This window comes from Henckelia pumila, chromosome 3, assembly GCF_033568475.1.
Source record: "Henckelia pumila isolate YLH828 chromosome 3, ASM3356847v2, whole genome shotgun sequence".
NCBI lineage: Eukaryota > Viridiplantae > Streptophyta > Magnoliopsida > Lamiales > Gesneriaceae > Henckelia > Henckelia pumila.
The window spans coordinates 144332296-144404384 of NC_133122.1; the positions used below are offsets into that span (position 1 = coordinate 144332296).

At 34.1% G+C, this 72089-nt stretch overlaps 4 protein-coding genes across 6 annotated transcripts in view; 1 reads left to right on the top strand and 3 right to left on the bottom strand.

The window, feature by feature from the left end:
• The first annotated feature begins 21251 nt into the window (after window positions 1–21251).
• On the top strand, window positions 21252–25703 carry LOC140891983 (axial regulator YABBY 5-like). The gene is made up of 7 exons (XM_073300702.1): window positions 21252–21728; window positions 22536–22679; window positions 23790–23910; window positions 24039–24087; window positions 24229–24304; window positions 24530–24598; window positions 25488–25703. Exons 1-7 carry the CDS (start codon window positions 21663–21665, stop codon window positions 25533–25535), a joined length of 573 nt encoding a protein of 190 aa, XP_073156803.1. The 5' UTR covers window positions 21252–21662; the 3' UTR covers window positions 25536–25703.
• A 9720-nt stretch (window positions 25704–35423) lies between these two features.
• On the bottom strand, window positions 35424–40759 carry LOC140891212 (uncharacterized). Its single transcript, XM_073299583.1, has 7 exons — window positions 40638–40759; window positions 40383–40480; window positions 38957–39149; window positions 38417–38725; window positions 38268–38339; window positions 37323–38024; window positions 35424–36109 (listed from the first exon to the last, which is right to left on the bottom strand). The coding sequence occupies exons 2-7, from the start codon at window positions 40472–40474 to the stop codon at window positions 35645–35647; spliced, it is 1833 nt and encodes a 610-aa protein (XP_073155684.1). The 5' UTR covers window positions 40475–40480; window positions 40638–40759; the 3' UTR covers window positions 35424–35644.
• Window positions 40760–43211: 2452 nt separating this feature from the next.
• LOC140890477 (EIN3-binding F-box protein 1-like) lies at window positions 43212–46155 on the bottom strand. 3 transcript variants are annotated; one of them, XM_073298305.1, is made up of 3 exons: window positions 45884–46155; window positions 45643–45732; window positions 43212–45551 (listed from the first exon to the last, which is right to left on the bottom strand). In XM_073298305.1, exons 2-3 carry the CDS (start codon window positions 45725–45727, stop codon window positions 43672–43674), a joined length of 1965 nt encoding a protein of 654 aa, XP_073154406.1. In that variant the 5' UTR covers window positions 45728–45732; window positions 45884–46155; the 3' UTR covers window positions 43212–43671. The 3 variants fall into 3 exon arrangements, with proteins under 3 accessions (XP_073154406.1, XP_073154405.1, XP_073154407.1); XM_073298304.1 differs by having other exon boundaries at window positions 45643–45797; XM_073298306.1 differs by lacking the exon at window positions 45643–45732 and having other exon boundaries at window positions 43213–45551.
• A 23258-nt stretch (window positions 46156–69413) lies between these two features.
• LOC140887338 (phospholipase D alpha 1-like) overlaps window positions 69414–72089 on the bottom strand; it is a 4428-nt gene continuing 1752 nt past the window's right edge. Inside the window, exons 2-3 of the mRNA XM_073294523.1 lie at window positions 70226–72089; window positions 69414–70077 (exon numbers count right to left, since the gene is read on the bottom strand). The exon at window positions 70226–72089 is cut by the window's right edge and continues 36 nt beyond it. Coding sequence (XP_073150624.1) covers window positions 69644–70077; window positions 70226–72089 — 2298 coding nt within the window. The 3' untranslated portion in view covers window positions 69414–69643. The remainder of the gene's footprint in view (window positions 70078–70225) is intronic.

The following is a 72089-nucleotide window of genomic DNA, read 5'->3' on the forward strand; positions in this document are numbered from 1 at the left end:
GCCCTGATACCAATCAAGTTTGATTCTCGTTGAATGGGGTTAGCTTTCTAATTTATTTAATTAGGTTGATTTAGTAGTTTTTTTGCTCGAGATAAGCAAGTCTCGAGTCAATGATCATGTCCCGTCGGTTGCGCAAACAACTTCATTATATTGTGTAATTGTAATATCGATGTACTCTTGTACTTGTACTCTAAAAAAAAGACCTAGAGCCATATTAATTAATGATAAAATGATTAAAAATGTTAAATGTACACCTTTGTTTACTTATTTCCTTATTAATTACAAATTTTTTCTTGATAAACGGAATTTTTTTATCATGGGTAGTTTTGTATTTAATTATGGAAATTGTACGTAGGTGTAAGCTTATATATACATCTAGTATTTTTCTAAAATGATAGACGATAGTAATGTTTTTTAAGATTGAATTTGGAGTTAGCCTAGATACTAAATTTGAGGTCCCATAAAAGATTTGTGTGTTCTTGAGTTGCATCAACTAAGAAAAAAAAAACAAATTTGGTGATGTTCATTTAATTCCAATCGTTTTGAAAATTACTTAACGCCAAAAGGAAAAAAAATGTAAACAAAAAATCTATAAATAAAATGAATTGTTGGAGTATATAAAAAGTAATAAGTTGATTAGAAATATATTTTTGAGTAATTACATTTCAAATGGTCAATTCTAAATGAGATGTTAGAATTGAAAGTGTGTGCAAAAGAGGGGGAAGAATACACACTTAAAAATATTTCAAAGAACTTGAGTTGCAATTAAGCTGAGTTACCAGCTCAAATGATAAAAAAAATTTCTTAACAAAATTTGATCGAGAGAACTGATCAGATCAAGAAGAAAATTTTCTCTCTAACAAAATTAAACTTAATAGCTTGGACATATCAAATAAGTGAATGCAGTAAATAAGTGTAAGGAACAAGGAATTTTTTATGGAAGTTCGAAGATGAAACTTCTACGTCTCTCCTTCTTTGATTGAGAAGAGTTCCACTAGAAGAATTTGATTTGCACAACAACTTGAACAAATTCAATTCAATCAACCCTTGAAATAAACTCCTAGTAACACACTTTCTCAAATCATATCACTTTTGACTAAGTTACAAGTAAGATCATAGTATAATTTGATTTTAAAATCTTAACTTCGTATCAAAGAGTGATCACTGTCAATTGATATGGTAATGTAAAATTCTTGTGGTATAAACTTTGAAGTTTGATCTGCTTTTTGTCTGTCTATTTGAACTTGAAGTCTGTTTGAAAGCTTGATGATCTTAGATTATTGTTACACGAGAGCAAAAGAGAGATATATCTTTGTATGTCATCAAGTATTTATAGGCGATCATCTTATTCAACGTTCAATATTGTCGGAGAAAGATTGATCCTCTAATGTCCGACATTCGAGAAAAACTTTTGACATGTACTCGTGCTGTAGTAGACCGGTTCTAATTTTACAAGATAATTTGCTAAACATGTTAGAATTATTGAAACATGATCAAGGGATTTTATTATGATTAAACGGACCAAGAAATCGGATCAAGAACGTCCAAAAATGGTTTAAGAACAAATTTGGGTCCGAGTAGTTCGGAAGGTCTGAATTACATAGTCTTGGAAGTTCGGAAGGTCCGAAGTCTTCAAAAGCATCGATGGAGTTCGGAAGCTACAAGACAGATCAAAACATCCAAACTGAGATCGGAGCGTCCAATCGAGGTGCCATGCACGTGTCAACAAAAATTGAACACGTAGTTGCATGCATGGGATCGGAGCTTTCGAAGTGGGTTCAGAGCATCCAATCTAGGTCGATCGGAACGTGGCACTCATGCATGGATCGGAACGTCCGATCTAGAGATCGGACCGTCCGATCAAGCTCTATAAATAGGGCCGAGGGTAGCCTCATTTGGATGCAAATCAAACCTCTCCTTAGCCCATGTTAGCTTGTTTTTTATGAGCTTTTGAGTACTCTTATTTTAAGAGTTGGAGTAGGTAGTAGTTTTTATATAACGGACAATGTCCGTAGTAGCAGCCAAATGGCGGAGCCTTGGCTAGGTGTCCAGAGGTCGTAGCGGGGCTGTGCCCAAGCTCTGGGGCATTCGACATCAGCGGGATGACAACGGACGCAGGTATAGCTTTAGCTTCTTATAGTAGATAGGGAGTATGCTATGGTTTAGTTAAAGCTTTTAGAGCATGATAGGTGATGTATGGTTTTATGTATTGTAGTGTTGCATGGTAGGCTTGTGACCGGCTAAATCGGTGTGATATAAATCTACTGGCAAGCGTACCAGGTCAAGTAATAGTAAAGTGGACAGAGAGTCCAAGTATCGATCCCACAGGGACTGCAGTCAATTCTCAAGAATTAATTATTTTACTTAATCTAGACAAAATAATAGAAGGATTTTGAATTAAATAAGATAAGAATATAAAATAAAAACTGATTAAGAAATAAGAATAAAAATAACTAAAGATAAAAATAATTAAAATAAAGACAACCAAGACACACGTAGGTACCGAACAAATCACGTAACATGTAGTCGATTCAGGACTCGGATTTAATTTTAATTCACGGGAATTCTCCTAATTTGTTCAAAGGTCTATTTCTAGAACAATCAAACCTATTCAAATATTGATGAACTAATCTTTCGTAATTCTAATCAAATTTGAATGCATTAAATATTTGTGAAAATTCAGTTTACACATAAACCGCACACTGAAACCGAATTCTATTTCTAGTCGGTTTTACAATATGTTAATTATCAGAGTGATCAAAATCAAAACCTCCTCTTTCGATTTGGAATTGATTAACATGCAAGCAAACAGTTGATCAGACTATTCACAAGACAAATATAAATCTGACAATCAATAAAATAAAATCAACTCTAAAAAATCTCAAACAAACATCCAAGTTTTCTACATGAATTTGTTCGGCCCAATCACGTCGTCTTGGTTGAAAATAAACTACTCAATAATTAAAAATAATAATTCAAAAATAAAAATAAGAAGAAGAAAAGAAAAGAAAAATCTTCTCTCCCAAGCCTTGTAGCCGCCTCCTCTTGCGTTTGTCTGCGCTCTGGAGCTTCCGAAACCCTCAAAAATATGTTATATCTTGTATATATATGGTCCGGAACGCCTATCAGTTAATTTCCCCTCAAAACAAGGATTTTTCGGAACACATATGACCCCCGAACACGCGCGCGCGCGCAGCATATAAAAACAAAGGCCTGTACGTCGGACTCGCGCGAGCGCGAGCTTGATTCTCGCGCGCGCGCAGTACAAAAAATCTGCGCCAAGCGATAATTTTTAAAAATTCATATCTCAAGATCTAGCCGTTGGATTGAGCTGAAATTTGAACAGCAGTTTCAAAACATCTTTAACTTTAATATGAACGGTGGAGATTGGATTTCATTGTCTCTAAAATTAAATATAATTTTTCGATCAAGGCTGCTCCGTAATTCACTCTTCAAAATTCCATTTTCCTACAAAATTAACCCAAGGAGTGAAATACACACACATGCACTAAAACACATAAAAACACATAAAAATAATATGAATGCACACAAAATAGACATAAAAATAACATGAAATAATGCATAAAAAATGCACTTATCAACACCCTCATACTTAAACCTTGCTCGCCCTCGAGCAAGACATGAAAAAACAAAATGCAAACAAAAACATAAGTAAGGATGATTCATGAGAGTGCACAGCCTCCGAGAAGTTTAATCACAAAACATAAAACACAGACATGCTCTCAACTTTTCATAATACACCTTCGGTTGAACGTGAACGTGTGTGTGTGAAATGTCATTCCAGTTTCATACAACTTAGACCGAATTCGTCTCAAATCTGCTTAGCGACCTATGACAAATCAGTGCAAGTTTCACTCTTCAAGTACTCATTCCTTCCAACGACCTCTAGACTAAACCCACCTCCCTTGAGATAATGAATTACACACCTCCGGATTTTGCACCCGGTATTGCATTAGCCCCAATAATTACCCGCTGACTTAGCTATAACTGGCTAGGATACGAAAAATCATTCTATTTTTTCTTTCTAATCCCCTCGTCTATAGCCCGGATGGAGCATCAATCCCATTGAATCCGCATACTTAGCCTCAAATTTGATTTTTTTTATTTTTTTTTTTTAGGATTTTAATCCTTTCAAGGCCCGGATGAAATTGTATATAAATTTTTTCTAGGTGCACCCAAGATCATAAGTGTAAACTAGAGCCTCATCAAAATTCATAGAACACAATCAAGATCCACAAACCATCTATTGCCGTGCAATGGTCAAACAGATAGAAACTTCATCAAATCTTTCGCTACAATTCACTGGTCTAACATTAGTGCTTAAAAATATTCACGGTTCAACCTACAGTTTCTCATGTCCAGTCAAGAGCAAAAAATTTTCAAAAATCCATTTTTTTCAAACTCATCATCATAGGCTACCATGACTTATCCTACCCATGCAGGACAACACAAACAACAACAAAAACACACTATATGCAAACAGACATGAAACGAACTTTATGCAACACAAACACAAAACATAATGAAATAAACTAGTCTACCCCCCCATACTTATCCAAAGCATTGCCCTCAATGCTTCAGACAATGAACAGAATTCAAAACGAACAAAAATATAATGAAAACAGAAATAACACTCCCCTGGTTTTCGTTTCATTCTCTTCCTTCTTGACGGCATCAGCTGGGACAGTAGCATCAGTCTAGATATATCGGCAGGCATGACCAACTGGCATGGGAAAGAAAACAAAATCAAATAAAAACAAAATATAAAAAAAACAAAATAAAAACAAAAGCAAAAACACTGGGTTGCCTCCCAGTCAGCGCTAAAATTATAGTCTATAGCCCGACTATGCAGAAGCCACCATCAAAGAGCGGCTGCCGCCCATAGTAAGAATCATACGATTCTACGTATGGGTTTTGAATTTCTTCGCCCTCAAGCTTGGCGTGATATTTGCAGTTTAAGCTTGTCGGACCAACAGTACTCGGCATGAAATTTTTCCTTGGGAAAGAGACTCTGATTCTAGGCTGAAGCTCAAAGAGGATGTAATACTGTGGAGGTGGCGTCAATGGCAAAAAAGTATCTTCTAACGGTATACATAAAACGACCACTGACGAGGTAAAATCTCTCTCCTTGTATGGTTCTTCCTCCTCCACTATCATGTTTGGCTCATCCTCACAAGAAGATTCCTCAAAAATGATTTCTTCATGCTCAGGCTCAGTTACTTCACTCAATTGGCAGATATCCAAAATTGGTTCTCTAATAAGCGCAATCTGTTCATCCAAAAGACTTATGCGGCTTTCTAAAAATTGATTTGACTCTGTCTGCTGTCGCACAAGATTTTCCAACTGAGCCACATAATCTTCGGAACGCCCTATGCATTCTTCTTGATGCTCCGGTGGCTGGTTCGCAAAATTTTTAGAGTTGATATCTGGAGGATATTGGTGACTCCAACCTTACAGTGAAGGATCACAATGCCAATGGTAGTCAAAATCTGCCATATCATTTAACAAGTGCATCGCACTGTCTTCATCTCTTCTAAACAATTGACTGCCAGTGGCCAACGCTCCATAATCCACCCAACTTCTTGTAATCTCATCCAAACCACCATAAAAAAATTGAGTGAGGGTGTAGCTCAAAAATTTATGGCATCGAAATCTGTTCGCCAAATCATTGAATCTCCCCCCAAACAGCATAGAATGGCTCCAAGTATTGCTGGCCAAATCTTGTGAACACCTGATGATGATTCATCTCCAAGTACCTCACAAGCAAAAGAAAAGAAAAAAAATCAAAATTAAAATAAAATAAAAAAAAACGAAAAGAACGAAAAGATAGAAATAAAAAAAAAAATGTCTAGCCTCAAGCAAATAATCTATCCTAATATCAACTAAACAGTCCCCGGCAACGGCGCCAAAAACTTGACCGGCTAAATCGGTGTGATATAAATCTACTGGCAAGCGTACCAGGTCAAGTAATAGTAAAGTGGACAGAGAGTCCAAGTATCGATCCCACAGGGACTGCAGTCAATTCTCAAGAATTAATTATTTTACTTAATCTAGACAAAATAATAGAAGGATTTTGAATTAAATAAGATAAGAATATAAAATAAAAACTGATTAAGAAATAAGAATAAAAATAACTAAAGATAAAAATAATTAAAATAAAAACAACCAAGACACACGTAGGTACCGAACAAATCACGTAACATGTAGTCGATTCAGGACTCAGATTTAATTTTAATTCACGGGAATTCTCCTAATTTGTTCAAAGGTCTATTTCTAGAACAATCAAACCTATTCAAATATTGATGAACTAATCTTTCGTAATTCTAATCAAATTTGAATGCATTAAATATTTGTGAAAATTCAGTTTACACATAAACCGCACACTAAAACCGAATTCTATTTCTAGTCGGTTTTACAATATGTTAATTATCAGAGTGATCAAAATCAAAACCTCCTCTTTCGATTTGGAATTGATTAACATGCAAGCAAACAGTTGATCAGACTATTCACAAGACAAATATAAATCTGACAATCAATAAAATAAAATCAACTCTAAAAAATCCCAAACAAACATCCACGTTTTCTACATGAATTTGTTCGGCCCAATCACGTCGTCTTGGTTGAAAATAAACTACTCAATAATTAAAAATAATAATTCAAAAATAAAAATAAGAAGAAGAAAAGAAAAGAAAAATCTTCTCTCCCAAGCCTTGTAGCCGCCTCCTCTTGCGTTTGTCTGCGCTCTGGAGCTTCCGAAACCCTCAAAAATATGTTATATCTTGTATATATATGGTCCGGAACGCCTATCAGTTAATTTCCCCTCAAAACAAGGATTTTTCGGAACACATATGACCCCCGAACACGCGCGCGCGCGCAGCATATAAAAACAAAGGCCTGTACGTCGGACTCGCGCGAGCGCGAGCTTGATTCTCGCGCGCGCGCAGTACAAAAAATCTGCGCCAAGCGATAATTTTTAAAAATTCATATCTCAAGATCTAGCCGTTTGATTGAGCTGAAATTTGAACAGCAGTTTTAAAACATCTTTAACTTTAATCTGAACGGTGAAGATTGGATTTCATTGTCTCTAAAATTAAATATAATTTTTCGATCAAGGCTGCTCCGTATCACTCTTCAAAATTCCATTTTCCTACAAAATTAACCCAAGGAGTGAAATACACACACATGCACTAAAACACATAAAAATAATATGAATGCACACAAAATAGACATAAAAATAACATGAAATAATGCATACAAAATGCACTTATCAGCTTGGAACCTAGATGAGTGCTTCTAGGGACTGCCTTAGTAAGGTACATTTGTACTGACTGAGATATTCAGACGGGTTTGCATGCTTATATGTTGCATTTATGTGCTATTAAGTTCTTGCTTTGATATATTATGCTGCATGAGCATATATCATATTGAGCGAGTTATCTTTCAAGATTAGCAAGAGTCATAAGGGGGGCTTACCTCTTATTAGGACGTTTGGACACTGAGAGTCCTGTCAACATTAGGGTTGCACCGACTCTAGTGATCCATGGATACACGTCCGGTACTTAACAATTCAACTAGACTTGCCCGCGAGGGTCTCAAAGTTCTTTTAACAAGATATCTTAGAAATTAAAATAGCAAATGTGGAGGGGAGAGAGTTTGAATGCAGATTCTTTCCATAGGTGAATTACAGCATTAAAATGATTTTTTTTTATATTGTACATAGGCTTTTGCCAAAATAGCAAGATGTTTCTATGTCTCTACGCTACAAAAAAAAAATAGCCTTATAGAAATGGTTTTTTCTACTTTTAAGAGCGGTTTTCAACCGCTCCAACATTTTTACCATCGGTTATATAATCGTTCCTCTTATCACCGTCCCTATATCTTATAAAAGCGATTTTTTCAACCGATGGTGAAAGTTAGAAAACCCCTCCTATTTTTATTTGCAGACATGGATTGAAGCCGATCTTACACATTGCGCAAATGATAACGGTTTTTAATCGCGCCTGTAGGTATGAACATAAGAGAGGTTCAAACCGCTCTGAAAGTTGTTAGGTTTAAGAACAGTTGTAAACCGCCCAAAACTTAATGGATATAAGAGCGATTTTGAAACATTATTGATGTCAGAAAAATAAGAACGGTTGCAAAGTATGCCTATATTCTATAGATATAGAAGCGCTTTAAAAATGTTTTGAAGCTAGAAATATAAGATTGATTTCTAACGGTGTTAGGACGATTTTCAATCGCTCCTACATTTCCTGGATATGTGAGTGCTATCAAACCACTTTTAAAGTGGTGAATTTAAAAATAATTTTAAACTCTGTGTGAAACAATTTTTCAGATCAGTTTATATCAAAATTGGAAATCAAGATCGAATGGTTGTTTTAAATGATTAAAGCCAATTTAGATTCATTTATTTTTTTAATTGTTTTTTGTCAGACTAATCCCAATGAAATTATCAACAAATATAAATTATCATACATAAACAATAAAAAAAATATTCATATTTAATATTTCAATTCATAGATGAATATTTTCTAATTCAATAGACAACTAGAATCGATAAAATAAAAGTAAATAAAATTGTTTCTCAAAATTCTATATAATCACCACAGACTGATATTGGGGTCATCAACGATCACTTTCATCTGAAAATGGTTGAGAACTTGCGTGATGACGTATATTATCTGCCAAAAGTGTACATTAATGGATATGTATTCTGAATTCTGAACAAATCAGCAACAACATCAGCAACAAACAAAAATAGTCGAGGCGAGAGATTCTCTCTATCCGCAAGACGAAATTGCCCGTTAACAGTGCTCAACGTTGGCGGCAATAGTCTCTAAGATACAACGACTAACGATCGTGATATAGCAGCACTACAAATATCACGAACTTTAGCGAATGAAAATAATCAAAAACTTTCTTTTGAGAGAGTAAGGAAGAATTAGCAAAAAAACAGAAATCTGATGTATTATACGTTATCAGATGTTCAAGAGCAGTTTTTTTTTGCGTTATAATAATCGTATATATATATATATATATATATATATATATATATATATACTTATACACCAAACATTACGTTTGAAGGCCTAAGGATGCAACTCATGACAGAAGAAGCCCAAAAAAAGTCGTGACTTTTCGGAATACTTGTCTTATGAACCTCTTTGGTTGATCCATATAAATTGTTTCTTTCTTGATTATCATGAAAAAAGCAGTTTTCACATCTAACTGTTCAAGCTCTAGATCATATTGAGTTACCAGGGCAAGTATCACCCTAATTGAGCAATGCCTGACCATAGGAGAGTAAATCTCATTCAAGTCTATTCCTTCAATCTATGTAAAGTCTTTTGCTACCAATCTAGCCTTATACTTTAACCCTTCCTTTCAAGTAGGGGTGATCGCGGTGCGGTTTGGCGGTTTTTCATAAGAAATTCAAACCGAATTGCCAATTGCGGTTCGGTTATATTTTATTTTTTTTGTTGCGGTTTTATATGTAAAATCGTTTTCGCGGTTTTCGGCGGTTTTAAGCGGTTGCGGTCGGTTCGCGATTTTTTTAATGATAGGTAAAATGAAAAAAAAAAATAAAACTATTCAAATTATTAGAATAATGAATTAAAACTATAATAAACAAAATAAAATTAAATAAAATAACAATCAAGCGACAAAATAAAGTTAATTAACTATAATATGTTTAGACAAGGTTGGAGATTGATATTTGTATAGAGATGTAGTAAATAGATTATGAAGAGAGAAATAGGGGAGAATTTTTTGAAGAAGAGTTGAGAGAGAAGAGAGTGGAGGCAACATAGGATCGAATCTATTGTGTATAATGTTGAGAGAGAAGAGAGTGGAGGCAACATAGGATCGAATCTATTGTGTATAATGTATATACAATGTACTATAAATATAACCCTAGCTAAATACCATTATACACGGCGGTGCGGTTCGGGGCGGTTTGGGCCAAAAATTATAACCGAACCATGGCGGCGGGGCGGTTTTCATTTTTTTTTAAAACCGCGGTTATTTCAAAAAATGAGATACGGCGGTGCGGGATGGTGCGGGGTGGTCGGTTCGGGCGGTTTTTGAAAAAATGTGATCACCCCTACTTTCAAGGCGTGATCTCCTTCAATTTATATATCAACTTGCATACAAACGTCCTCCGTCCTTTTGGTTTTTCCACTAGTTCCTATGTCTTATTCTTGATAAGAGAGTTCATTTCTTCCACCATAGCTTCACTCCACTTGTTTCTGTGTTTATTGGTCAACCTCATCATAGGAGCTTGGTTCTAAGCTTTCTAATTCCTTAGCTACTGCTAGGACATACGAAGCAAGATCTGACTCACCATATTTTTTAAGAGGTCTTATATCCCTCCTTTTCTTGTCTCCAGCTAAGTTGTAGGAGCTTAAATCCTCCTAAGTCTCACTTTTGGTCGAGTCCTACTCTGACTTACTTTTCAAGTCCAGGTTCTCATTGTTGGGGCAGTTATGGGGATGTTATCTCCATCCTCGAACCCGCTCCGATAATGATGATGATGATAATAATAATAATAATAATAATAATAATAATAATATTTAAGTTTACATTTATTTATTTATTATTATTAAAGTTTTTTAATTGTTGAAATAAGATAAATTATACGAAATTTTAAAATTAAAAATAGTAATATCTATTAGTTTGTATTATTTTAATGCATTATATATATATAATGTTTTATTTAAAATAACATAATTTTTATAATATAAAAATATTATTTGAAATTCATTTATGTTACATAGAAATAAATAAAATATTAAGATTAATAATGTATATTTATTATTTATTTAAGAAATATTTGAAATAAAATTATATATTTCTTACTAAATTTTGATATATTATAATATTCTTTTTTTTTTCAAAAAAAAAATATACTCTTAAACAAACAATCATGTTTGGTAGGGACTTGTAAAAATGTATACGTGGCAGTCTGGTCACGAGGAAGAGTTTAAGGCCACGTGGAATTCGTGTTGTCAAGTACAATATAAAAAATTATTGCACAGGTGGAGAAAATTGGGTCATCGACCAGCTAATGTTCCTACCGACATATATATGGGCTGCATGATAATGGAAAAAAAATTCTGAGATTGCCAAAAAAAAATAGGAACAGTGAGGTGGCTGATCCGGGAACTGGAATTACTAAGCACACGGCTGGATCACACTCTATTTTAGAGCATACTATAAAAATGGTGAGTTCAAAATTAGATCATATTTTTATTTCATTAACAAAGTCGACCTAAAATTTTTGAAATTTTCTGTGAAGGAAATGGATTTGCAACGAAGAACTGATTCTTGGAAGGTATTTCGTATTAGACATCGTCACTAGAATGGCACTTTTGTCGATGCTCGATCTCAAACCTTAGATGTAAGTATTTTTTGGATTTAAGGATAATGATTTGCATTACCGGCCTCCCTGTGAGTCGAATTATTGAAATTTTGATTCGGTGGTTGTGAGCTTAAATTTTCTGTTTGGTGTTGAAAAAGTTGCTCGATTTTAGTTAATAACCATGTTGTACGTCATCGTACATCAACACGCTGTTTGGATAATGATGTTGTTGAAGGATCAGAAGAGGAAAATCAAACATATCATGCTTGCTACTCATGTATATCCAATGAATTGAAAAGGGAATTTTGCTACTAAATATTTTTTGTGAAATGCGTTCTGCAAACATTTTCTTCATGTTTTTTCTTTCTCGAATAATCATGCATATTGTTTTCTGAAGTGGAGTTTGAGTGCCGAACATAGGCTATCAAACGAAAGAAAAGGCACTAGAACTTGAATTGATTTTCATCTAACTAGAGTGAAGTTCTTGTTGCTCTTTTCCCTTTGCATGTGTATATATATATATCAATCAATCAGCTGCTTTATACGAATTGAAATAATAATTTCCCCATTTTTTCCAGCATTCATATATAGCATGGTATGTGATCTGAAATCCTGCTTTGAATCATAATTAATGATCATCAGTAATTGAAACTGAAGTAATACACTTAAATTGGTTGAAAAATCACATTGTGCTAGCTAGGCAACTGAAGAAACCCGAGACTGGAAATGTTTATATATAAACCAAATTTTTGTTCCGTGTTGCTATAATTTTTCTTGTTTTTGATTGTTTTTTAATTATTCCACCTTCATTAAGCAGATCTGATTTATGTGACATGTTAAGGATTTTTCTCTGATATGAATGGCAATATATATAAAAAAGAGGAAAGCAAACTAATATGTGCATGCATAGGGGTAATTGTGTTCCTTGATAAATTTCTCGAGCGATTAAAGTAATTATTGAAAATTATTTGCATGGTTGATGATCACATTAATTAGAGAATCAAGCTTCAATATAGTTTGTTTTGATGTTGCTACATCTGTACTCTTACAGGGTGATATATATGACTGCAAAAGTTGCAGATAAGATATCTCAGGCTGCTGCAGAAGAGGATGAGCCACATATTCCATCATAAAGAATATATATTTTGATGTTGCTGGTGGGATGAGGAATTAAGAGTCGCGTTTATGGCCAATTGGCTCCCAGGCTAAACTTATTTTTCCTCATGCTAGTTCGATCGGATCATCTACTGATATATATTGTAGAGTTGAGGGCTGAAAATGCAGATTTGAGAGCTCGTATATATAGCGGAATTAGAGAGATTTGAGAGCATGTATGCAGGTCTAGAGGGATCCATGCGCGCATTTATGTCTCGCATGATGTTTTCTCAAAGATTAGAGCGTCCCCCTGCTGACATAAGACTCAGCCGTCGTCAATGACTAAAGTTTAAGAACTGTTCAAAAAAAAAAAAATTTTGATGGATCGACTGAAAAAATACTTGCATTGAAAAATTTCTAGAATTCTTGACATTTGGATTGGGATATTTCATTTATGATTGGTAGAAATTATTGTGTTAATATTGTATTATACTTTCGATCTATTAATGTATATTTTTGGGGCATTGGTACGGGTTTCGATGGATTGTAATTTGTATATTTTGGGACTTTTGCAGAGGCTGAGGGAGGAGTTGGTCCTTAATTTAGCGACCGAAATAACAAATTTGGTCTCTAATTTAGAGACCTGATGAAACTTTCGATCTTTAAATTAGAGACCAAAATTATTGTATCGATCTTTGAATCAGAAATTGAATATATTTGACGGTTACAAAATTAGAGGCTGATGAAAATCGGTCTCTAATTTAGAGATTGATTTCCATCTCAAAATTAGAGACTCGCCTTAATCTTCTGTCTCTAAATATTGGTTACCGACATAATATGTTTCTAATTAGTCGTAAATTTGAATTAGAGACCGATTTGAGACCGATATTTCGGTCTTTGCCCCGCTCATTGTCATCCCTAATTAAAGGAAATCCACTTACTGTCAAAATGCTTACAATTTAGGAAGTGTTCTAGAATAAGCTACTGAATATGCTGAAGCTAGCATTGCTAGAGGAAATCAATGCAGAGAGCTTAATTTTGGGTTAATTTTACTCAATCTTGAAACTTTTACGTGCTATTTATAGGGGTGGATTCTGAATACTCACACCCAAAATAATTTATCATTTACTGTCCATTACATGCCCATCAACATAATCTTCATTAATTAAGTTATGAAAATGTTGCTAGCTTGACTCGGGCTTCTACTTTCCTTGCGTTTGCGTTTGCATTCGATCACATTCAATCGTTTAGTTATTTTAGTTCTTATTTTGTTAATTAACCAAAACTATATATATACATATATATATATATATGAAAAACTGCAATTTTGGTCCTATATATTTGTCACTTTGCGATTTCGGTCCTTTATGTTTTCATATTTTAGTTTTAGTCCTGCGTGTTCCAATTTTTAGCAATTTCAGTCATTTTTCTTTGAAAATGCTTACATGACACTAGACGTGTCAGATCCGCATCAGCACTACATTGGTGACACACAAGGGCGGAGCCAGGATTCAAAACTACATGGGGCTGGCTCTGCCCCACCACGTGCGTGTTAGTTAAATTAAAGTGAATATTCGACTAAACTGAATCAAACTTTTTAAAATTGAATTATCGACAAATTAAATCAAATACTCTGAATTTTACTGCAAAACAGAATTACAGAACAAATCAAACCGATCTTAGAGAAAAAAATCAATTTTTAATTTAAAAATGTAATATAAAAGCTGAATTAAATATATTTAAATTTTTATTTATTAAACAATATTTTTCAGATGTAGTTATATTGCCTCATAATAAACTTTATTATAAATTTAATCATTTTAAATTTTTTTAATAAAATTCAATTTGTCAGTTAATTCACTTCGATCGGTTATTTCGGTTTTAAAAAATAATTTGCTTACGTCTAAAATTAATTGATGTATGATATTTTAGTTAAAAATAACTTAATTTTTTATTTTCTTCATTTCATAAGTTACGGCAATATAAATCTAATCATCCAAAAAATTCTAACACATAACTTTTTTCTAAATCTCATAATTATTCAATTTTTGGTTATTCTAAAAATCGAAAAATATCAATACAAAGGCACAAACCCAATAATACTTGCAACATCAATAATTTTCAACTATTTCAACCAATTGATTAATTTTTCCAAAATTTAAAACTATAAATTTTTATGGTAAAAATTCAAACTCGAAATTCATATTTCATATATGTCATTAGTCAATATTATCGCAATTCAAATAATAGCAATTAAATATTCAACATAATATTTGACTTGTCAAATTTTACTTCAAAGTCGTATAATTTTTAAACATATGATAATAAATCAAACAATAGAAAAGAATGAAATGTGCTTTGTGAAAATTTTTCTATTTTTAAATTTTTTTAGATGAGGTTGAATTTTGAAAAATAAAAAAAATCATGGGGCTGAAAAAAAATTAACACTAGTAAAGAAAAAAATTCAAAACATTGGTGGGGCTGGAGCCCACCCTAGCCCATAGGGTGGCTCCGCCACCTGGTGCCACATCAGCGCCACATCGAAAAAAGAACTAAAATTGTCAAAAAAAAATAAAAATAACAGATTAAAACTGAAATATAGAAACGTGGAGGACCAAAATCGCAAAGTGGGAAACCTACAGGACTAAAAAAATAATTTTTCCATATATATATATATATATAATCATCTACCAATTTAAATTCATAAAGAAAAGCTGATCATAAATGCTTCCTAGCTAGAAGCTCCCCCAAACACTCCCATAAACTAGTTGAAAATAACTTAAACATGCCTAACTTCGTAATCATGTTTCCAATAATAATCTGTGTCAATTATTTGTTACAAGCCCATACGGCTCGTACATAACCAAATAATGAAAGTGCCAAACAATTAATTTCTCCTAAATAGAAGAGACGTGTGTTCGATCTCACATTAACTAAAGTAAATTAAAACTCTTCCACCCTATAGTAATAATAACAATAATTTCTGTCAAAATAATATAATTAATAATGATGAAATTGCAAGAAAGGGCCACAAAAATCTATATTGGAAACAATGAATATATTCATGAATAAGCCATATATAATTATTCATTTGTATCCACAAAAAATAATTCTATTATTTATGATACCTTTGCTTGCCATCATGTTAGACATGAGGCTCCACAAGGCATTATGTTCTTTGTTGTTTAGTATTCTTTTGTGCTAAAGGCATTTATGTAATGGGAAAGGCATTTATGCCCATCACGCAAACTTAGATACATTAGTTCTTTGCTACCTCAAAGTCTGATATGTTGCTGCTAAATTGTATTCTTTGCCACCTAAAAGCAACAATTTCTTGGATAATATATATTAGATTATATTCCGCGATCCCGAATAGAACAATATAATATATAGTATCGGTTAAAGTCCATAAATGAGTCGATCGATCTCTATAAAGTAAGTGGATCAAGCAATCCAAGCTCAACATATATGGTATCAATGTGAGACATTAGACAAACAATATCAAACAAATTATGCTATATATATACAGAATGCATCCAATTAAGTTTTATCGATCGCACTCTTTCAAATATCGACTAATCTTGTAGATGTAAATCTTTCAAGATCGCGAGATACATCGATCGGTATCGAGTCATTTTCCACATGCCTTTTCATTATGGTCCTATGAGTTACATTATGCTGTGCATCCCAGTCACATGCGGGGGAATATAAAAAGAGAAAGTCATGACATTGTTGCATGTACGTACGTAGTTGAGATTATATCTTTGGGGGAAAAAAAGATCATGAAAACATACCGCAGAAGCTACGCTGCATCAAAACGACCTTCATTTTCGGGGCATTCAGTATCATTGGATCATGTGAGTGTCGCTACTTTAAGGGGACTAGCACCATGTCTTGAAGATTACAACGTGCAAATAAATTTAGATCATCGTGTGTACTTAGTGTGGACGAATTCGACACATATTTGCAATGTCGATGGTCATGATGTTTCGACTTCTCAAGTCAAGGGCCGGAGCTAGAATCAAATGCTTGAAAGTTCGGGCTTGTCTGGTTTACCCGGAAATAATGTTTTAAAAAGCATGAAACATGTCGAAGCTAGCGTGAATGTCAAGTTTCAAGCTTAAACGAACTTAGTATGAGCTTAAACATGAAAAAAAAACGTTTTAATTTTTATAATAATTTTAATTATATTAAGGCAAACATTAAACAAAATGATAGAATAACCTTAAATATAAATTTTAATAGATATTTCAAGTTCTAAACTATAAATATACATATTTATAAAAATATTTTCATTTAGAAAAACAAAATAAATATTTCATTCTAAAAAACGATTGCTTATCGATTTTAAGCGAGATTAATTGGCGCTTAAGTGAGCTTCTTAGAACACTGCTTGGAGGATAAAATTAAATCACCCATTTAAAAGTACACTTTTGGTCCTGTAATTTGCACATTTTTTTATTTTTGGTCCTGTTAAAAATAAATTTTCAACTTTAGTCCTGTAACTTGCATTCTTTTTTCATTTTTGGTCCTATTAACATTGAATTCGCATTTTTAGTCCTGTAACTTTCATGATGTTTCCACTTTAAATATTGTTAACATTGAATTTACAATTTTAGTCTGGTAACGTGCATTCTTTTTCATTTTTAGTCCTTTTTACATTGAATTTTCATTTTTTAAATATTGTAACTTTCATATATTTTTATTTTTAGTTATATTATCGATGAATTTATATTTTTAATTCAATAAATTTCATATTTTTTATATTTTTAATCATAATATACTATTATTTAAATATTTTAAAACTTTTAAAATTTAAATGAATTAAATAAAAAATTCAACTAAAATTATTCAAAAAAACTTTACGCTTATAAATATCATCTTATAAAATACATAATATAAATAAAACTATTAATCTAATGTTAATCATGTTTTTTTGGGTTTAGTTTTGATATATAATATAAAATCGAAAACTAAACAAAAAAAATGATTCATTTAGATTAATAGTTTTATTTATATTATGCATTATGATATTTAGTGTAAAAAATTTTCGAATAAGTTTTAGTTGAATTTTTGTTGATTCATTTAAATTATAAAAGTTTTAAAATATGTGAATAATAATATATTATGAATAAAAATATAAAAAAGTATGAAATTTTTTGGGTTTAGTTTTCATATATATAATATAAAATCAAAAACTAAACCGAAAAAAATGATTCATTTAGATTAATAGTTTTAATTATATTATGTATTTTATAAGATGATATTTAGTGTAAAAAAATTTCGAATAATTTTTAGTTGAATTTTTGTTGATTCATTTAAATTCTAAAAGTTTTAAAATATGTTAATAATAATATATTATGAATAAAAATATAAAAAGTATGAAATTTATTTAATTAAAAATATAAATTAATTGATAATATGAAAAATAATAAAAATGTAAGGAAGTTACAAGATTAAAAAAATGAAAATTCAATGTAAAAGGGACTAAAAATAAAAAGAAATGCAAGTTACTGAACTAAAATTGTAAATTCAATGTTAACATGACTTAAAGTGAAAAAATCATGAAAGTTACAGGAGTAAAAATGCGAATTCAATGTTAATAGGACCAAAAATGAAAAAAAAAATGCAAGTTATAGGACTAAAATTGCAAACTTACTTTTAACAGGATCAAAAATAAAAAATGTGCAAATTATAGGATCAAAAGTGTACTTTTTCCTAAAATTAAATCACCCATTTTTTTTATTACATGTGTGTAAGTTTCTTACTTAGGCTACTAAATTTATTATATTTTTTTGTAATAATATATAATAAGTTCCAGAACATTTCAAATCTAATTTCTAAATCCATCCGTGATTGGATATTAGCATATAAATTTCTTCACTTGGAAATCTGTAGCTACAGTTTTCTATTTACCAAAAAAAATAAGAAAGAAAGAAACTAGTAGTTTTAATTATATATTTAATTAGAGGCTATACAAGAAATATTAATTGAATAATTAAAATATTTGGGATGTTCATTTATTAGAAATTAAAATATTGTATTAACTTCAAAATGTATCATATTTGCCCTAATTTGCTTGCAACATCGATCTAGTGTCAGTATGAATAGGGTTGGGGAAAAATATCGAAATGCCAAAAATACCGTCATACCATACCGAAAAATTTACCGAATACCGAACCGAAATTTTCGATATCGGTAACGGTATATAAAATTTTTTATTTCGGTATACCGAATATACCGAATTTATTTATTTTTTTAAAAAAATTTCTTTTTTTATTTTCGGTACGGTATTCGGTATAAAAATTATCCATACCGAAAATTCGGTATTTTCGGTATGGTACCGGTATGAAATTCTTCATACCGGTATGGTACGGTACGATATACGATATGAGAGTTTGGTACGGTATACCGTACCGTACCCAGCCCTAAGTATGAATAAGGTAATTTAGCTGCAAATGATCAAATTAATATATCCAATTGAAGTAATGAAGCAGTGAGAAATCAAATATATATATATATATATATATATATATATATATATAATACACGCGCATACATATACTGATATACATATAAGCGACAAATTTTGGGACCATATTGTTGAGTTAAAGAGTAACATACCTAGATTTTAGAAGCATTTGGGCCTTATATAATTATGTGATGCTATAGAAGATGATCCTAAAACATTTCATAAAGATATATATATTTTCAAGGGCCATATTGAGAGATAAGTCAATTAATACCATAAATTCACGGATTCTATGTATACAAGTCTTCCTCCTTGCCCAAATTAAGTCCAACTCTTATAAGTACGTTTTTATAGAAAGAAACATTATAAAAACGATACTCTTGAGACAATACATTAATGTATTAGGATATGTAATTAATTGAGAGCAATTGAAAATGACAATTTTTAAAAAAAAAATTATGACGCACGGACCCATAGCCGTTATCTTTTTGTTTGCACCGAGTAAACCTTTGAGCTAAAGCAATAGCCTGCAAACTAAGTTAACATAATAAACCGCACTGGACAAGCTCCATGCAACAAATTTCCTCGAGAAGTTGTTGGAAAATCGTCTCCAAAACATCCCTTGTTATACAATAGTATAGTATTACAAATTAATATCAAATATCTATATGTTAATCATAAAACTTTTAAGAGTTTTTTTTTAGCCAAAAAAACTTTTAAGAGTTTTAGTTCTACTTAAATTGATGGATTTCAAATTATTTGACTTGTTTGAATGGAATGATTTCAATAGTAATTATAAATGAGAGATTTTAAACATATTCAATATGAGTGTCATTCAAACTTCATTTTTCAAATCTTTCCCAATTCAAATCCATATATGATTCCAAGCACAACCTAGTTTATTTCAATGTCTTGATTTATTTCATTCTTAGGTTTAAATGAGACCATTTTAAAGTTCAAATGTAGAATTTTATTTCATATATAGAAATCCACATATAAGAGCGTAATCGCTTAAAATCCAAAGTATTTGAATTTATATGGAGATTAATCCCAAAAAGCTCTTGATTTTTGCCAAACTTAATTAAGAGAGAGTACTGCTCTTTTTTTTTTTTTTTTTCACTCTGCTATGGTCTTGACCTATGTATATATAATTAATGTTCTAGCTACGATCATCAACCAAATTAAGGTAGTGTTTGCAAATTCTAAAAATAAGTGATTATTGAATTTTTTTCCCACAAATTTGTAAAAAAAAAAAAAAAATCTAAAAGCACTTAGTTTTAGAAATTGCAAACTGTACTTCTTAAAAGTCCTAAAAATGTAACCTATTTCAATCAGAGCTCATGCCATTCCAGTTATATATATTATTGTTAGGTGTTCAAGTACATACTTAATATGACCACAAAATTTTTCTTCCCGGCCATTATACTCTCAACACATGGTTCGTTAAATTAGTACCATAAAACATGTTGGAACATGACATTTAATCAAGTCATAATATATAATGTCCATGCCGCGTTTTATACGTCGTTTTCTAAAACGTCCAACTCCTCTACTCTAATTAAGCTGATCACCTTAGATATCTATGTTATATTTTTCCAAATCGTCGGCAAATTATTCATCGGCGGATCGGAGGATCTGTACGTGCAGTAGATCGACAATGCTTCTTCGGATGTAATAATAGACTTTTAAGAGATTTAGTTTCTTCAAGAACATGTTGCCTTTGCTATTTATACAGCTGGGAGAGCTGATGATGTTCCAATTTTCATACATAAATTGTGTTAATTTGCGCGTATTTCGAGGCCGTTCGACCGACGAAGATTCATTCATTCGATACATATATATGTTGTAGTAAGCTGTGACATTGCCTTCATGAGTACTGAAGATCCGTCGGTTCATATTGGGCCACTTTCATATGGACCAGCATGAAGTGCAATAAGGAATAATATTTCCAATCCCAAGCCGCGTGATCTAATATAATTCAACTACATGATTTCAAGTTATAAAACTATCTCAACGAAGATATATATTTTCAAAGTTAACATGTAACCGAGTGTGTACATGTAGCATAATTACGTACCCGACACTTAAAAATGAATCGATCCCATAGAAATATTATAAATATATATAAATGTAAAAATGAGTTAATAATTAATGATGGAAAATCCATGCATCCTCCCCCTCGTCCGCCGTGGAGTATCAGAGATAGTGAAAGGGATTGGTCTCTTGGGCTCATAAATAATTGCAATAATCACTCACATGGACTGTTTTTTTTCCCTAGTGCTTCCAAAATGCTCTTCTCCCACCACGTTCAAACCCTAACCCTTTAATTTGCCCTGCCCTTAATTATTATTATTATTATTATTATATATCCAACTTTAGATTCTACCCTAGCTAGCTATATATTTTCTTTTTACACTTCTGTATAATTAAAACTTCTAAGAAAATTGTAAAAGGGTGGGTTCTCTAAATATTTACCCCTGAGCTCACATTACCTCTTTATATAGACACAAGTTGTTTCCTGTTTTGATACACAACTCATCTTGAAAGCAAGAGAGAAATTAAGAGGGAATATATATATATATATATAAATTGGCCTTTGATCTTCGGATCGATCGATTTCGATTATCTGTATAGCTGATCTTGTTTTGATCAGTTGTTGATCGATCGGTGTTAATTTTGTGTCTGTTTGGGCTCATCAGCAACTGGATATTATTAATGGATCATGTGCCTGCAGATCAACTCTGCTACATTCCTTGCAACTTCTGCAATATTGTTCTTGCGGTACTACTACTAGAAATCTTTCTTAATTAATTTCCCCACATCCATCCCTTGATCATCTGGTTTTTCTTTATATATATATATATTTTTTTAAAAAAAAAAAAAAAAAAAAGAACAATCAACTATTTTTTGTGAAATATAGATATATTCTTAATTAATTTTGGTTGTAGTGGAGTGTGTTGGCTTTGTTGTGTTTGGAAAAAGAAGCATTATATTGATGAATAAAGCTGAGCTTGGCCTCAGATATATGGTAATATATATAATTTTTTTCATTCAGCAGGTTTTAATTTGAATTTGTCTGATACAGTCAAGTCTACATCGATCTTCAAGACTTTTCCTTTTCCCTCTCTTCTTTTAGTACAGTCCAAAGAAAAATAAAGTCATGAATAATACTCAGTCCCTCGACCATGAATCACCTAGCTCTACGTCCGATCACACCCAAAAATATTTAATTCTGGACGATTATATATATATACTTTGTACAAATTAATATATACTGGCCTTTGTTTTTATTTATTTATAATTTATAGTTATATTTAGCTTGATGAAGACAAGTCCCTCCATGATCACCTGCAGATTTCATTTTCTAGCTTTTCTTTTGTACGTTTTTTCATCATGATCTCCCCAAGTGGTGTCAAGATTAATATATAAGCTTTTTTTTTCTTTTCTTTCTCAGCCACAACAAAACTTATTAACCCCATCAAGATTCTAGCTAGCTAGCTAGGGTTCAAGAAAGTAGCTAGTAGAGATTCATTCAATATTATTTGTGATTTTTTTGGTTGTTTGATTTGGAATTGAATATTGTGCTAGGTGAGTGTCCCATGCAGCAGCTTGTTTGATGTAGTGACAGTTCGATGTGGGCACTGCACCAATCTTTGGACAGTGAATATGGCAGCTGCCTTCCAATGCAGTACCCTTCAGCCTTCCTCCAGCCAACTAAATAATATTTCTCAGGTTTATTTCTTTATTTTTTTGGGGGGATCCATTATATATATTCCACACATTCATTCTACCTAGCCTTCTGAAATCTACCTACCCTAGCTCTATATATATATATATGTTTTAATTTTCTTCTTTTAAGGGAATCAAAATTGATCTGTTTAAATTTTATTTAATTTTTTGCATTTTCAACATCTTAGGGATTTCAGAACCCTAGTTACCTACTCAACTACTACATCCTATGCTGTCGCCAGAATCCAATTATTTAGACAGTGTTTGGGAGAGTTTGTGTGAAGGAAAAACTGACAAGTGCTTCTTAAAAGATCTCTCAAACACTACCTTAAGCAGCATTTCCAACTTTTTCTTTAGTTAAAAGAGTGTGTTTGTGTGTGTGTGTGTGTTTTTTAATTATATATATATATATATATATAATGTTTTCTCAAGAAAGAAAATTAATTAAATAATTAACGATTGATTATTTTTTGTAATTAAAATAATTAATTTCCTGTCTTCTAGTATGGAAACATGACTTTGTCTTAGATCCCAGCTAGATCTCTAGCAACTGTCAATCAGGCAGCCATTTTCTTTATCATTCCTAACTGATCCAGTCACTTCAATGTCGTTATTATTTTAAATCTCTTCTTCTTTTTTTTCCGGGTGTCTGAGAAAACATCTTTTCATGCAAAACTTTTGGTCAAAATTTATATTTTATTTTTAAAGATACTGCAATAATTGGAAAGAAATAAAAAAAAAAATTCCTTTTTATATTATTGTGCGTATTTTTTATATTTCAGTTTCAAGATTTATGAGATTCTCCACTCCACAAAATGTAAAAAGTTGCTGAAAATCTAATCCGCATATGTTAAGCCATAAGTACACATGATTTTTTTAACTTTATCTTTCACATTTCACTTATAGGATATGAAACATTTTGAATTTTATTGAATCATTATGTTTATGTACTATTTTATTGTAATAATTAATTTTGATATTCTAGACGTCTTTTGTATGTATTTCATAGAAACAATAAGATATTCATGTGAACATTATAGAAGCATTTAATAAAATTAAATTGTAGAGTACAGCTGAATAAAAAAACAATAATAAATGTTGTATTAACTTCAGGGTCCTATCCATTCTTCAACCGAGCTCAAGGTTGACTTAGGCTCTTCCTCCAAATGGAACAACAAGTTGGCCATCCAACCTTCCATCACAAAGAAACCCGAGCCAAAAATCGCCAACAGACGTGAGTTTGTTCGTGGTTATATATATGTTGAATCTACATCTAGGGCAGTTATTACACATTTATTTGTTCAAAAAATTCAACATAATTTGATTCATTTTACAACGGATCGTTTTGATTTTATGTAACAGCACCGGAGAAGAGGCAACGAGTCCCATCTGCATACAACCAGTTCATAAAGTAATGAAATGTGTAACCAAATTTTTTTTTTATAAAAACGAACTTTTTTTTATTTAACCCAGTGTATAAATTCATCTCCCAAAAAATTATATATATATATATATATCCCTATGTTTAATTATGGAATGCAAATTTTTTCAGAGAAGAGATTCAAAGAATCAAAGCCAATAATCCTGAAATCAGCCACAGGGAAGCTTTCAGTACTGCTGCCAAAAATGTAAGTAATTAAACATGTCGAAAAGATTTCTTATCGAGCTGTTTATATATTCGACATTAAATCTTCTGATCTATATATTATGTATCATGTATAACGATATATGAGTTATTCAAATAAAAATTATACTACAGAAAATATATCCTAAATTTTTGAATGTGTGATGGTATTTAATTAAGTTTGTTTACTAATAATTAGTGAATTCTTTTTCTTTATAATTTGGCAAAGTGGGCGCACTTCCCTCACATTCATTTTGGACTGATGTTGGAGAGCAACAATCACGTTAAACATAATGAGGTAAACTAGTAAGATTCTTTTTTTACCCCTTTTTTTGGGTTAATTTTTTGTTATTATGGTTTTTTTTTTGTTGGGATTTAAGTAATTGTTGGGAATATATGTTGTTACGTGTTTTTATTTACTATACTACTATTATATTATTATATTCAAAACGGCATCATTTGAAATAGTCTGTTGTTAGATTCTAAAAATTTCTTCATATTTTAAAAAAAATTCTATTTAATTAAGTACTGTGCATTAATTAGTTTATGGATTTTCTATTCATCTTACTGAGAAAAATTTAACGAAGAAACCATGCATTAATTTCGTCTCTTCAGATTTCATGAGAAATATGCCTGAAAGTTGTTTATTATTTAATCATTCTCCCAAAAATTAATGCTCGTTTTTTTTTGTTTATGGGTCACCAGACTCACCACTATCTAGCTGTATAACTTGACCATTTTTTTGAATGTATGTAATAAGCAAATTAAAAAGGAAAAAAAAGATAGATAGTTCATTAGAAATAAAGTTAAGAGTGCATTATATTTTAGGAAAAATAGTAATTTTGGCTCTTTTATTATTTGATTTATAAAAAAAAATGTTTTATTCTTTGATATTTAAGTTCCCGATGCTGTTACATTTCAATATTAGTCCTTATATTTGAATCTATGGCAATTTTAGGGTTTTTTTTTCATCGGGAACATAACTAAAATTGAAAAAACTAACACAAAACAAAAACATCATACCAAAATCATGACAAATATATATGCACGATTAAAATTGCGATTTCTAACACACACACACACACACATATATATATATATATGACAATTATATTATAATGTATTTTGGTATATATTTTCGATAACCGATAATAAATTAATTGTTTCAATTTTCTTGTCATATGAAGGGATCCGAGAAGAACCAAATGCGAAGGGCTGCCATAATAAACAAGTGAGAATCCTCGGATGCATACTGGGATTTCTTCAATAAACCTTATTATTATAATTATTAATTAAGAAACTTCAAGTCTCTGTGTCTTGTATTATGACTTCTTTTTCCCCACTTGAATATTGTAAGTCCAGTCCAAAAAAAAATTTCTTAAATATTTGTTATTATGCTGTAATGCGTGAGTACCAATTTCCTATATGGAACTAAAAGATTTTATGTTTTAATGACTTTTTTCCATACTTGAGGTTTCAATTATAGAGATCATCCGAAAAAGGTGAACATACGTATACTAATTAGTAACTATTGTGCTTATACAAAATTTGATTTAGATTGTGACCAATGATTTGATTGAAAAATAATCATAAAAGAATGAATTTTATATATATATATATGTGTGTGTGTGTGTGCGTGTGTGTAGAGTCTTGATCCACGTAACCTAGGGCACAGTTTTTGTGGGCGATTATAGAAACAAGGTACTGGATTTCTATAGTCGTCCATAAAATCCCTGCAGAATAGGATGTTGGAATATTAATCAATACTATATATATAGAGAGAGAGAGTTTTGATTCCTCGCACCCTAAGGTGCGGGGATCCATGTGCACCCGTGTCCAAAAACAACTCCGATTGTCTTGAAATTTTCACGGTAAGATCGCTTGAAAAATGTGAATTCAACAATATATATATACTTGATTATAGTATGAGTTGAAGAATCAATTAGACGGGGACTAAAATACGCATTGTGTTGTAGACTTGTAGGTAATAATTTTCCTCCTTAGGAAAACCGTCAAAATATGTCACTTGGACGACTAATTAATATATATGATGTAAATTATTTTTCTTACAACATTAAAACAACAAGTACTTGATCATACACGTGTGTCACGTATATGAAATACTCCCTTCATTTCAATTATGTTGTCCACGTTTTTTTTTGTTTGTCCCAAATATATAGTCATATATCATATTTAGTAATATTTTTTTTACACTTCTTTACTAATATACCTCTATTAACTACATCTTGAAAATTGTGCAATCATTTTTTAATACATTAAATAGGGATAAAATAGAAAGTTTATATAAAATTTACTTTTCCAATAAATTTTTCTTAATTCGTGTGAAAATAAAACAAGACAACATATATGGGACGAAGAGAGTATATAGAAATAAAATAAATTTATTTGGGAATTTCGTCGTATCGGTCATTTATAATTTGAATTGAATGTGTATGTGTATGTGTGTAGCCAAGTATAATTTATTCCGAAATGTAAGTTGTTCGATAATCATTCAACTTTTTTTCAAAATGAATTGAATTGTTTATTGTTATATATGTTTAAAAAATGTGATTGTTTTCCCATTGTCATGCCAAAAGAATGTAATAGTTAACCCAAAAAAATAAAAATAGGTTATACTTAGCAAAACAGAAATTATCTTAAAAAAGATCTTTAATTTTCGGACAATGAATTTAGCAAGGTAAAACAAATTAAAAATTAGTCATCAGATAGTCCTAGCAATAAATTGAAACCCAAACATGATTTGTTTCAACTGTACATGATCAGTGACAAAGTACAAGAGCATTCTATCTGTTGCACAAATCTAAATCTGCATAAATAATGAATTTTAAATGATTTTCTAATTGTTTTTTTTCTTCAGATAAATGTGTGTATATCCAAAGCTACACAAGAAGTGACTAAATCGGTTCTCTAACCAAACCAAATGTATATATCATATATGATCATGTTCAGTGGCGGACCTAATGGTCCCGAAAGGGTGCGACCGCCCCCCTGAAATTATAAAAAATTTTAGTACTATATACATAATATATATTTTAAATATAAATTTAATTTTGTGACCGCTCCTTTGAATTTTTTTTAAAAAACTTAGTTCTATATATAATATATATTTTAGAATGTTGATTTAATTTTATATTGATTAGAATGATATTTGATGAATAAGATAAGAATAAATTTATTTTAGACTATAATAGATTTGACAGTATGCTTTGTATTGACTCATATTTGTTTTTGAAAAATGAAATGTCTTTTATGCTTGAATGTGACATGAGAAATTTGATTCAGTTTACTCAATTTTATCCACCTGATTTCTTCTTGATGTATTTAATGCATCTTGAGTATCAACTTCATAACTTTATTTTTGACATGCAAAGTAACAATCGGTTCTCTAAGGCTGGGAGGATTAGCGAGTTTGCTAAAATGATTTTTCAATCAAATAAAGATCGATTATATCATTTGGGATATTTACTTTTAAAGTTAACATTGTTATTACTTGTTGCAACTGCTACTGTGGAGAGAGTGTTTTTAACAATAAAAATAATCAAAATATCACCTCGTAATCGGTTGGAAGATGATGTGTTAGATGATGGTTTGATACCATATATTGAGCGTGATGTGTTTGATACAGTTGATATTGAAATTATTATTCAACATTTTCAAACTATGAAATTTCGGAGTGAATTGTAAAATCATATGAAGTTAATATATGACTTTTTATTATACACTTTGTGGTGTAATTTTTTTTTTAATTTATTGAATTCACCCCTCTTGGTTGATAATCTTGGGTACGCCACTGATCATGTTCATTCCAATGCATATTGTTTGTTCAAACAAGTTTTTTTCAGTTGAACGAGGGAGATTGTTATAATTAGGTCTGAAACCCAAATACTCGTCTCAAACTTGAGACTTTAATTGATGTCAAATGAGCTACAAGTTATCGTCTTTGTTCATACCAGTTTCAGAATCAAACCACTTGCAGGATGACAGAATTAACGTAAGATATTATCGACTTACTCGACTTAAAAAATCATGTGAGATCGTCTTAGGTTAATTTGTCCTATGAATATCTTACTTGACCCGATCCATGAAAAAATAATATAACTTTTTTGCAAAAAATATTATTTTCAATCTATATATGAATTGCATCGACACGTCCGTCCCACAAGATATTCTATCATTCGACTTTTTAATTCACTTGAACATATGGACTACTTCAAACAGTACTTTTATATAAACTTCAAACAACACAATGTTTCACATGGTTATAAACCCAATTGTGTGTGTTGTGTGTGTATAGATTGTTGGAAAAGAAGTGAAATAACGTTTTGTTTGATAAAAGAGAAGGAAAACAGAAAATAGTAAAGGTGGGCACATACCATATAATTTGAGTTTGAATATATGTATAATATTAAAAAGATATATAGCACTTTACTTGTTCAGACAATGAAGAGTCATATCATAATAATTGACTATTTGATGCATGAAACAAGTCAAATCATGAATCCGTTATCAAACAAACTTTACTCCAAGTCTTGTCACTCGCACTCCAACATGCATGATCAACACCCATACATTCATTTAATTTTTTTAAAAAATTAATCATGAGATTAATGGCCATGATGTATATGATCATATTATAGTGAAATTTAAATTTTATTAAAATTTAAATATGGACGTTAATTTTTTGAAGAAAGATGGTTGGGGTGAAATAGTTATTTATATATGTAGAAAGAGCGATCGAGACAAGTGACATTTGTGTTGTTGTACGATTTAATATATTAGAGTTGCATAGTTACTACTACTTATAGTTTTTAATAAAACGGAGAAATGTTTAATCCTAGAGTAATATTATGAAGGAAAAATAGTTTTTTTTGTTTATTAACTTGTTTATTTTTTTGTTTTGATACATTAACTTTTCAAAGTATAGTTTTGGTACATTAATTTTAAATTTTTTTATTTTGATCTAATTGCTGATGTGACATCGAAAAATATTGACGTGATATCGAAAAATGTTGACGTAGTGTCGAAAATACTGACATGTCAAGTTGTCACATTAACAATTGAACCAAAATAACCGTAGATTAAAAGTTATGTACCAAAACCAAACTTTAAAAAATTAATGAACTAAAACCAAAAAATAAACAAATTAATGAAAAAAAAATCATTTCCCCAATTACGAAAGAGACATTAATTTATTAGCTTCCCAAACATGACATCTTGGAAGCATTAAATATTTTGAGACGCTTAAGACGATGAAGTTGCTCGTGCACGTCCAATCATGTAAGCATTTTATTAATAAAAAAAAAAAGTATACAAATATAATTTAAAAAAAAAATGGAAGATGTAGGTATCAAGCCGAGTAAAAAAGGGGGAAAAAAACATAAAATATATTTTTAAAAAATAGGAAAAGATTTCTTTTATTTAACTGATCTGTTACTACGTGCAGAGTGGCATACACTCCATATTATATGAGTGCTTAGTTTTATTATGGAATATATAATGATACCGTTTGGTTTCATGGATATGATTTCTGATATATGAATAGAAGTGTAATAAAAACATGATGAAATATACAGGAGTGGTCTAAAGGAAAAAGAGGCCCGGGGAAAAGATTGAAATAAGAGTTTTTTTACATTAATTTTTTTAAAAAAAGTTGATATTTACGCTTCATTTTTTGTTATTTACATTTCATTTGTGAATAAATTTACATTGCATTCTACATATAAAGTCGAGTGTAGATAACACAAAATGAAGTGTAAATATCAACTCTCATTTAAAAAATCAAATATAATCAAGCTATATGAAATTATCTTCGTATTTTGTGAATATAATTATGAAATTATCCAAAAAAATCACATTGAACCACCAAAACTCACAATTTAAGTGCTAATTTAATTTAGAAGAAATTAATTTAGCCATTCAAAGATAAATTAAATAAAATTTCAAAATTTCAAAATTAAATTTTGAAATTCGTACCATCAATTCATAAATTTTCAACCACGACATAAAATTAATTAAAAATATTAAAATCTAACATTAAATTTAAATTAAATTGAACGAGTCATAAATCAAATTTTAACACACATCTAACATTAAATTAAAATTAAATTGAACGAGTCATAAAATCAAATTTTAACTCACACAAAAGTCGAGAAGAAATTGATCGAACATCAAACTATAAAAACTCAAGGCTAAGAAATTCGATTATCAAAGAGAAGCAATGGAAAGTGTCGACGAAAAACAATGCCAAACTGAAAGGTGATGAACGAAGAGAAGATTGAACATATCAGTTTAGGTGATAGGTTTATTGTTGGCTATGCATGAATATTCTTCGATTTTTAATAACTATTATAATATAATAATTAATCAACATAATAAGTAATAATTATAATATATATATACATATAAATAATAAATTTTTTTAATAAATCTGGGGCCCACCTAATTGTGGGGCCCTGGGCATGGGCCCTGCCCGCCCTGGAGCAGGGCCGCCCCTGAAAATATGGATAAACAATACATAGATATGAGCAATATGTTGTTTAATTTGTATGTTTTTAATTTTGTAAGATTATTGTGTTTATTACTATAGAATTTCTTAATTGCCCTTTCCAATTTCTAATCATCCTTCACTAATACCATGGATTGGAAGAGATTTTTCATCAAGTTCACATACAATGTCATACCGGGTCATGAGATGACATTGGGTTAACAAAAAATGAAAGAAACATAGAATGAGTAAAAATTTGTGGATCATCCAACTTTCATCCAATGTATCAAACGGTATTGAGTTACATATTATTATTATTATGGATTATACATATTAGTTCATCTACTGTTTGATACATTGGATGAAAGTGGGATGATCCATAAATTTTTACGCATCTCATGTTTCTTTTATTTTTTTGTTAACTCAATGTCATCTCATGGCCCGGTATGACATTGTATGTGGGCTTGATGAAAAAAAAAATTTTAACTCATGATATTAGTGGAGGATGAGTAGAAATGACAATTAAGAGATTATATAGTAATTAACACAATAATACTATAAAATTAAAAACATACAAAACAACATATTGTTTATATCTATATATTGTTTATCCATATTTCATCATGTTTTTATTACACTTTTATTCGTCTATCATACATCACATTCATGAAACCTAACGATAAGTTACGTAGTCCATTCCATTATGTTATCCACCCTATAGTACCGGATCTTTAAATTCTTCAACTGCTTTAAAAAAATTCTTCAACCACTCCCTCTCAAATTTCAGAAGAGATCTTCGGTTTGAAACTGAATTATAACAATTTTTTTCTTCGACTAAAAAAAAAATATTCAACACTTCTTCTCAAAATTGAGATAATGTCTTGGATTTGAGACTCAACTGCAAATCAATCTCTTTTCTAACTCCAAAAATAAAATAAAATAAAATTATTCGATCACATCCCCGTCGCCACATAACCATAAACATTGATATGGCATTTCAAATTTCGAGCAATATATACAATTCTTAAGAAATAGATTTGTTTTAAAATATTATATATATATATATATATATATATATATATATATATATATATATATATATATATATGTGTGTGTGTATATAAATGTGTGTTCCTTTTAAACTATTGGAAAATTTCCATGATCAAATATGAATGTGGTTGTGAGAAAGTCAAATTATAAATGTTCAAATTTTTTTTTAATCTATGTTCAATTTTTTAAAAGGATTTGAACATAAATTCAAAAAAACAAAATTGAACATTTATAATTTTAAAAGGATGGTTTCTATAAATTTTATTTATAGAAGGCTATATACTGAATTAGAATATGGGTGAAAATACAATTTTAATTTGGTCTTACAATTTGACCATTTTTCATTTTAAACCCGATTAATTTTCAAGTTCCAGTTTTAGTTCTGTCACCGTTTGGTTAGATGTATTATTAATCTATGTATAACTTATCTCATTCAATCTCGTGTTCTTCTCATCATATATCCATCTATTAATTATTAATTTTACATCAATCAAATAATTAATAATTTATCTTATATCAATCAAATCATTGAATTTAAATTACTATATTATCACTTATAAATAATATTATTCATATTTTATGTATTGTTAAAAGGACAAAATGATAATTTAAAATTTAATCAATCAAATCAAATAAACTATAATCTATCAATCAAATTAAATACTATATTAGCTATCATTTCTTATTTATTTTTTATTACATTATATTACTTATCTATGTATTATTCATTTCATCACTCAAACCAAATGGTACCTCATATATTCTCACTTACTTTCAGCTATTTTTCTGTGGAGTGATATGGTATTAAACAGATCTCCAACACCATGTCAACAATTTCAAATTTCATATAATCATTTTGCTGGTGGCATGTCATCATTTTTTTATGTTACATCAACACTCTCATGAAAAAATGAATAAAATAAAAATACACATTAATAAACACAGAACTAAAACTGCAACTTGAAAACTTCCTGACCAAAATCATAAAAAAGAGAAAAGCATTTTCGAAGAATTAAACCCAACAATGGGAAAAGTATTCTCTTAGCTTCACCTGACCTGTTATAAAAAGTGAGAAAATCCCCTTTTGACGTCCCACTGGGAGGCACCATTAAATAAGCAGCTTTGAGATAAAAAAGAATCATGGACCACCTTTGTAATTGGCAGCTGGATTCCAATCTCATATCTGTGAAAACATCAATTTTTTAAAAAATAATAATAATAAAGTTGCATGTTTTAATTAGAAATTGGATTTTTATAGGTACATTTGTGAAGGAAAAAGTTATTTCCTAGTCCTAGTCCTAGCTATATAAACATGTGAATCATATTTCATTTTCAAGATTATACAAATTAAATGACCATTTTTTTCTTTTAACCTTTAATGGAATGGGGAATTAATTATTAAGAAAATTCTACTTTAATACCCCAATGATAGATCTAATGTCTCATGATTTGTCACGACTCACGTCAACAATATATCATTAATTACGTCTATGTGTAAAAATACAAATCATTGAATACATGATTTGAGTATTACCCTTAGTGTAGGCAGGGGCGGATCCAGAAATTTTGTCGAGGGAGGGCAAAGAACCAAAGATAAAAAAAAAAATAGTTCATATGTTTCAATTATATAGACAGTTTGTTTTTTCAAACTCACAAATTAATAAGAAAAATCATTGAAAAAATAAATTTACACACAAAATTCATATTTTATCTTACTCGATTCATTCAAAAGTGATTGCATTTTTTTCAAAACATATTTAATAGGAGTATATATATTAGTAAAAGAGTAGAAACAAGATTACTAAATATATTATATAAGCCTATATATTTGAAAAAAAAATGTGACCTATATAATCGAGATACAAACAAAATAAAAAATATCTCATTTTCAATACACGTAATATTGAACTATAATTTAGATATTCATCTATCATTGGATTACAAAAACGATTCTTAAATGACATAAGGAGTGATAAACTTTGACTTCTAAATCATTGGCTTAATTTTATGTGCATAATTTTAATTTTAAAATCTAAAAACATACCGGTACTTTGATATCAAAACTCAAAGAGGGGCATCTGCCCTCCCTTGCCTCTTAATAAATCCCCCATGAGTGTAGGGTCTCATTAACTCATTTAGAGTTTCAATCTCTCTAATGATTAATGAAGCATCATTAATTATATTATCCATTAGCTAGCAAATCTCCATCTTCATACAATTATTTGTTTAAAATCTTGTACTTGTGATTTACAGACATAACTTGATTATTATAGAACGATTTACCAATATTGTAATGCATGGAACTAGGATTTGTTCGTGTAAAATTTTATTATGCATCGATTTGATCGAAAAATTGTCGCAACATATATATGATGACATGTGAACACCATGCACAACTCCAAATTAAATCAATTGGGATATGAAATGACTATAATCTATTTTTGTGTATAATCAAAGGACCTATCTACTGTACGATATATGTCCTATGAAACTAATGATATGAATAAGTTGGACCGGGTGGGTTTGAGTTTTTATAGATTATTGGACCGGGTTTTCAGTCTCCTTGATTCCAATTCTTAGCAATGAATCTTTCAAAGTTTGACTCTCAAATTTACCCAAATTTATTTATAATAATATTATGCCTTTTTCTAGTTGGCAACAAGTTAGGAGTGTCAAACTGAATCCAAACTGTAAATATGTATCGAGTCGATCCGAAAATATCATATTATGATCGAGGATTTTCGGTTAGGATAAAATATTATAATTTAAAAAGAATCTATAAAAAAATTTAACAATAATAATTAATATATGTGTGGTTGAATTGCAAAATAGAATAGGGATGGTGGTGGTATAGGACGGCTGGAGGGGAATCTGAAACGTCAAATTCATGTCTGATTGAGGATTTATGTCGCTTTTAATTAATGTACCTAAATAAAATAAAATATACATTGTCATTTCTCTGACACTTTTAACCACTCAATATTTTTGGGCACACACTTCCCCAATTCTCTTCCATTTTCTACGCTCTTTTGTACCTTTCTACATTATTGCTCCCGTTTTTCATGCAATTACAAAAACTTTACCCTCCCCCACTCACTTGCAGGGGAAAAAAGGATTTAAATTTTGGGATAGATTTAAAATTTTAGAATTTATTTTTAAAAATATATATTTTGAATTAAAAATTTTAATAAAATGATCATTTTCACGAGAAATAATTAAAGTTGCTACTTTTTTTTATGTTTTTTAGATTTTTTGGGTGGAGGAAACTCAAACTCGAGTCGCTCTCGGTTTCTGATTGTAACCAAGAAGATGTCACCCAACCTATTTGACATTGAAGCCGTAGCTTTTGACGGAAACATTTAACAACTATATGCATCCATATGGATTGTTATTGACACTCTAAAAATATTATATTTTTTGGCTTTATTAATTCATACCAAGTGGTTTTTTCAACATATCCAGAAAACTATATATTCTAATTTTTGGACTGTTTTTCTTCTATTTCCAATCCAAACAATGGCGTTATTAGAATCATAAATTAACTAATTCGACAAGAATATGAAAATAATACGATATAATATTGTATCATATATCTTTTGTCATGAATATTATTCAAAAATAGCACTCGATTCATAAAGAAAATGGCACAAGGATTGAGAGATGAAATTAAAAAAGAAAAATGTTAGAACGCAAAACCAAATCAACTAGAAGACATGCGGCCAACAAATTATCAAATTCTCGTCATAATGGCCAAAAGAAGGGGGGGAGGGGGGAAAGAAGTCGTCCCGGTTAGTAGCAGATGGCGTCTGCATCGAAGGAACTGAAGGACAACCTAGTCTTCTTATCCGAACCAAAGCTGAACTTCAGATCAGATCCATCATTGATCGAGGCATTGCTAGTGGATGGAAAAGAGAAGACAAGATTTGGATTTGATTTACTTGCGCCGAAACTGTAAGTAGGCTGAGGAATAATAGATGCAGATGGCAGGATGGAAGGTGTTATTGGTGGTTCAGAGAGAACACCAGCAGCAGTACATACGGGGAAAGTGAAGCCGGGGCCGTTGTCCGAGTTAAAAGCACGAATTTCAGGCTTGCTGATGGAGATTGATGGCAATGAAGGCTTATTCCCGTGATTCTTTGAAAGCCCAGAAGCAGCAGAATTGGTGGAAGCCTTCAGATCTGGTCCATTACTCAGACGTGTGGGTGGAAAAAACACATTTTTCTCCTGTCCATGACTAGTTGTGACAAAAGCATTCTGTAATAAGAAAAATGTGGTTAAGTACTTGCAGATGTGTAAATTACTGGAATCCAGATTAAAATTCCAAGGTAGAAAATTATAGTTGAGACCATATATGTTTATCCGCTATCTACATCTTTCATTTATCTGGCCAAAGCACACTATCGATACATGCTTTCTTTGTATTACTGCAATCTGATATTTGCCTCTTGGAAGAGCTAAAACATTCAGACTACTTATGAAGTCAAAATTTTCAGATATGAAGAATGTAAACAAACTTTATTTATGTCTTAGTTGCAGTTAAAACCTATCTATGACAATAAAAACCACCGACATATGTTGATGATTTTTAACAGAAGACTCGGTGGAAAGAACTCTTTGGTGAATAAATTACAAATCATAACGGTAAATATGGACATTTTTTCAAAACTGTTAGGACTTGGGAGTTTGAAATGCCTCCTTAAAACAGTGCCGTAGCATGTCATGAATTAGATGTACAAGAGAAATCAGAATGACTTGTGAGTTAGTAAAACTTTCCTTACAAGCTCAATAATCAGCTCAAAAATATGATTGAAACTAAACACAGAACAAATGACATAGTTTGTCCAGTATTGTGTTAAGAATTTCATATACCGATGGATGAGGGTGGTGACATGTGGGTCCCGATAAATCCCGTAAAATGAAGGTTGATGCATCAATCAAAGCCATTATTAAGGCATTAAGGAAACTACAATCTTTCAGGTGCAGATGAATAATCATCATTGTAGATTTGCTTCCATTACATATTCCACATTGCCACATTAAGCATGGAGAAAGAGTAATGTTCCAAAACATCATCGAATTCGTAAGGATGGGAGCAGCTTTTAATCGTTACTAACAAAGTTTACCACTTTACTAGGTAAATTGTAGAACAAAGAAAATCTATCCCACAATGTGGCATCATCTTGCATAGCATATATTGCAGCTATATAATGCTTTGCTTATGCTTCAGCTCAATTCAGTAGGTTGCCTTTTATTTTTTTTAATTTCATCAGCCACTATCTTATACAAGGTCAGTCCATAATGACATTTATCATGGAGGTCACGCTTCATTGTGATGCTAGTCAAGTCATCGATCTTCAGTGATTTGACAACTGATACAAAATATGTAGAAAATGGGGGGGGGGGGGGGGGGGTTGGGTGTGAAGAAACATGGGAATTAAAAAGAAGCACTCTGAGAAAGATTACGTACCTCATTTGAATTATTGACCACAGGACCAGAAGATGGCCCAAAACCTAAAGATGAAACCGCATTTGTACCAGGTACCATGCCAGAATCAGAAAAGATTGTACTAGGAGCCTTGGGATTCACATTGACTGCATCTTTAGTTGCCATATCCATGCCTTCATCATGAAACTTCCCAAAATAATTGGAACTGTTGGTACTTTTGTTAGTTTCCACATGGGAGTTGAGGTCAGATAAACCAACATTCTTAAGAGAGGCAAGATCTCCAGAGTGCAGTGAGCTTATGTTGTCCTCATGAATGATATCACCGGCATCAGAAGGAAACTTTCTCCAGTCAGTTACCAATTTAATTTCAGCTTCTTTTTCTTTAAGTGTCGGCTTGTTTCTATCCAGGTGCTCCAGTATTTTTTTAATAGCTGGACTACGGAATGAATTTGCATTTTGAACATCCTTATTAGAGAAACCTGATGCATTGGCATCCGTTAAGGATTTTGAAATGCCACTTGTTTCACCAGGTTCCAGATTTTTTTTGGTAGGAGGCAAGAAACCGCTAAAAAAATTGGAATTTAACTTCTCTGATGGAACATCTTTAGGTGAGCTCAGGATCATAGATTCTCTGGGACGGACATCTGAAGCGAATTTATTCCTGATGCGGCGAATAGGGCCCACAGGTCCATAGACATCAACACTGTCGACAGTCGACCTTACCTGAAAGTCAATTTTTAGATGCTGATACAGAGAACAACTCAAGCACGCTGGCTAAAACACACAGTAATTTGGTCATGGATTTAGCCAAGAATCCATCTAGGTGCGTTAATTTAACATTGGAGAACATACGTTCACTACTCATAACCAAAGTGTGTTACTGAATAGTAGATGTAACCACTTACAAAAAACATAACAAAGACAACACAAGTAAAGAACCCCAATAACAAAAAGCTAATGTTGTACCTGCCCGTAAATGGATGTCGGAGATTGTTGAAAGGGAGTTGCTGTGTCAACAAATCTGCTACTGGAGTTTAACTGCATCAACCAATAGCATTTAGACAACAAAGACAATCAATATTTATGCAGCAACTTCCAACCATAACCTCATATACCTTAGCTGTGGACCTTGACGAGATTGTTCTAGCATAAGGAGTTCTAGGAAAATCACGAAGCCCATATCTGCTTCTCTGACTCTGTGGTGTCTGGTAACCATGGTGATCATTTAGTACAGCCCCAGGCCAACAAATGGATGGCTTATGTAAAGGTGATGGCACAGGTGGCTGTTGTGCAAACTTATTGCTTGGTTCAGCTTTTTCACCTTTGGACATGCAACTGTTAAGACCGTGGTCTTGTTCTAAAGTACGGCCAGCCATATATGCACGAGCAATATCAATTGGCGAAGCACCGACCCCAAGTGGAACCTGCACAATTTTGTGAATTAGTTACTTCTATACATGAAAATCATAACAGGATTTCAGATCTGGATTCTGAAGAGCTGCCCGATGCATATAGACGACGTCAAAATTACTTGAATTGAAACATATACTCATACATGAATATTTGATCTAAGCAAAACCACGATCACCATCTAACAAGCTCTGCATAGGTGACGTCACAAAATCAGTAGGGAGAATAGATAGAGGCGCACTCACGTCTGATTTTTCAGGGAAAGTGCCAAGTGTGTCTCTGTCAATAACACGCTGTATATCTCCTGCTGGCGTTCTTGGAATTTCATGAATCCACCCTTCCTGCTCACTATCTCCTCTAGCGTCCCTTCTTGATTGCTCCTCCAACTCAATGTATACCCTAGAATTTAATATTGCCACCAAATGGCTGATTTCGTCCCTGCATTCCAATTGCATCAGATATATGTTTGATCCATAATACTTTCAAATGCACATGATTCCCAGGGGTGAACTTATGTTGAGGGCAAAAGTGGGATGTTGCCCCGCAGCTTCTTGGTCCGTTCTTACATGTAAAATCTAAATGCCATAATTCTTCAAATAGCCCAAATTTTAAAAGGCCCGGGATTACGGTTAAAATAATTTTAGCCTCATGTACATTTTCAAACCCAAGTTTTGGAATAATCAAGTGCTGTAAAAGTGTGCTACCTGTCTCATCATTGTACCACATGGGATTTTTTATGCATAGTCTCAAGCATGGTTTATTTGATTTATTGAAGTCCACTTGGGTAGAAATAGGCAATGTGTTTTCTTTTTTTCCTCTTTTCACGTGATTAGAGTTCGGTAATTTTTTATTTTACTTTTGGAGTTTTGCAATTATTTAGTGATCCCTATATATTGTTCTTACTGTGTGATTTAATTTATTGGTAAGTTTGATGTTTTAGATAATCGCATACTACAACGTCGATATATTCATATATGTAGATTGAACAGGTTAAAAGTTTCTGGTCCTTCCCCTCAATTCCTAATCCCTGAAAACACATATACAAGTCTGTATTATTGCATAAACTAACAACGCATTACATGAAAATCATGCGAAGTTGAGATGGGGATTTCTTAAGGCCAGATTTTCTAGTTTCCAAATTTCTGAATCCTCGCTGCGAACACTTGAACTCGAGAACATCTAGTGGGAGTAGAAGTTTTCGTTCCTAAGCCAGATGATCACAGCTAAGATATTTCTAATCTCAAGAACTCAAAGGCCAACTCTTGAAGAGTATTCATACCCCAATCTATCATAGGGATATCTAAGATTCCTTATTTACAATATCACCAATAAAATCTCCACTGTCCCTCATCTTTTCATTCACTCGGAAAAATCTTCATGCTTCAGAGCCATATTTTCAAACCCTCACTAGTCACTATGCATATTTTTGCCAGCCTAAACCCAAGGTCTTAACTCTAAATAAGATTTTTAATCTTAATAAAGAAGATGGGGAGAATGGGTATCCACAAATCTTTTATATGCAGCTGTACCACAACATTAACTGTATTTTCTAAGAATTCCTCAAACAAATTTAGAGTTCAATCGAAGATATGAGTTTTCTCACTATTTTCAACATCCCAATGAGAAACAGGGCAGTAGCAGACTTCTGAACTGCAAAAAAAAAAGATGTACCTAGAAAAAGTGTTTCCCTTGATCAACTCCTCGATTCTCAAAAACTGAGAATCATAACGAATTCCGCCCTTGTCTTCAGAAGATCGAGACATTATAGCCTGCATAAAAGGTTTCGAGAAATCAAAATAAAAAATTTACGATAAAATCGAATCAAGTTTGTTTTGGGACAAAATACCTATAAATAAACAAAGAGTCATTCTAATTTTTAAAAAAAATGACAAAAAAATACACCAAATGCCGATGTTAGAATCGCACCGTGATATTGTAGCGCAGAGAAATTATCTTCAACCAAAATCTAAGCTGGACTAGTGGGAGCAGAACCAGAGAAGTGGCCGCGCCGCCGTCTTCTTCTGTCGAGTGTCGACTGTCAATCAACGGCGTTTATTTTCTTTTATTTCAATATATGCATTAATGATAAAATTACAATTCGCCCCTCCAACTATGAGTCTCTAATCATTTGGCTCCACTAGAAACTGGGTTGATCACGAGAAGTTGGAAATTATTAAGATCCGTCAATGCTAATTTGGCCCGTCGAGTCCGTCCATCTGGTAAAGATTTAAAAAAAAACCAAACAAACAAACAGGTTAGATCATGCTTTTGGCGGTCCTTCTTCGGATGGTTCGAATCGTGTTGACTCGTTTGGGCCATTGGCAAAAGCAAGGAAGGTTGGGCCGCCAATTTTATTTTTTCTACAATTTTTAAAATTACTTTTTAATTAATATTTTATGTATGATTAATAAGTTTTGAACGATTTATATTATAATTTAAATATTTTATATATAATTATAAGTTTTAAATGATTTATTATAATATATGCTTAATTGATTAATTTTGAAATTTATGTTTTTTATAGTGATTTATTTATTATTAATGAGTTTATATATATATATATGATTTTTTTAAATTTATTTTCACATTTTTTAAATTTTATAATTTTTTATTTTTTGGCAGGTTAGGTTGGGTTGGGTTGGGGTATTCTCAACCCGTCATCAATTCGGGTCGCCCTGTCTCATCTGATAGCGTGGCGGGAAAGTTCGAATGGACAGCCCTAGAATCATTCTAATCTAACCAGCGTTCTAAAAACGGCGTCTAGGCGGGGCGATAGGCTGTTGTCCATCGCCTCGCTTTCTTGCTAGGCTATGCCTCTAAACTTTGCCCGTCTAATCTTCCGCCGCCTAGGTGGTTACTATTTATTATAAAAAATATTTAAAAATAAAAAACTAAAAAAAATATACGCGACGCAAGAAACAAACACAGGAGGAACGAAGGAGTGTAGAAAAAAATTCAATCAAAAAATTAAATCTTATATTACGTATGAAGACTTGATATCTATTAATATATACGTTGTTGTTGTGATTATTATTATTATTATTATTATTATTATTATTATTATTATTATTATTGTGAAAATTTTATAAGAGTCTGGTACAAAAACTAAAAAACATAAGAGATAAAAATTATATTTTATAATAAAACTCGTGAATATTTAAAGGTATTTATTATTTAGACTTTAAAAAATGTATAGACCCCTCTTAGGCGGCTAGGTGCTACGTTTTTTAGAACAATTGAATCTAACTAGCAATTTCTGTGCACGATGTGCATGTTTCAAAAATAATTTACAACAAAATTTATTGACCATATTAAAATTAAAATCTTTTTTTCCGCAAAGGACTAAAAGGTTGAGGTTGGGGAAAATATTTTTATTTAACATTGAAATAAAAATGGTATATTTATTTCGTGTGACATATATATATATATACATCTATACTTATTTATCTATATCTATTTATTAAGCGAGAGGTATACCTATTTATTAAGTGAGAGTGCCTTAAAGAAACCAACTTGGTCTCTTGGTATGACTTTAAAAATTTCAAATTATTTGAAAAAAATGGTGGGAAATAACTAATATAAATATTTAATTCATGATCTTTTAACTACTCTTCAGTGACTTATGACTAATATTTAACCCAAAAAATATTTATTTTTTGTTCCCATAAATTTATTAGATTTTTTTTCCAAAAGTAATTTTAATAAAAAAAATCAATTTTTTTTGTCACACACAACGAATGTGCAAATACGCCAGTATAAATAAAGCCAACGGACTACACTGGGCTGAACCCATGGATGTCAAAAAGGTCCATTAAATTATCATTCAAAAGCAATGAAAATGTGAACTTATGCCGGACATGTCCAATTTCTTCCATACATTAGGTATTCTATGAATTGGATTAAAATTTTCGTTCTCTTTACGGCGTGACAATCTAAAGCCGTAATTCATTGGTGTACGATGGATAATCCTTCGAAATAATTTAGTAGTCTACAAAACAAATTACACAAGCTTTGTGTAAAAGACTTGTGCGAGAATGCGGTGACCGAAAGAATCAAACTCATGATAATTAATCATATACCGACTACTCTACCAACTCGGACATTTTCGAGGCTAGAGTTTGTGTCTTTATTTTTTGGAATTATTAAGGCTCTCTTTGGATAAATAGTTATAAAAAGTTTTTGTAAAAGTGTTTTTGAAAAAAAAAATGAAATGTTTTAAAAGTTTTTTAAAAATAAATATGTGTTTAGACTATTATTCTTCAAAAAATATTTTAACATTTTAAGAATAATGTTTAATTTTCTTCCTTCTTTTCTATTATAAAACACCACTAATTTGTTCTTAAAAAAAAGAGAACACTTGTCTAAGCACATATTTTAAAACGGAGAACACTTTTTAAAAAAAATATTTTATGAAACTTTTGTCCAATCACATATTTTAAAATTTCTGCACCTATAAAACACTAAAAGTGTTTTTAAATACATGTCTAAACGGAACTAAAACTGAACTGTAATCTAGTGCCATTAACATATAACTCGAGGCAAATGCTGCATTACATACAATCAAGTGAATCTGCACAAAATAGCACAGCAAAATCCTACTAAAAAAAAAAAACCAGGATCAGGCAACCAAAAAAAAAACAGCCACAGCAGGCTGTCTCTGCCAAATCCCAAACTCACAAATTCCCAACCTAGCCAGTGTTGCTCCAAGCCGACCCCGACCAACATCGGAAACGCACACGGGAGTGCAAGAAGCAACACGAAAAGCACACGAACCGACTCAATGACCGTGTTCGCGGAAAACCAAAGGCATTGAAAGAGTAAGCCTCTTGACTAAGAAGCTAAAAGGGTCTAAACAGACTTGCCAAACACAAGGATGCCTGCAAAAAGGGTAGGGGAAAAAATGTATTGCCTTGGTCTCCATGGAAAACAACCGAGCGAGTCAAAAGTTCCAACAATTGACTTATGAGAGGATATCACATCTCCACAAGTTCTCACTAAGAAACTCAATTTTGCTGCTTGTAATAGAACAGCAATGCTGAAGATTCAATCCCACCAGTCTCCTTCCCAGTTTCTCGAGGGCGGGGACGCTCCTATCCGACACATTCGAGCAACCGGACAAGGAAAGGATCTGCAGATTCGGTTGCAGCCCACGAGCCAAAGCCGCAACACCGGTATCAGTGATCGAACATCTCGAAACATCAAGATCATTAAGCAAGGGGCAACTTTCAACAAGTGCCACCAAACTTGCATCCGTTATTTTCTTACAACCATCAAGATTCACCAGTTCAAGCGTTCTGCCATGCAACCGAAACAGGGCTAACACGATCTCGTCGCTCAGATTCGAGCAGCCGCTCAGGTTAACCTTCGAAAGTCCGGTTTCACAGCTCTCCAACAGAGGAATCAGACAGGTATCCGTGATTCCATTAAGCCCACTTAGATCTAAGCTGTGTAGTTTTGGACACAGCTTTCCCACCAGAGCCAAGCTAGCACTTCCAAATCCTGGACAGCTCCGGACGGACAAGGAACGAAGAGATTGACACGGAGAAAACAAGGGAGAATCCATCCGAACATCCTTAATTCCCAAGCACTTAACCAAAGAAACAGACTTCAACGTCGAATTTGAGATCGAAATGGCATTTAAAAAGCCCATCTGTGTGACTCTGTCGCACTCCTCCAACTGCAGGCTCTCCAACAAGCTAGCCGCTTTCGAAAAAGCTACCATCCCAAGATCGGAGACAGAGCAACACTTCCGAATGGACACATGTTTCAGGTTAGGACAGCCTTTTCCGAGTGCTTCGAGGCTCAAATCGGTTACTCCTCGACACGAAGTAACAGCCAAGGTCGATAGCATGTGCAGACCTCGTGCGTTTCCCATCACCCAAAACCCTTTCTGGCTCACATTTTGAAGCCCACCAAGAACAAGATTCGTTATCCGGTTCCCATACCGCCCTATCACGGCTACAGAGTAATCCGTTACATCTAGACCTTGAAGTTTCACCTTACTCAAAACCTTAGAACCCGAAGATACAAGACTAGCAACACCCTGATCCCCAACCAAAGGGCAATCTTTGATGGTCACAGACTGTAGCTTAGGACAATATCTCCCAATCGCTTGAAGGCCCTCGTCACCAATTCTTGGACATGATTCGATCATCAACGAGCTCAAATTCGGACAGCTCTTGGCGATCGCGGCTAAACCCGTGTTTGATATCGAAGAACATTCACTTAAGTCCAACTTATCCAATGAATGACAGTTTCTTGAGATTTCAAACAGACCTTCATCACCAACAGAGTGAAGGTTCCACAATGAAAGAGCCCTGAGTGAAGGGCAACAATGAGCAATCGCAGATAGGCCATTGTTTGTAACTCCACGCACGGAGTTGCTTCCTCGGATCGAAAGTTTTCCGAGCCCGCCACGGGTAGATGTACCAACGGCGATCGCGGCGAGTCTTAAATCTGTTGCTTTCTTGCCTTCCACACACCTCGTTAAGTATCCATCGCATTCCAGCACTCCTTCAGTACTTGAGATACATTCGACGCCCCTATTCGAAGACTTATCCGTTGGAAAATTGGCCACAAACGGCGCACTGATGCGGACGCTGCTCAAGATCGTCAGCCAACGCTTGGAAACGCATGCGGAGGCGCTCCTCTCTCGGCCTCCCGGCAACCGTCGGAAGATCTCGAATAGGCATTCATCGGGAAGAGCATCGATGGATGGTTTCTTGGCCTTGGATATTGAATCCCCACCAACAAAGCAGGGGCCACAGATGCGAGACCGCTTCCTCGGCGGACAGTAGACATCGCCGTGAGTACCGAAAGAGAACACGAGCCCCTGATCACCTGATTCGAAACCGAAAAAGTCATCTAATTATTTGTCTTGTTGTAGATACATCTCATATATATAGAAAGAAATGAAAGCATGCCAGCTTACAAGAATTGTATCCAAGTTTTACGTCGATCGATTCAAAATCTGATTTGAGTAGCATAATCGCGTAAACGAGAAGAAAACCATGCATTCAAACTAAGAAAAAATTCATTACTGCCATGCGAAGGATATTATATTCCAGACTTCCAAAAGTAAAACACCTTCAAAATCGATCAAACAAGATTGCTGTTACATGAATCTAAACTACAAACAGTTACGAGTGGAGATGTTAGGAAAATTAACTCACCCCTGGAATTGAAAATAGCAGGCATGGTCTAATTTTATCGCAAGAATCTCCCAAGAATGCGAAAAAGATTGAGCTTTCGATTAGAATCAACGCAGCCCAGATCAAGATTTTAGGAAAGACTTGCATTCCAAGAAAGAAGATCCGAGATCTTGTTGAAGACACAAACCCCGAAAAATCTGGGATGAAAAAGAGAGCAAGAACAAAGAAAACGTGTAGTTTTTTTCTTTGCGTGCTTTCACTATACAATCACGCGCAGTATTTATATATCTCGAAGCCCAATGTATGATTGTGTGCATGCATTTATGCGAGATATATATATATATATATATAGATATGTTGAAAAGTATCAAGTCTTTGGGTGCATGATGAGGCCAAAAAACTCAATGCTCTGAATTCTTACATCGTTCAATGAATCTTACCGTTAAGTGGCTTACGTCACAGCTTTTTTAGTCTGCCACTTGAGGTCAACAGGATATATATATACATATATATACATATATGAATAAACATATTATAATTTTTTCAACATTATTCCGTATTTTGCTCATATATTCCGTATTTTGCTCATATATAATAATCACATTGTTATTTATCCGATTAAGCCAAATAAATGCAACCTAGATATAATTCACAATGCAAAATTAAGATTTCTAAGATATGATTGAATATATATATATATATATATATATATATATATATATATATATATATATATATATATATGTATATATATATACATATATATATATATATATAATCTTGTTCCCTTGCACACCAGTGTTCAGAGATTTTGTGTGCACCCTGTGATGTTCTCACGAACATCGGATTTTTTTTTAGATATTCGCGCGAACATCCCGCGGTGCACACAAGTGTGCATTGATTAGCATAAAAACTACTGGTAGATTTTTATTTTTAACTTAAAAAGCTCAAATCAAAAATTTTCACCAATAAGCATTTTATAACAATTGCATAAACAAAAAAAATATCAATCATATTTGATTAAAAAAAAATAACAATTTGATGTCATGTTCATTGCATTAATAATATAATTCCGTTCATAGGTAGAAAAAGAAAAAATGAAAAAAAAACTAATTCCGTTCATAAAAAACACGAGCTTTGCTCTTACATATTTTAAACTCTTTTTATTTATTTATTTTTTCTAAAAGCAAACACTGCTAAATAAAACTCTCTTTAACTCATTGTTTCTCAGAATTAAAATAAATTACCAGAATCATGATTCGTTCATATTCATGCATGAGATAAGACCAAATTTTAAATTATTTTAAAAATGTAATTTGAAAATGTATTTCTTCAATAGATTAGATTATCACGTTTATTTTTATGTTTGAAATTTTCTTAGAAATTTGCGGCTCCGGTACATGACCATGGATACATGAACCATGAATCTATCTTTAAAAGCTATGGGGTCCCTTTGCTTTTAATTCTGATACAAAACATTTAATAAAATAATACTTTTTCCAAAAAGAATAAATGGTACAAAAATAGTTGGTCTCTCAGTGACCGACACGTTTTTTCTAAAAACATTTGCCCATGTGGTACGTAAAATCTAATATATTCAACTAATATGTATTAGACATAAATTTTTAAAAAAATATAAAATTGATCATGGTGTTCTAAAATACATAACAAAAATGTTCTCTTCCATTTAATTAATTTCCAAATCTAAAAGAAATTATTATTATTATTATTATTATTATTATTATTATTATTATTATTATTATTATTATTATTATTATTATTATTATTATTATTATTATTATATATGTTTTTATCTTTGGCGCACCTTTGTGGCACCACTGAGAACGTGTCTGTAAGGTCAAAAAGTCTACTAGCTTAATCACGAAAATTTTAAATAATTTATATGATTTTAGAATTTTATTTAATAAATTTAAAGTTATGTTTAATTTATGCGATGTTATGCCTATACCTGATATTTAATGTTTTGCGAGTTAGTTTAATGTTTTCAGGTTTAGAATTAATACTGGACTGAAGGAACGAGTCTAGCCGTCGAACGAAGTTAAGAGAAAATATTTTATGTTATGTAAGTTTATTAATGCTTTAATGAAATTTAAAAGTGGAGATGAGGAAAATTTTAAAAATTAGTGTTTGAGATTAACGGGCGACTTTCAAGCCTATTAATCACAAACTAATTAGGCGTCAAAATTTTCATTCTTTATTAATTCTCTATCTCTTGGACGCCGCATACTTCCTCTCCCTTCTTCCACGTTCAAAAATCCGCGTTCAAGCTATGGCAAGATTCTTCATCGTTCGAGGCTATATCTCTCCCAAATTGCAGGTTAAATCCAAACTTCAATGATCAGGTAAGTTTTTAATGTTTTGAAACCATCATTCAAAAATATAGGTATTTTCATTATGAAAACTCATGTGGATTGATGTGTATGTATTGTATTATGCATGGTTTATGAAAATTTTAAAGAGCATTATGTAGAGTTGTGAAACATGATTCGTTCCTGATTTTTTTGTGAAAAGTTTAGTGAGATTTAGAGATTTAGACGTATAAAAATCAAAATTTTTTGTGTGAATGTGTTAGATGTGAAGTTTTGAATCAAACTTTTGAAGGTTAAATCGTTTTTGTATGGATCTTTTTCGAGTTTTAAAATACTTTTTGAATGTAATTATTAGGTTGTGAAACACAAACAATATTGAATATGATTATAAAAAAACTTGTTATTGTGTTTCTAACATATTTACTCTAAGGTGAAGTAGTTAAATTTAAGATGAAAGCCAAAAATAAAATTTAGTCAAACTGATTTCTGGCAAGCTCTAGTATTTAATGATATCTCACAGCTCAGTGATTAAAATGATTATCCGCCAAGATCAATACATAGAAGACTAAATTTGAAACATATCGTATTTCACGTCAGTTGAGCAAAACCGGATGTTATGTAGATCAAACTGACGTCTCAATACCAAACTAAATTGGATCAGTCGAACAAGAAAACATAAGCAGTTGACCTCGAGCAATTATGGTATTTTGGTCATATCTTGCAGCTCGGTTATTCAAATGGAATGATTCAGCGTGCGTTAGAAATCCAAGACAATCATTTACAAATCATATTCACAAGTTGAAGTCTGAATCGGAGCATAAAAAGATGCTAAACTGCATTGAAGTTTCTGGTTTGGAACTGAAATTCTGCTCTGCAGAATTTCTTGCACAGTTTGGTATTTCGAGCTTAACTCTCTCATATGAAATCCAAATTGGGTGATTTTTGATCCATTGGAAGGACGAGAAAAGTGCTACAAATTTCGAGTTAATCTCTTTGCCCAAATATCAACGGATCATGTCAAACTGCATCTAGTTTAGCAATTTAGTTTAGCTTGCTCAACTGCTACTAAACTGAAGCTTGCACAACTGCTACCAAACGAAGCTTGCTTAACTGCTACCAAACTAAGGTTTGCTCAATTGCTAACAAACCGAAGTTTGCTCAACTTCTACAGTACCCAAACTGCTATAGTACTTCAGTTTCAGTTTCGCACCAGAAGTTTAGTTGAACTCCAAAGTTCAGTTTCGCTCCAATAGTACAGAAATCTTCCAACAGCTCTATTTCTGTGTCTAACGGCTATATCATTCTTGGAACCTATAAATACAACTTCTTGAAGATCAAATACAAGCTTTTAGAAGAGGATTCAAAGCACGAGCAATCTACTTGAAGAAATTAGCTAAGTTAAGAGCAAAACCTAAAGTGTGAAGAATGAAAGAGTGGGTGCCCGGTTAGCCAACTTGTGGCTAAGGGCTTTTGTGACTCTATGTATAAACAATCTTTTGTTTAATATAATTTACACTTTTATAATGACATTGACTTTATCTTTCTTCATAATGTTATATTATGATATACTATTGTTGTTTTGATAAAGATCTTGAATATACTATAGTGTATGTAAGATGTGGTAGCACATGGGGATGGCTATATGAAACACATCTTATAGTCACTGTATATTCTAAACAGTTCCTAGTCAATTGAGTCGTCCGCAAATAAGGATAAGGATCGCTCGAGATTGAGACTAGCATTTGCGATGCCGAGTACCACGTTTCATTGGTATGGAACATAGAGATGTTCAAAGCATGCAAATGGATATTCATATGATGAATGATCGAACTATCCTATTCGGATTTTCCAAGTGGTTATCACTTATCGAGTGGATAAAGTCCGCGGTTTTGGTTGTACACCATTAGCCCATATTACTTGAAACATCATTGAGACTCTATATGCTAATATTGTACTTTGACTCGTTTACCAACTCTATTGGGGTCATCAGGTTTTGGGATTGGGTACAGTTATGACACATATAGGAGTCGATGCTTTGTTGTCAAGGATTCACCACATACTCGCGAGTGTGGATATCTTATGCGATCTGAGGAGATATTAGTGTGATGAATCTCTGGCCAGAGTACATGATGTGTTTTAGGTTACTTGGTGTTCCTAGTAACACATGCGATGTCACTAATAGATCTCCAAGATGTTATGCATAGTTATCGAATCTCGAACGACTCTCGATGTGTAGTACCCCGTAACCGAAATTGGTAATTAAGAGATTAATTATGTTAATTAAACCAATTTGGTATCTGAAGGATCGGAAGCTCCGATCAGGATCGGAAGCTCCGATCGATATTACGTCATGCATGACGTGTGGCAGGATCGGAAACTCCGATCGGGATCGGAAGCTCCGATCGCCCTATCCGAAGTCAACCAGTAAGATGTTGACATGTGGCAGATAAGGATGTTCGGAAGCTCCGATGGCAGAATCGGACGTTCCGATCGAGGATCGGAGGTTCCGATCGATGCCTATAAATATAAGGTCTGAGGCATTCATTTCTTGCCAATTCCGAATTCTCTCCTTTGCCCTCGTGGTCCTATTTTAAGGCTTTGGGTACTCTTATTTTAGAGTTGGAGTAGGATATTTGTTTTAGTATAGTCAGACAGTGTCTAACATAGTAGCGGAGCAGTGCTCGTGTTGTAGAGCAGTGTTCGAGGCTGTGGATTCGCAGCAGGGGAGTGCCCTAATTGCGGGATAGTCGCCATCAGTGGGCTGAAGACGGACGCAGGTATAGCTATGGTCTCCTTTAATTATTTAGGAGTATGCAATAGCTTAGTTAAAGCTTTTAGCGCTTATTGAATGATACATGGGTATTTGCATTGTAGACTTGATGATAGGATTGGAACCTAGAGTGGGACTACTAGGACTGCCTTAGAAAGGTACGTAAGTACTGACTGAGATTGCCAGCGGATATGCATGCTTATATGTTGCATTTATGTGTTTGCATGTTATTATTATTATGCGGCATGTGCATATCATCTTGTGCCTGTACATCTGTATATATTTCGAGATGAGCCAGTTAGGATTGCTCAGCCCTGTTAGGACGTTTGATATCGAGTACCCTTAGGTACTGATACCTCGAGGACTCCGCGGTCCGCGTTCGGGATTCGGGAATGAGTGGTCGCACACAGTGGTTAGCTACCCCGATGTGACGAGCTTATATCCCAGGCGCCAGTTTGAGCAGTTTGTATACAGTTATCCCAGATATGGATACCCGGTCATTTGCATGCATCATATTTGTATGTTTATCCGTGCTTTCGTATTGAGCTTAGAGCTCACGTCCAGTATTTTCTGTGTATCTGGATATCCTATTCTATGGGGCAGGTATAGGTGCAGGATTGAGCATCAGGAGCCTGGAGTAGCCAGTGACCTTGAAGACAGCAGGATTAGCTGTAGGTTTTATTTAAAGTAATTCGATTGGGTTGTATAAATCAAGTTTGATTATCCGGTTGTATTCTGCCGGTCTACTTGTATTTAGTCTTCCGCAGCAATTTGATTTAATGCATGCTTAATTATGCTCTTAACTCTGATTAGGTAGTGGATCCGAGTCGGGTCGCTACATTTATGGTATCAGAGCATTGCATGCAAGGGACTTAGGAAATTGATAATAAGACTTCTTGATTATCCTTGTAGGATTGATTGAGGCTAGCAAAAGAAGATTTGGTTCTTCATTGCCAAGGTTTGCGGCAGAAGTTTTTACTATAAGGAATGCAATAGTGATGAGAACACCAGTAGTAGCATATCGATAGATAGACTGACTACTGTGGACGGTTCATCATTTGATGCATTGGGATGTTGATCGAAGAACATATGGATTCCAGCCAGGGAAGACTGGAAGAGAAGATCGGTTATATCGCGTCAGATACCTCTGAGGGCTTTTTGGAACGAATGGTGTTTAGTAATCCATTTGGTTCCAGTCCTTGAAGATTCTCCACTCGTAGTTGGAGAGATTGTCAGATAGACCTTCACCAGAGAATGCCTCGAGTGCCTAAAGCATGATAGGTTTCGAGAGTGAGGTCTTTAACCTCGTGCAGAACATGGTTTTGCCGGTATGCTTGTATCGATGCTTTTGGTAGGCATACGGAAAACTTCATGTTCAAAAGCATGATTTAGATACAAGAAGAACGCTGATGGTAGATCGTGAGCAGAAAAATTTGACTGACATGCACTGACGCAAAGCATAGCTGGTTAGCTATCACGTACCATTTCTCCGAAATTCTTCGCTGGAGAACAGGTAGAGAGACTTGGACGGAAGTATGATTGTATCGATGCGTGTGTCGATTGGAAGCTTCATCCTCAAGGAGTGAAGACAAGTTCGACGACTTTAAATACTGTATTGATGTATTTGTAAAACAGTATTTCAGTTGTAATGAATCATCAGAAATTGGTTGTATCAGTTCAAGTTATTGGATGTACATTTTGTTGTATTTTGAATACTGTATGTATTACATGAGATTGTAATAAAGGAAATTGTACATAACTTGAAGTATTAGATACATGTTTTACTTATTCAAAGATTCGTGTTTGATTACAAGTAATGTTACTGAGTTTGGCTTGGAATTAGTTGACTAATCAACTAGGATAGCTCATGGATTTTGAGTAAGTCAACGGTAACGGATTGACATGGGGTTAGTCTAGGTGTCTTCCTAAGGCTGACCTAATTAGTCGTTTGACTGAGTTAGTGCCATTGATGAGGTAATTCATCTGGGAGCATGGAAATATCGATCTTTGTTTGGAATTTTGAGTTTTTGTTCTAAGTTGTTTCCTTAGGACAGTAGTCTGATTGACCTGCATAGGTTGAGACTTCGTGATGATGGGATTTCATCGGGATACCAAGTCGGGTATATGCCGAGAGTTGTGGACTAGGACCATGACTAGACATGATGGAGCGCGACCCTATGCCAGTGTTACTCTGGGAGTCTTTCGTACTTCGGAGAATTCCTGGAAGCCTTCATGCTTCAGGATTTGGCAGTGGAAAGGCTACTTAGTCTAGAGTTTTTGTAACAGTCACGACGGGGTATGACATTGGATTGGATGCCTGGTTAGGTGTCAGCGGTTTAGATATCGTCTGACTATCGTCAGAGATATTGGTTTGCAGTTTTGTCACAAGGACCAGTCTTGGAGGGATTTTCCTTGACGAGTACGTACTCTGAACAGATAGTTTTAGTCTATTGGATACTGCTAGACTAGTGGATCTAGTTGGGGTTTGGATGCTCTTGTGATAGGGGCTATCCAGGAGTTTTGGTTTGTGAAATTCCTGAAACATTTGACTCGGAGATGAGTAAGTTTTCAGCATTAATGGTTTCTTTCAGTGATAGATTATATCCGACGCTATGGATTGTACATGACTATTTGAGGCATGAGGATAGCGTGATTTATGCCAGTGTACACTTGGTGGTGATTTCAGGTGGGACGCCGCGGCAAGTAACCTCAGTCTTGATTTGTTGCAGTCTTAGCAAAAGATATAGTTATCAGGAGCAAGTTTCGCGACAGTTGGTAGTGAGTCAGTATCGATGCAAGATTGGTACTGGAGACTACTAATAGCTATTGTCTAACTTTGTCAGAGATAGGTGAGTTGAATCAGCTGTGATTCTTTTGATTCCAAGTATTTGGGGATATGCGGACGTATGGCCGTGAGATCATGATTATTGATCGAGCCATGTGAGATTTCAAATGACCAAGACCTGGCGGATGGTTGCCATAATTTGGTTGGTACTGACAAGTTGTGTGATAGTCACAACTTATCGACGAGGTCGATTGGTTGAGCAGATCAGTGATTAAGATATCATGAACCGAGAGATACTTGGGACGATACTATAAGCCGTCGTGCTTATGAGTTTGGATCCTTTAAGTAAATGTCTCGAAACAGTAAGAGAATTATTTGCATTCAGGATTCTCGGGTGGTTGAGATTTTCGGAGTGCAGTCGTTTGGACTTTCAAGTTCGATAGATCACGGGAGGTGATTGCATGTTTTGACTTTGGTAAGTCATGGCTAGTTCGATAACTCGGGTAAAGTTATCAATGGTAAGAGAAGACGTAATTGATCTAAACATTTCTTGGTATTAGCAATGGTTGACCCAGTTTTGGAAATAAAATTGTTCCATGCTATTGGATTACAGTTTTGGGAACTGTTAGCCGAATACTTGTTTAGGCATTTTCAGCAGTTTTCTCGGAGGATTTTTGTTAAATTGTGATTCGACAAGTGTTGCGGAATTCAATGAGCATTAGCAGGCCGATATCAGTTGTTTGTTCGTGGGATGATACGACAGCTGAGACTGTGTTCAGAGTCTAGTGAGATTGTTTTCGGTGATTTCCCAATACGTTCTGATGTGCTATGCCATTGAGGTGTTGGGATCGACCGAGATCTATCGGATAAATTCGTTGGTTTACCGCATGTGTCATGGATTGCGCGAAGGGTTGAGGTGAACTAGTTTTGTTCCTCTTGGTAACAAGTCAAGTGTGACTTGGGATTGTTATCTATGGTTGGATAACCAGTGTTGCGAATTCAATTGATATCTCGAGTGACGAGATAGTGGTGATCTTTAATCTAGACTACTAATGTTGTAGATGTTGCGGTCCCATCTATGTGTTCAGCATTATAGCGGTGACATTCTTTGAGAATATTAGTCAGCATTGAAGAAAATAAGTACGGAATGTAAGTCTGTCGATGCTAGGAACTTTCGGGATTGGTTGTATCTGGTCTTCTCATTAGTACGAACTGATTCTAGCAAGAGGATAGTCAGTATCAAGTGGTATACTTGACGAGGAACTATCACTGCTAAGGTTCGTAGGAACAGTGGGTATTCGAAAAGCAGTCGAGAGCACTCTATTGATCATAAGGCTCGGTTATACATCCAAAAGATCGTTCTACTTCATGGATGCCGATGGGCATTGTCAGCGATCGAGACCCAGGTTTACTTCCATATTCTGGGGGAGTGTCCAGCATGCTATGAGCACTGCTTTTAGTTTAAATACTGAATATCATCCAGAGACAGATGGTCAGATGGAGAGCGCTATCCATACCTTGGAGGACATGTTTTGGGCGTGTACTATGGATTTTTGGTTCAGTTTAGCCAGATTAGTTGTTATTGATTAAGTTCGCGTACAACAATAGGTACCATTGTAGCATTGGGAGGACACTTGTTGAGGCATTGTACGGGCGACTTGTCATACTCCATTCTTCTAGAAAGAAGTGGGGGAGACAGTATTTCTGAGAATGTCACTTTTTTCGTAAGATTCTCAGATTTAGTCTTAAAGGCAAGTTGTCTCCCAGGTTTATCGGTCAGTTTGAGATCTTGGAGAACATTGGCGATTTTGCTTATCGACTAGCTTTGCCACCGCATCTTTCCAGTATTCACGACGTGTTCCACGTATCACTGTTGCGACGGTATGTGGCGGATGAGTCTCATATTCTGTAGCGGTCTGAGGTTCAAGTGAGAAAGGATTTGACCTATGCTGAGAAACCTATTCGTATCCTGGATTATAAGGATAAGGTTTTACGGAACAAAGTCATTCCTTTGGTTTTAGTTCAGTGGCAGCGCCGAGGCACTTAGGAAACTACTTGGGAGATTGAAGAAAGGATGCGTGAAGACCATCCTGAGTTGTTTTGATTTCAGTTTTGAGTTGTATTCGGTTGTAACGTTTGATTTGAATAAGGAATGTTTCTGTACCTTGTATTGCAATCGGTACTTAAGATCTATTTTCGAGGACAAAATATCTTAAGTGGGGGAGAATGTAGTACCCCGTAACCGAAATTGGTAATTAAGAGATTAATTATGTTAATTAAACCAATTTGGTATCTGAAGGATCGGAAGCTCCGATCAGGATCGGAAGCTCCGATCGATATTACGTCATGCATGACGTGTGGCAGGATCGGAAACTCCGATCGGTATCGGAAACTCCGATCGCCCTATCCGAAGTCAACCAGTAAGATGTTGACATATGGCAGATAAGGATGTTCGGAAGCTCCGATGGTAGGATCGGACGTTCCGATCGAGGATCGGAGGTTCCGATCGAGGATCGGAGGTTCCGATCGATGCCTATAAAAATAAGGTCCGAGGCATTTATTTTTTGCCAATTCCGAATTCTCTCCTTCGCCCTCGTGGTCCTATTTTAAGGCTTTGGGTACTCTTATTTTAGAGTTGGAGTAGGATATTTGTTTTAGTATAGTCAGACAGTGTCTGACATAGTAGCGGAGCAGTGCTCGTGTTGTAGAGCAGTGTTCGAGGCTGTGGATTCGCAGCAGGAGAGTGCCCTAGTTGCGGGATAGTCGCCATCAGTGGGCTGACGATGGACGCAGGTATAGCTATGGTCTCCTTTAATTATTTAGGTGTATGCAATAGCTTAGTTAAGGCTTTTAGCGCTTATTGAATGATGCATGGGTATTTGCATTGTAGACTTGATGATAGGCTTGGAACCTAGAGTGGGACTACTAGGACTGCCTTAGAAAGGTACTAAGTACTGACTGAAATTTTCAGCGGATATGCATGCTTATATGTTGCATTTATGTGTTTGCATGTTATTATTGTTATGCGGTATGTGCATATCATCTTGTGCCTGTACATCTGTATATCTTTCGAGATGAGCCAGTTAGGGTTGCTTAGCCCTGTTAGGACGTTTGATATCGAGTACCCTTAGGTACTGATACCTCGAGGACTCCGCGGTCCGCGTCTGGGATTCGGGAATGAGTGGTCGCACACAGTGGTTAGCTACCCCGATGTGACGAGCTTATATCCTAGGCGCCAGTTTGAGCAGTTTGTATACAGTTATCCCAGATATGGATACCCGGTCATTTGCATGCATCATATTTGTATGTTTATCCGTGCTTTCGTATTGAGCTTAGAGCTCACGTCTAGTATTTTCTGTGTATCTGGATACCCTATTCGATGGGGGCAGGTATAGGTGCAGGATTGAGCACCAGGAGCCTGGAGTAGCCAGTGACCTTGAAGACAGCAGGATTAGCTGTAGGTTTTATTTAAAGTAATTCGATTGGGTTGTATAAATCAAGTTTGATTAGCCGGTTGTATTCTGCCGGTCTACTTGTATTTAGTCTTCCGCAGCAATTTGATTTAATGCATGCTTAATTATGCTCTTAACTCTGATTAGGTAGTGGATCCGGGTCGGGTCGCTACACGATGCACCAATGGTTGTTGATTCGATCGGGATATTTGGTTGAAGGGACCGTACTGTATGCTAACCATAATCTACTGGTTCTTGCAGACACTATCAGTAATACCTAGGGAATTATGGGGCGATGTTGCTAGGCGCTCTTACCATGATTCGATGGGTAAGTCGGAAATTGTTGTTCCGAGTCACAAGGAGTTGTGAGCCCACGGCTAGCTGTATTCCTGAACCATTGAGGGTTACACAAGTAATGGATTACTAAAACCCCGTAGAGATAGTTAAATTTAAAGAGTTAAATTTAATGAAAGAGAAGTTGGACTTCTTAATTAAAAGGGAGTGAGATTTCCTAAAATGACATAGGGATGAGCATTTTTGGAAATCACTGAATTCGGATTCAGAAAAATTATCTTGACTTTAAAAGATTCAGAAATGGTTTCTGTGCACATTGGTAAAATCAGTTTATCAGTCGGAGTCACGATGAATTTTATATTAATTTCTAGAACAACGGGCTTGGCTTGTTGGACTAAGTTATGGATTGTTGGCCCTAAGGAGTTAGAGTCCTAATATAATTATAACTTAATTTAGTCTAGAAATTATCTATAAATATGTAAGCAGTGTTCGAAATTCATAAGAGAGAATTCAGTCTAGAAATTTCGAACACTACATATAATTTTCAAGAGGATTTTCGAAAATTCCTCCGTCCCTTTTGGAGAAAATTCGACTTGTGATTTTTGTGAAAAATTACAAATCGAATTAACAGATCATATCTGTTTATTCTCTACGTAAAACTTCTGATTGATTTCTAGTGCAGTCAATCAGAGGGTTTCTGTTTTTCATTCGTGGACCTAATTCCGGAGTTAGATCGTAACTGTCATCGGTTCTCGGGATTTACAAGAAGAGCAGATTAAATTCTGTTGGAGTCCACAATCAAGCCTTTGCTTGACGAGGTAAAAATTTAACTGTGTTTTTATTTTTACTTGAACAAATTTAATCGTAAAAGTTTTGATACCCATATATGAAATCGTTCCATATAATAAAATAAAATTTTTAAACTTCCGCTGCACCGGATATCAATTCTTAATTGATCTGAACATGTTTTCCAACAAAGAATACGTCAGAATTCTTGAGCGTCAAAAGTTTAGTTCTTCGCACTCCATCTCACTCACATACACGAGAGAGATTTATTTCATAGATAAATTGAGTGAGAGGCTTAACACAAAGACGTTAAAGATTGTGTTTATAATCTTGGCATAAAATAAGTTAAACATTATGTGGATTGTGAGGTTGCGACCTATAATCGAGTGTGCTACGAGTTTTTGTTTAGGAAACGGGTAAGTCCTAAACTGGAGTGGGATGTTGCAAAGATTTGTAATTGTTAAAGTCTTCTAGTTATTTTCTTCCGAAGAGGAAGAAGGGGTAACGTAGGAGTATTGAAATCTTCGAACATCCATAAACAAATTTGTGTCTTTTTATTTATCGCATTTACTTTTTATTGCTATTGTTTTTAAGATGCATCGTTGAAACATTTTATGTGTTCTTCATAGACCAAAATGTTGCATTCAAAATGTTTGATAAAATACTTCAACCAAACTGTTTTCATTATTTCAACTTGTATCTTCTTCAAATGATTTACAAAGTGTTAATCAGTTTCCAAGAAGGATTATTTTAAGTGTCTTCCGCTTAGTTTGAAAACCAAATTCGATTTAATTTATCGGTGCTCAGTATTTCAAGAATCAAGCTATTGTATTTTTAAACTTGTGAATTTTTCCTCAAACCGATCATTCCTTTCAACATGTGCATGTGTAGGAGTGTTAAAGGATCAAATAGAAGCAAAAACGATTAGAAAAATCGCGAGGCAAACCCCGTGCAGCGCTGCCTGGTCGCCCAAGCAGCGGGCAACGTTTTGCCCAAAAATTTTGGTGTCGTGTTTTGATGTTCTAAATTCATGTTTATGATATTTTAAGGTGTTTTAAGTAATTTTAATAGTTCCTATTCAAAAATTTTCAAGTTTTGATGTCCGGGGCGGACGGAACGACTCACGTGAATCGATTTAGTTATGTAATGCATCTATATGCTATATTTCTTTACGAAAGCTATGTTCGCTATGAAAGACATGAATATTATGAAAAGTTATATGTGTTGTTTAATTTTATACCAGTTTTAGCATGTATAATTTTCGCACGAAAGGTTTCAAGGTTATGATGACGTTTCATGATGCATGATAAAATGATTTGATGAGGTATGTGTTCTTGTGGTAAAAGAACGAGACTGGTATTCCAGGATAAGCTCCGGAGGGACCTTTAATTTCCAAATAATGAAGGTGCGCATATTGGTCAAGGCCAGTATGAACGGTATTTGGTGCACATATTGGCCAAGACCAGTATGGACGACAAAGAGATGATGTGCACATTAGCCTAGGTTGATGTGGATGGTACATCTATATGTTTGTTGTACAAGGACCGTGATCACAATAATCCCATGTGCTCTTACGATATGTTTACCACAATTGAATGTATTTCATCACACAAAATGAAGTATTTTTATGCCCATGATTTATATGCATATGTGTTTTATGATTCAGTCACGCCAATGCATTATTTTTTCCTCACTAAGTATGGATATGTATATTCTGCTTGTTGAATCTTTAGACTCACTATACTTGAATGGTGCAGGTAATAATGCTCTAGATGACTATATTGACGAATATGGTGTCGGACTTGAAGAGGAGCAACCGGTCGGGCGAGCAGAAGATGCATGAGCGTTATGCCAAAAGATATGGTTCACTATGCACGTTTTATTTTTATTTGGAAGAAAAACAAATGCTTATTTTCAAATCCTTTTTGCATATTAGCAAACTCTTGAGAATGATTTGATTTTAAAATTGTTGACGCACAGTTTTATTTTAATGAAAGTTTTATTATTCCGCAAATTTTTTTCCGAAATTTTAAAGAATGTATGTTTAGTAGCGTCTTTGAGTTTTGGGACGTTACAGTGTCTATCTATTATATGTGATATATGAAATTGTGTATCCAATAGATAGAATTTACCTCAGTAGTACTCACATGGGTAGGGGTGAAAAAAAAAATGAAGTTTTGGTATATCGAGATTAGCTAAAAAATACAAAATTTTCTGAATTTTCGATATACCAAAGATTTCGATTCAGTATTGCATGGTAATGATACCGAATTTTTTCGATACGATAACAGTATGAAATTTAAAAATTTCGGTATATATCGAAATATCGAAATATCGAACAATGTATAAAAATTTAAATATATATATAATATTTTTAAACAATAGATTTATAAATTTTTTTTAAAAAAAATAAGGTTTTGGTATATACCAGTATGTACCGAAATCTCGGTATACCATAAACTTTCGTTATAATCGATATGCTAGTTATATGAACCGAAAGTTTCAGTACGGTATCGATATAAAATTTTCTCATACTGTAATTTTCGATACAAAATATGGTATATGTTTTAAGTACGGTATGGTATTCTACCAAAACGACATAACCAGTAGCCACATAGGTGTCCATGATGGGTGTCAGTAAAATATTATATATGTGTGTCATTTGTAAGTGTGTGCCGTACATACATGCATATATGTGTGGTGAAAGGCGAAAATGCAATGTATCGAAGCAAGTTGGTCAACTAGCTAGTATTAGTAAGCGTCACTAAATGCAATACAAATCAAACTTTGTTAGACAACAAATTGATGAGGAATTATTTCATTTCCCATTTATAACCAACGCAACTTGGGGTGACAGTACATCGTATGTGCACATACAAGTGGACACGCGCCTTAAAAATTAATTATTTATTAATAAGAAAAGAACCAATTGGTTTACAATATAAGAGTAATATTTTATGTGATAAAATAAAATGAGGATCAATTTAAATTTTTTTTGAAAATTTTTAAATAATGTGGAGTGTACAAAGAATTGCGCTTCACAATCTAGTTACAAAGAATAGGATCCATTCTCTTGAGATCATATAAATCAAATTTATTGGATTTAGACGGTCTCCATTTATATGAGGAAATCTAACCCAGTAATTAATTTTTTTGTATCATTCTAATTATATGTTAATTTTTTAGAAAGTTATATTAATTTAACATAAATCTGTAATTATTTTTTATAAACCTATTTATACAAACTTAAGTGTATTAACAAGCACATATACTTCTCAAAAAAAAAAAAAAACAAGCACATATAGATCCACGTGAATTAGTCACGAGAGTACTGATGTACTGATCATTGTTAATTAATTAAATACGCCAATTAAATTGCATTCACACATCATTTAATTAAAATATAACAGATAATCGCATATAATTATATATATATATATATAACAATTTTTGATCACCCGAGCAACCACCGTAGATTATAATTAACTACATGAGCATCAACTGATGTGACATCTTGTACATCCAATAATTAGTGAATATCACGTCATCCGCTCCTCGTATAATTAGCGACCGTGATTGTCCAAAAATCAAAACTCTTAATATATATATATATATATATATATATATATATATATATATATATATATATATAAACCAATTGCAATATGTACAAGTGACACAATGCGTATTAATGTATTAACTAATTATATATGCACATAATAAGTATAGACAAAATTATAATTGTGTATTTCATATTTACCTCATTGTGATTTCAATAATCTAAATTATCAAAGTTCGGTATTATAACTTATATTAAATTTTTTAATAAGTTTAGTTATTTTTAACATATATATAGCTAGTGTACGTATAACGTACTGATATAGTACTGCATATTTGAGCATCATTTGATCATTTCATGGCCTTGTAGATTTCGCATCAACTCGACACGTTAGAAAAAGTATCAAACTTGCCCAAAATTTTTTTTTTACAAAAAACGAGAATAATATACTAAGGTTCCGTTTGGTTTCAAAAGCCAGGCCAAAAAAGCATTTTTTTAAGTGCTTTTTATTTAATAAAGTGTTTGGCTGACCAAAAAAGTGCTTAAATAAGCACTTTTTAAGTCAAAATTAGAGCTTTTTCAAAAGCCAAAAATTATAGCTTAAAAAAGTGCTTTTTTTAAAAAAATGTCTACCAAATCCAAACGAGGCTAAGACGTACTTAAATTTCACAACATAATATATAGCACAGCAAAACCAAAAAGAGGCAGAGATATAATATTATGAAATTTTGCGAGTTTTTTTATGATAATATATTAGAAGTGTGCCTGCCCAGCACCTTCATATGACCTCAACTCTTACGACAAGAAAACAACTAAAAAAGTAGTGCTATCATTTAAATATGTTAGTCAGGAGAAATTAATACCAATGAATATACATAGATTCGTGTATTTTGGAGAAATTTGGTGGATGAGTTGCATGAAGAATTGACGAAAATGATGGTCCATTGCATGTAAAATATATTAATGGAATTTGGCTTGTGTTTGACTTTGTCTAATTAACGCGGTCAACATCGGCTTATGTTTTTTGAAAAAGTCGTCTGTTGGCTTCACCACCAGACACTACCTGTACTTGAAAATAAATAAATATATAAATCATTTTTCATTATAATTAAACTTCATTATAATCACTAAAAATTCTCATTGAATTTTCTTTCATGAAAAGTTCAAATGCTTTTATTTATTTGATTATTTTTAAAATTCAATTATTCAGAACCTTGTGGAGACTAGAGTTCAAGTGGCCATTTATAAAGAATAATTTCATTTAGACTAATAAAATTTTGATGAGAAAACGTAATACTATGATCGAATTGAAGAGATATTTCATGAAGGTCTCCCAATTTAGTGTTGGAAAATTTGTTATGGACAAATGGATGGTAAGGTTTTATGCTCATTGTCCCACATTGATAAAATGTGGGAATAAATTGCACTATATAATGTCAAAGTTTAGACAATGGGTTGAGGCCCCAAGGGGTACCCATGTTTGTTAAAGGAAGCGGACCTAGTCTAGGCTAGGTTCGAACCATAGCCACACGCGCGCCGCCGCCGCCGTTCGTCCGATCGGCCGGCTCGGCACGGTCACGGGCGTGGGCCTGGGCTGGGCTGGCTTTGACATAAATATAACTTTTTTGGACAAAAATTAATTAAATATTTTATTTGCTTCCGAATCAGTACAACCATCCAGCTCGAATCAGTGCAACTTTTCGTGTGAACGGGCACGACTTTTGGTCCGAAACAGTGCGTCCTTTCGGCTGAACAGGTGCATCTCTTCAGACCGAACCATTGCAACTCGCTAATTTCTGATTCTCTCTTCCTTCTCTTGCATATTCATACATCTGAGTTTCGAGTCTGAGTTTTTTAAACACTTTGAAGTGTTCATAGTGCTTCGATTTTGTAGTGCTACTAATCGAAGTTGATAGATAGCGTTCTATCTTGGGAGACACTTTGATCAACCCGTAAGCACCTAGGCGGGCAAATTTGTCTTAAAGATAGAGAGTTAAACTCTCGGCTCGCTATCTTCTCTGTTGCTGCGTGCGTGCTGTTGAAAGGTGATTAACAAGTTTAAGACAAATTTCGTATGATGGCTACTGATCCTTCTGCCAAAGTCACGCCGCCCTCTGTTACGCCCCCACCACCGCCCCCTGTTACGCCGCCGCCACCGGTTGTCACGACCCCTGCTGTTTCTAATGCACATGCCGAGAAACCTGAGAAGTTCTCCGGTACTGACTTCAAAACATGGCAACAAAAGATGTTGTTTTACCTCACGACACTTCATCTGGCAAGGTTTTTGAAGGAAGTGGTTGCTGTTCCGGCATCAAATGCTGACACATAAGCAAGGTCTGCATTCGATGCATGGTCTCATAGTGACTTCTTGTGCCGGAACTATATACTGAATGGGTTGGATAATACGTTGTACAGCGTATACTCTGCAACCAAGACTGCTAAAGAACTATGGGAATCCTTGGAGAAAAAGTATAAGACCGAGGATGCTGGCACAAAGAAATTTTTAGTCAGAAAGTTTCTTGAGTTCAAAATGGTTGATACCAAGACGGTGATTAGCCAAGTGCAAGAGTTCCAAATCATCCTCCATGATATAATGGCTGAAGGGATGATGATCAGTGAATCCTTCCAAGTTGCTGCTATAATCGAGAAGCTTCCTCCTTTATGGAAAGACTTCAAGAATTATTTGAAGCATAAACGCAAGGAAATGGGGCTCGAGAACTTGATAGTAAGGCTGCGAATTGAGGAAGACAATCGCAAGTCGGAGAACAAAGCTGGTAAGATACCGATGGAAGCGAAGACAAATTTGGTGGAGCCAAACGCTATGAAGAAAAGAAAGCATTTTGGAAAAGATGTGAAGCAAGGAAAGAACAAGAAATGGAAAGGAACATGCTGGAACTGTGGGAAGATGAACCACAAGGCCAAGGATTGTCGCTTACCAAAGAAGAACAATCAGTATCGAGCAAATGTTGTCCAACACAAATCTGTGCCTATTGACTTGTCTGAGATAGATCTGTCAGCAGTAGTCTTCGAGGCTAACATGGTTGATCATCCTAGAGAATGGTATATCGACACTGGAGCGACGCGACATGTCTGTGCTGACAAGGAGTTATTCTCGAAGTATACTCCTATAAGTGGAAGAGAGCTCTATATGGGTAACAATGCAACTTCTAAGATCGTTGGCTTAGACAAAGTGGTGATCAAGATGACTTCGGGAAAGGAGCTTACTCTTATTGATGTCCTTCATGTTCCGGACATACGGAAGAATCTTGTATCCGGTTCTAGGCTGGTTAAGGCCGGATTTAGAATAGTTTTTGAAGCTGGAAAAGTTGTAATCATAAAAAATGGACAGTTTCTAGGAAAAGGATATATAGAAAAGGGACAGTTCAAAATGAATGTAATGACTGTACTTCGTGATCTTGAAAGTAATAAATTTAATGCTTTGAATTACTTGGTTGAATGTTCTAATTTATGGCATACTAGATTAGGACATGTTAACTTCAACACTTTGAGAAAACTTGGAAAATTAAATCTTATTCCAAGGACTAAGATTGATTAAAACTACAAATGTGAAATATGTGTTGAAGCTAAATTAACTAAAGTACATTTTCACACAGTGGAAAGAAGTACAATATCTCTAGAACTAATTCACACTGATGTTTGTGATTTAAAGTTTGTGCAAACTAGAGGTGGGAAAAAGTACTTTATTACATTCATAGATGATTGCACAAGATTCTGTTATGTGTTTGTTTTAAGAAGCAAAGATGAAGCTCTTGAAGCATTTAAGACCTATAAGAATAAAGTTGAAAATCAATTAGGCAAAAGAATCAAGAAAATTCGTAGTGATAGAGGAGGTGAATATGTTGCTCCGTTTGAAGAATTTTGCAATGAATCTGGCATTATTCATCAAACAACTGCTCCTTATTCACCACAATCTAATGGCATTGCGGAAAGAAAAAATCGTACTCTGAAAGAAATGATGAATGCCATGCTAATAAGTTCTGGACTTTCCCAAAACTTGTGGGGGGAAGCAATACTTTCGGCAAATCATATTCTTAACAAAATTCCACATAAAAAGAAGGATGAAACTCCTTATGAATTGTGGAAAGGACATAAGCCCTCATACAAATACTTGAAAGTGTGGGGGTGTTTGGCGAAAGTAGAAATACCGAAGCCAAAACAAGTAAATATTGGACCTAAGACTGTAGATTGCATCTTCATTGGATATGCAAACAACAGTAGTGCATATAGATTCCTAGTGCACAAGTCAGTGATTCCTGATATACATGAAAATACGATTATTGAATCAAGGAATGCTGCATTTTTTGAAAACGTCTTTCCTTGTAAAGAAGGAAAAGAAAAGAGCTCTTCCAAAAGAGTTCATGAATCCACTAATGAGGAAACTCATGAAAGTGAAAAACCAAGGCGTAGTAAGAGAGCTAAGATAGCTAAAACTTTTGGTCCTGATTTTCTTAGTTATGCTATAGAAAATGATCCAAGGACCTTAAGCGAAGCGTTATCTAGTCCTGACACTCCACTTTGGAAAGAGGCCATAAAAAGTGAAATAGATTCCATCATGCAAAATCATACTTGAGAGTTAGTAGATCTCCCACCGAAAAGCAAACCATTAGGATGCAAATGGATCTTAAAAAGGAAATACAAAGCTGATGGAACAGTGGAAAAATACAAAGCAAGGTTAGTGGCCAAAGGATTTAGACAAAAATAAGGGTTGGATTTCTTCGACACATATTCCCCTGTTACGAGAATAACGTCTATTCGAGTACTTATAGCAATTGCTGCTTTAAATAATCTCGAAATTCATCAAATGAATGTAAAAATAGCATTTTTAAATGGTGAGTTAGAGGAAAAAATATATATGGCACAACCCGAAGGATTCATTGCTCACGGTCAAGAAAAAAAAGTGTGTCGACTCATTAAATCGTTGTATGGGCTAAAACAAGCTCCTAAACAATGGCATGAAAAATTTGACAAAACAATGATGTCAAATGGATTTAAGATTAATGAGTGTGATAAAAGTGTTTATATAAAAGGCACACATGACTCATATGTAATTGTTTGTCTATATGTAGACGACATGCTCATAATGGGTAGTAATCATGATATCATCATGAAAACTAAGAAAATGTTGACAAAACATTTTGATATGAAAGATATGGGAGAAGCAGACGTTATCTTAGAAATTAAGATAGTAAAAGCGACTGAAGGAATTATCCTAACACAATCTCATTATATTGAGAAAGTACTTAGGAAATTCAACGCGTATGATGTTACGCCGTTAAGATCACCTGTGGATTTAAGTTTACATTTATCCAAAAATCTAGGTGAACTCGTATCTCAACAGCAATATGCAAGGATAATTGGGAGTCTAATGTATATTACAAATTGTACTCGTCCTGATATTGCATACTCAATAAATAAATTGAGTAGGTTTACAAGTAATCCTAGTCATGGTCATTGGAAAGCGTTAGAAAGAGTATTTAAATACTTAAAGTACTCAATGGACTATGGATTACATTATACCACATATCCTTCCGTACTAGAAGGATACTGTGATGCAAATTGGATATCCGACACAAAAGACTCTAAGTCCACAAGTGGATATATGTTCACCATCGGTGGAGGAGCTGTGTCGTGGAAATCCTCTAAACAAACTTGTATAGCTTGTTCAACTATGGAATCGGAATTCATAGCTCTAGACAAAGCGGGAGAAGAAGCGGAATGGCTTCGTAATTTCCTAGAAGATATTCCGTGTTGGACGAAACCAGTGCCAGCAATAATGATACATTGCGATAGTCAGTCGGCTATAGGTAGGGCACAAAGTAGTATGTATAATGGTAAGTCAAGACACATACGTCGAAGACATAATACCATTAGGCAGTTGATCTCAAATGGAGTTATCGCAGTAGATTATGTAAAATCAAAAGATAACTTAGCGGATCCGTTAACAAAAGGTTTAGGGAGAGATCAAGTAAACTGCTTATCAAGAGGAATGGGATTAAAACCTACAAAATTAAAGGATATTCATAGCGGAAACCCAACCTTGTAGATTGGAGATCCCAAGATCTTGGTTCAATGGGAAAATCAAGTTATGAAGGTTCGCATGCACTTAGAACTTTGTTCTATTCTCATTCCTAGGATAAAATTGCAACCTGTGCAAGTAGTGAGGTTAAGTTTTAACAAACTTTTAATGATTCCTATATTTTTTTTAAGAAATAGAGTATGACAGGATACTTATATACTAGGAGGTCACCTATTTAAGTGTGAAGACGGGCCGCTTCAAACGAAACACTTAAGAATCCAAGATGTTGTCCAGGGCCAAAACGGACAAAACCATGAGAACAAATAAAGTGTGAGAAAAATTATTGTGTGAATACTGTTGTCTAGGTTTACATCAACGGCTGAATAGTTCAAGACATCACGTTCACTAGGCAGCCTAGTAAATCCGATAGTATTTCACTAAGAAAGGTTCAAAGCCGCAAGCTACCTCTCCCCATACAATAATTTTCGTAAGAAACTCTGTTTTAGCATATGCATACATATTCGCATAAATCACATTCATGTGGGGGATTGTTGAAAAATTTGTTATGGACAAATGGATGGTGAATGAGACTTTATGCTCATTGTCCCACATTGATAAAATGTGGGAATAAATTGCACTATATAATGTCAAAATTTAGACAATGGGTTGGGGCCCCAAGGGGTACCCATGTTTGTTAAAGGAAGCGGACCTAGTCTAGGCTAGGTTCGAACCATTAGCCACACGCGCGCCGCCGCCGCCGTTCGTCCGACCGGCCGGCTCGGCACGGTCACGGGCGTGGGCCTGGGCTGGGCTGGCTTTGACATAAATATAACTTTTTTGGACAAAAATTAATTAAATATTTTATTTTGCTTCCGAATCAGTGCAACCATCCAGCTCGAATCAGTGCAACTTTTCGTGTGAACGGGCACGACTTTTGGTCCGAAACAGTGCGTCCTTTCGGCTGAACAGGTGCATCTCTTCAGACCGAACCATTGCAACTTTTCGGTCATGCATGCATCGAAGGGGTGCAACCGTCCGAGGCAGCTTTTCAACGTCTATAATTAGACGCCATATGCATTCATTTCAACTCGCTAATTTCTGATTCTCTCTTCCTTCTCTTGCATACTCATACATCTGAGTTTCGAGTCTAAGTTTTTTAAACACTTTGAAGTGTTCATAGTGCTTCGATTTTGTAGTGCTACTAATCGAAGTTGATAGATAGCGTTTTATCTTGGGAGACACTTTGATCAACCCGTAAGCACCTAGGCGGGCAAATTTGTCTTAAAGATAGAGAGTTAAACTCTCGGCTCGCTATCTTCTCTGTTGCTGCGTGCGTGCTGTTGAAAGGTGATTAACATTTAGTCCCATGTTGCCAATTACTTCATTCCCAATAAGAAGTTGGGATCGGAACTGAAAATGGTAGCTCGTACGATGTAACGAGCCATGACGCGAGCATCGCCACGGCGTTCATCGAGGGGGTTGCCAGTTGCCACTAGATATGATCTGGCGAGGAGTTTTCGTTGACATTGGTCGAAATTTGAATGGGGTGAACATGTTGAGCCACAAGGTTTGTGTATAAATTACATATTCGAGTTCAAACTCGATCCAACTTGTAATCCTCTTCTTTCCCGTCCACAATAATACATGCAATCTCAAACCAACCTTGAAAGAGAAGTATATATTGACTGGGGAAAAAGATCATGTTTTTAGGCAGATACACAAGATTTCCACTTATTCAAGCTGTGTTGCTTTATTCGACTTCGACTTTTTAAGTAGTAAGAATTGGAGGATAGAAATCAGCTCTACTGCCAAGAACTTTAGCCTTGGTGTCCGGGAAATTCTCCAACCCCGGCAGCTCCGTGACGCTTCCATCTGACGATATGCCAATGGGGTAACTCAGCAAATGCCCAGGCAAGTCACGTTCGAGGGCTTCGGACGCGTAAAGATCCCAGTTTCTTTGAGCCAACTGGTTCACTTTTTGTATGCATTCCATGCTTTGTGGATATGAAAAAGAGTTATCCAGCAAGCCAAGGTGCTCGTACCACAACGCCATACGAAAACCGTGAATTTGGCCTCTTGCTGGTTGGTTGTGAGCTAGGTGGTATGGTTGGTATGCTCCCATTGCGATTTCGGAATCCCTTGCACCATCCATGGATCTTTGGTTGATGTTGGCAGATCCTATGATTATGTATTCGTCATCAACTGTAGAAACAAAAGGAACCATTTTCAGGATCCAAAAATCAGCAAAATCTTCAGCTGTGGGATCAAATATTGCTATGAAAAAAAGTAAAAGTTATAGTAGTCACAAAAATGAACATGGAGCAATTGAGTTGGGAAAGAAACACTTTACCAATGATCATCTTGGCATGGACATAGATCATTCCCCTCCTAGCTTGCTGAGCTCTGCTGTAATCTGTATCAGGTTCTGGTTTTTCTGAAGGCTCGTATTCTCCGCTCAGCTTCGTTTCTCGGTTACCGAGGCAAAAGAATGTCAAATAATCCTTAGGATCAGCAATAATCCCTTTCGATTTCAGGGCTTGAACTATATCTGTGTACATCATTTCCATAGTTCTCCTTTGCCAGTCCAATATAACCTGAACCGATGAAGTTTCTGGGAACCCCTCGGGCCACATCGGAATCACAACGTATACCGTAAATCTTTCCCCTGCTTCAATCTTATTCACAATCTTCAATGATAGTTCTTTTGGGATCACGTGTAAAGCACCTATGCTTTCATCACGGATATCCTGCGAGTACCATGAAAAAGAGCTTCCTAGGAAGTACTGATTCTCAATGTATATGAAGTCTTTTGCGCGACGAATGGCATGGATATACGCGTCTTGAATGCTTCTATCAATGATGTTATCCTTTCCACTGATTAGGCCAGCTTGCGCTGCTTTTTCCGGTGAATCGGGGAAACCAAAAGCCGCGCCACCATCAATGGAACGAAAGACTTGAACGTTCCATGTTTCTGGATCATCTGGGAACGTGACAGGAGACGGTGGAATTATGATTTGCTGAAGTTCTTCAAGCTGCAGAAGCACGTCTTTCACACCTTGTTTCCTCCACCGTTGCTCAAAGTTGTAGAGAACATCCCACGCGGAGGGACCTTCTAACCGGCAATGGATGTCATGCCAGGGCTCCCTTGGACCACCTTTTTGAATTGTGGCACCAGTAAAATTCGCTTGATGGAAATCGTCGTGATGGGCCGTGTCTAAAGTCCTGAAAAGGGAATGAAATTGTGTGTCGTATCTCCCATCACAAAGATCAATGCCGCCCACAAAACTAACTATCCTCCTCCGGCTTTCATCCCCGTTAGGCATGGCACTATCCACAACCACAATCTTCTGGTGATGAGTAAACATTGTCCCGATTTCAATATTCTGAATTATGCTACGACCATCATCTGGATTGCGAGGGCACAGCACACAGTGCACATCAGTGTTTCTAAAATACTCCCCTGTTTCCTCATCATGAGTGGCCATTAATCCGTCTTTCTTGAGCATCCCAACAGAGGTTCTGTCGTCCCAGACGAGCATCAGGACCCTCACACCTTCACTAGCTCGTTTCTTGAGAAGTTCGCCAATAGTCATGTCTCCTCCTGGCTTTGGGCGCCTCATGTCACGTACCAATGTGATCTCAGTATAAACAGACCAGCCCGTTATGTAAATCAAGTGCTTCGCGTTAGTTATGGCATCAAAAATGTCTTCCCAACACCGGTGAGGCTCATAGAAATTCCCACCAGATAATGGAATCTTGGGGATGAAATGATCAGGGACATGAGCATCTTGATAAAGTGTAACCTTGCACCCTCGTCTCTGCGGGAAAAAAGTGAAGGGTACACCAGGATACTTGGGACTTTTCACTCCTTGAGCCCAACAACGTTCCCTAGCAACATCAAAGAACTGCAACTTGACATGAATCTTAGAGTGACCATGTATTGGTTTGTTTTCAGTGTTCAAGATTTCGAGCCATTCATCGATTTCTTCACCACGAATCAAATCCGAAACAGGCACGTAGGCTCTCCCGATAAGTTCTGCTCCAATAGGGTTGTCCATCTTGACAGTGAATATTACATTGGAAGCCATGTGAGCACAGAAAATGTGGAAAGATTCATACCAACGAGGATTCGAGTGCTCGTTCAAGAGTAATCTTGTTCTGCCAACTCTTGCCTTTTCTACATCGATTGTTGCATAGAGCTTTGAACCTGTTTT

Coding starts and splice junctions, on each gene's coding strand:
- LOC140891983 (XM_073300702.1), top strand. CDS start 21,663: ATGGATCATGTGCCTGCAGATCAACTCTGCTACATTCCTTGCAACTTC. Junction 21,729..22,535: donor TCTGCAATATTGTTCTTGCG/GTACTACTACTA, acceptor ATATTGTGCTAG/GTGAGTGTCCCATGCAGCAG. Junction 24,305..24,529: donor TCAGTACTGCTGCCAAAAAT/GTAAGTAATTAA, acceptor AATTTGGCAAAG/TGGGCGCACTTCCCTCACAT.
- LOC140891212 (XM_073299583.1), bottom strand. CDS start 40,474: ATGTCTCGATCTTCTGAAGACAAGGGCGGAATTCGTTATGATTCTCAG. Junction 39,150..40,382: donor AAGGGAAACACTTTTTCTAG/GTACATCTTTTT, acceptor ATTGGAATGCAG/GGACGAAATCAGCCATTTGG. Junction 38,025..38,267: donor CGACATCCATTTACGGGCAG/GTACAACATTAG, acceptor ATTGACTTTCAG/GTAAGGTCGACTGTCGACAG.
- LOC140890477 (XM_073298305.1), bottom strand. CDS start 45,727: ATGCATGGTTTTCTTCTCGTTTACGCGATTATGCTACTCAAATCAGAT. Junction 45,552..45,642: donor AAAACTTGGATACAATTCTT/GTAAGCTGGCAT, acceptor GTTTCGAATCAG/GTGATCAGGGGCTCGTGTTC.